Below are 72,089 nucleotides of genomic sequence, written 5' to 3'. Positions count from 1 at the left end.
AAGGACTTATTCCTTTAATATCATGAATCTTCCATGCAATAGCTGGTTTATGAGCTTTCAACACAGAAATAAGTTGTGATTTCTCATTTTTAGTAAGAGAAGACGATATTATTACAGGTAATTCAGATTCACCATGTAAATAAGCGTATTCCAAATGGTTTGGAAGTGGCTTTAACTCTAATGTCGGAGGTTCTTATATCGATGATTTATATCGATATCTGTCTTCTTCTTTTAGCATTTGAATTTCTTCTGTTGTTGGTTCATATCCATTAGCCATTAGTGTAGCTAACATTTCAGCTTCATCAATTTTTTCAGTTCCTTCTCCTAAAGAACATTCTCCTGTTCCTTGTAATTCTGGAAATTCTTCTAACAATTCTGCATGTGAATCTATAGTTTGAATATAATAACATGTATCATCTGCAGATTGCGGTTGTTGCATTGCTCTATCAACTGAAAAGGTAACACTCTCGTCCTCTATACTTAGGGTCAGTTTCTTATCAAACATGTCTATCATTGCTTTAGCCATGTTTAAGAATGGTCTTCCTAATATGAGAGGAACTTGAGAATCTTCTTCCATGTCCAGAACAACAAAATCTACTGGAAATACTAAAGTACCAACTTTAACTAGCATGTTCTCCATTATCCCTCTAGGATATTTTATTGATCGATCGGCTAGTTGTATGCTTATTCTTGTTGGTTTCAATTCTCCAAGGTCTAGTTTAGCGTATAGTGAATACGGCATTAAATTTATACTAGCACCTAAGTCTGCTAATGCTTCTATTGAACTAAGACTACCCAGAAAACATGGAATTGTGAAACTTCCTGGATCAGATAATTTTTCTGGTATCTTATTCAACAGTACTGCTGAACAATTAGCATTCATAGTAACAGCCGAGAGTTCTTCCATTTTCTTTCTATTCGTGATTAGATCTTTCAGAAATTTAGCATATCTAGGCATTCCTGAAATCACATCAATGAAAGGAAGATTTACATTTATCTGTTTAAACATATCCAAGAATTTGGATTGCTCGGCTTCAAGTTTTTCTTTTTTCATTTTACTCGGGTAAAGAAGTGGTGGTTGGTATGGTTTAACATAAGGTTTAGCCTTAACTGTGTTATCTTCATTAACCTTTTCAACTACCGGTTCTTTTTCCTTATCTTGATCAGGTTGTGGTTCTTGTGGAGTAGGAATAGCTTCATCAGAAGTTACAGGTATTTCAGGTGGTTTAAGTGTTGTACCACTTCTTGTGGTAATGGCTTTAGCTGTTTTATTCCGGGGGTTAGCATTTGTATCACTAGGTAAACTTCCCGGTTTTCTTTCACCTATTAACCTTGCTAGGTTACTTACTTCTTGTTCCAAGTTTTGAATAGAAGCTTGTTGATTTCTAAATGCTTGAGCATTTTGTTCATTAGTTTGTTTTTGAGATGTGAAAAACTGCGTTTGAGTTTCAACTAGCTTTGTCATCATATATTCTAAATTCGGCTTTTTATCATCGGTTTGTGGTGGTTTGTTTTGAAAATTAGGTCTTTGCTGATTGTAAGTATCATTGGATACTTGTTGATTACTAGGACCTTGTTGGTTGTTGTATGGAATATTTCGTTATAATTCTGATTTTGATTGTAAATCGGTCTTAGCGGTTGATAATTATTCTGATAATTATTTCCAGGCCTTTAGTCTATGTATGAAATATTCTCTCTTTGTTCCATTGTTAATTCAATACTGAGACAATCTTTTGTCAAATGTGGTCCTCCACACTGCTCACAACTAATTCGTATTGAGTGGATATCTTTAGTCATCTTTTCCATTCGTCTCTCGACAGCATCTATCTTTGCGGAAATGGAATCTAAGTCATGGCTAGAATCGGCTCTAGCTGCTTTAGATAATCTAACGATATCTTTTTCTTGGTGCCACTCATGTGAGTGGGAAGCAGTGTTATCAATAATTTTGTAAGCATCAGTTTCTGTTTTCTTCATAATAGAACCACCAGCTGCTATATCGATGTCTTTCCTTGTAGTGATGTCGCATCCTTGGTAGAATATTTGTACTATTTGACAGGTGTCTAAACCATGTTGCGGACATCCTCTTAATAACTTTCCAAATCTAGTCCACGCCTCATATAGAGTTTCATTCGATTTCTGTGTGAACGTAACAATTTCTCCTTGAAGTCTTACGGCTTTAGATGCCGGAAAGAATTGTTTAAGAAATTTTTCAACTAAAACGTCCCATGTATCAATCGCCCCTTCAGGTAACGATTCTAACCAATCTTTGGCTTCTCCCTTTAAAGTCTAGGGAAATAACATGAGATATATCTGTTCATCCTCCACTTCTCTTATTTTAAATAGTGTGTAGATCCTATTAAAGGTACGAAGATGTTCATTTGGATCTTCCTTTGGCGCACCACTAAATTGGCATTGATTAGTCACCATATGTAGAATTTGTCCTTTGATTTCATAATCTTTCGCATTAATGTCTGGATGAGTAATTGCGTGACCTTGGCCAGTGCGTTTAGCTCTCATTCGGTCTTCCATACTTAAAGGTTCCAGATTCTCCATAATTGAATTTGTTGAATCGGAATCACTAGAGGATTCTGATTTAATGGTTCGTTCCTCAACAATCTCTGTTTGAATAATTGGTGATTCCGGAGGAAAAATTAATGGTTCAGGATCTATGAATCGTCCCTGAATATTCTCCGGATTCTCAATTGTGAGATCGGCTTCAAAAAATAGATTATCGGAAATTTGACTTGGAGTACTTGGTCGACTGGATGACGATTCTAAAGAAAAATCAACGGCGGTAATATTAGCTAAATGTCTTGATCTAGTTACAGGTGGTGAACGTACAAAAGGTGGTGAACGTCTTGCTCGATGCATTCACTGAATATCCTATTAGTTTTTTAAAAGGAAAGAAAAATTATATAAGTTATCCAATTAATAGACTTTTCTGATTTTGCCCACGTTTCGAATAGCCAAAAGATGCAGCAGAGGGGCAGGATTCGTTTGGTCTCAATATAATTGAGTACTGTTTGGCTCCAATAACCCGGTCCATGTACAAATCCAACTATTACTACGAACCAGAAAATTTTGATGTCTATCAATTTAACCACTTAAAATAAATTTTCGTAATTTTAAGAAATTTAGATAAGAAGTAGAGAAAATTCTAAATCCTAAAAACTAGAATAGCGAGAAATAAGAAAGAAAAAGAGCGCGTCGAAAAAGAAAAGGGTTGAAAAATAAAAGGCGTCGAAAAATAAGAAATAAAAAGAGTGACTTATAAAACTTTAAAACACTCGACTAACCCAACCTTATTACTACCACTAACTTAAAATTATAATCGCAAATTGAGATTACTAATTGGAATGATAATTGATACATAGGTAAAAGGCGTCTAAAAATATTAAAGCTTATAAGAAAAACTATATCCCAAATGACAATAACTTAAAAAGGCACTAAAATTTAAAAAGGCGTCGCAAAATTCTAAAGCACCTAAATCTTAGTCTAAAGAAAAAGCACTTAAGGCATTTTACGGCAGAGCCTAAAAATCTAGAAATAAAAATAACTATGGCAAAAACTATGAATTAATAACTAAATACGAGCGAAAAATACAAAAATTACGCTAAAAACAAATAAAAAGGGACAAAATATAAAAATATACTAATAGTTGTAAAAATTACAATTTTTATAAAAATATTATTTTTATATTATTTATTTTATAAAACTATTAAGTTTATATAAATTAATTAACTAAATAATACAAAATAATAAAATTAAAACTAAATATTATAATAATAATAACCTAATTAGGGTTAAAGTAATAATAATAATATAAATAAACCCCGTAATAAATGCTGAATTAGGGTTGTCAGACACTCTCATGCGATCGCATGAGATTTTGCCTTCGGGCTCATGCGATCGCATGAGCTGAGGTTTTGGGCCAGGATACGGGCTGTAACAGTATCTGGACTCGAGTGTTTTTTTTTTTTTCTGTTTTGCTGTTTTAATAAAAAATTATGTAATATATTTATATAAATTAAATAAAACTTATTTTTTTTAAAATAAAGATAAAGAAAATTTTTATATAACTTACAAACTCTTAAAAATATTTATATTTTTCTTTTTCTTTTTATATTTTCGAATATTTTAAACGTATTTTTACAAAAGCGTATTTTTTTATAAAAGTAAACTAAAAAGAAAAATCTTTTTTTTATATATATTAGCGTTGCGCTTCCGGCTTTTAAGCTAGATTGTCCCCGGCAGCGGCGCCAAAAATACTTGATGTTTTCGCTAGGTGTATATGAAATAGCTTATATTTTACTAGGAAATACTATTAAATACGATACAATTTTACACAAGATATTTATTTATTTAGAGAATGGATATACTTAAACCTTGCTACAACACTTATAGGCAGTGTACCTAATCGTACAGTAGTGTAGTTTTTAGTAAGTCCGGTTCGGTCCACAGGGAATCTTTTAAACAAAGCTTAACGCTATATTAGTTTTATTTTATAAAAATACAAATATATATATAAGTAATATTATTATTATAAAGGGGGGTTTTTACCATTTAATGACCGGTTTGTCGATTTTAAAACTTTAGTTGCAGTTAAAACAAAATGTAAAAATATTAAATAAATAAAAGACTTAATTTAAAGCGTAAAGTAAATAACGATAATGAAATTGTGATAAATAAAAGTGCGATAAAATAAACTTGCGATAATTAAAAAGTACGATAATTAAAAGTACAATTAAATACAATAACAATAAATAAAAGTGCGATAATTAGAAGTGCAATTAAATATAAAATAAAGGAAATTAAATATGAAATAAAAGAATTATGCTTATTTAAACTTCCGTAATCATGATGTTTGATGTGTTGATTTTAGTTTTATGCCCATGGGTTAATTGTCCTTTGTCCTGGATTATTTAATATGTCCGTCTGGTTTTTGTCCATAACAGTCCATCAGTCATAAATATAAAGTGCGAGTGTCCTCATCAAATTATCCTTATACCCGAAGTTAAATATTCCAACTAATTGGGGACTTAAACTGTAACAAGGTTTTAATACTTTGTTTAATAATTACACCAGGATGTCGACTGCGTGTAACCCAAGATTTTAATACTTTGTTATCAATTATGCCAAGTGTCCTTGTACATAATTTCACCCCTGTTTTAATAATTCTAGTGGTTATTAATCCATTCCCGTGTCCGGTTAAATGAACGATTATTCGTAAATATAAATACCCTGCCCATCGTATCCGATCGAGTGTATATGGTTATTTATAGGGACGTCTAATTGTAAATCTTTATATTAACATTAACAAATTATCATTTAGTTAAACAAATATAAAGCCCATTAATAGCCCATAGTCTAATTTCCACAAGTGTCGTTCTTTTGTCCAAACCCCAATTATGGTACAAAGCCCAATTACCCAATTTTAGTAATTAGTCCAACATCATGATTACTTCGTTTTAAATAAGCATAATAATAACTTAGCTACGAGACATTAAATTAAAAAGGTTGAACATAACTTACAATGATTAAAAATAGCGTAGCGTTATACGGACAGAATTGCGACTTACACCCTTTCAACATTTGCTAACATACCCTTATTATTAGAAATTAAAATTAAAATTAAAATTAAAATATAAATATAAATATTACGTATAGATATATTGAGATAGAAAAAGATGTGTTTTTGTGGTGCACCAAAGCTCGATTTTTATAGGCATGTGGGCTGGAACTGTGCACCATGCGATCGCATGGATTTATGCCTTCCAGGCCATGCGATCGCATGGCCAGCTGGGGAGAGCCACATTTGGTTGTTTTCTTCTGCCGACGTTTATTTAAATATAATATAATATATATATTAATTTTAAGAATTAATTATATATTATATTATATTCATATGCATAGTTGACTTGTAATTTTTAGTCCGTTGCGTCGAGCGTTGAGAGTTGACTCTCGTCCCGGTTCCGGATTTTCGAACGTCCTTGCGAATAATTTTAATATCTTGTACTTTGCGTTTTGAATCTTGTACTCTTGTAATTTTGAGACGTTTCTTATCAATAATTGGAACCTCATTGATTGTATTTTGTACTTTTGAGCTTTTTGGTCGTTTGCGTCTTCAATTCGTCGAATCTTCCTTTTGTCTTCACCTTTTATTATTTAAACGAATATCACTTGTAAATAGAACAATTGCAACTAAAAGCTTGTCTTTCTTGAGGAATAATGCTATGAAATATATGTTCGTTTTTAGCATTATCAATAATCAATATGGACGGGACATTTCACAATCCATATGAATGAATTTTAAACACTTGCGAGTGTATGATTATTGAATAAATGAAATCTTGTGGTATATTAAAATTATGGAAATGATTGATTACAATAAACTAACGAACTCACCAACCTTTTGGTTGACACTTTAAAGCATGTTTATTCTTAGGTATGAAAGAAATCTTCCGCTGTGCATTTGCTCATTTTAGAGATATTACTTGGAGTCATTCATGACATATTTCAAAAGACGTTGCATTCGAGTCATTGAGTTCATCAAGATTATTATTAATTCAATTATAGTTGGATATATTATGAAATGGTATGCATGCCATCAACTTTCGATATAATGAAAGTTTGTCTTTTAAAAACGAATGCAATGTTTGTAAAATGTATCATATAGAGGTCAAGTACCTCGCGATGTAACCAAATGTAATGTATTCGTCCAGATGGTTTAGGACGGGGCATTAGAGGTGGTATCAGAGCGGTGGTCTTAGCGAACCAGGTCTTGCATTAGTGTGTCTAACTAATAGTTGTTTAGATGCATTAGTGGGTCTGGACTTCGACCGTGTCTGCATGTCAAAAGTTTTGCTTATCATTTCGTGTCGAAAATTACCTGCTTATCATCCTTAGGAAATTACCTGCTTATCATTCTTAGTTTAGACACGTTTTACTGCATTGACTGCATGAATAGTGTATAGACAAAATTCATATCTTAGCGTATCTGCTAATTCATATCTTAGCGTATCTGTTACTGTAAACTTTGCCTAGTATATTCCGTGAATTCCTCCGTAATCTACGAAATCTTTTGTTCTATATATAGATACTCTATATAATTAGAATACCACCCGATAGCCGAAAATCATTTTATATCGAAAAATCCTTTACTCATTCGTACGAAATGGAACTCGTCACTAGTTCAAGATTCTTCAGAACCCGACAGCTATTCCGACATGGATGTTCACCTAAGCTCCGAAAGCAGCGTCACCAGAATGAATTAACCAATCAGCCATCCCCAATTCATCTGATGGGTTCGTGATCTACTTAATCATTGGAAACAAGAAGAAGGTGATCCTTTCCACCCACCGAATTTCCCTCTTGGCGAAGAACTTGAAGCACTTACTGGCGAACCTATCCGAAACACCATTTTCAGCCTCATTTCCAGGGTAGCTCGTCACGATTATATTCTATCCACAATTCTAAACCTTATTCAGCCGCTCGTTCTGACTGACAATCATTTCGGAATAATGGAAAAAGTCAACAAGCTTCGCGCTCGAATAATCAATTAGGAGAATATGGAGTAAAACTTACCAGCTTCAACAACATCAGCAACACCAACAGTACCATCACTACCACCAACAGCAACATCCGAATCCTACACCTCAACATCTCATTCTGTACCTCGAATATAATCATCGTTCTACGTATCGTTCTACATCAATTATCTTCATTATTCATGGCGATTATTGATGATGTAGCGTGAGGGTACGAAATAGTATTATTTTTACTAGGAAATACTACAAAATATGACACAAGTTTTATTAATTTACGGATGGGATATACCTAAACCTTGCTACAACACTTATAGGCAGTGTACCTAATCGTAGAGTAGTGTAGTTTTTAGTAAGTCCGGTTCGTTCCACAGGGAGCTGGTGAAGTTAACGCTATATTATTAAGTTTATTTGTAAAAATATATATATAAATAAGTAGTAGTATTATTATAAAATGGGGGTTTTACCGTTTAATGACCGGTTTGTCGATTTTAAGCGTAAAAATAAATGACAAAAATTAAAGTGCGTAAAATAAATTGCGATAAATAAAATGACAGAAAATAAAATGACAGAAAATAAAAGTGCGATGAAAAATACAATAAAACAATTATGCTTATTTAAACTTCCGTAATCATGATGTTTAACGTTTTGATTTTAATTAATTGTTACTCGGGTTAATTGTCCTTTGTCATGGTTTATTTGATACCTATCTGGTTTTTATCCATAATAGTCCATCGGTCATAAATATAAAGTGCGAGTGTCCTCGTCAAATTACCCTTATACCCGAAGTCAAATATTCCAACTAATTAAGGATTTAAACTGTGACGCAGTTATCACTTCTGTCAACAATTACACCAGTTATCACTGTATGTAATCTACCCCTGTTTTGATTAGATATGAATATTAATTTACCCACTTGATCAGTTTGAATAATCAATTACCCAACCCGAATAATTAATTAAATGATTATAATAGATTCCATATGAACGTCACTAAATAGGACAACCATAATCATTATTAATTATTAGGATAATTAATTTGAAGATAGGTTCGACAGACTCCAATGAGTTGTCACTCAATTAGACAATACCCCCCATCTATTAATAGTCAATAGTCCAATTTCCACAAGTGTCGGTCTTTTGCCCAAACCTTAATTATGGTACAAAATCCAATAACCCCGTCTTAATATTTAGTCAAACATCACGATTACTTCGGCTTTAAATAAGCATAATAACGATTTAGCTACTAGACATTAAATTAAAAAGGAAAGACATAACTTACAGTGGGTATTAATATCGTAGTATTACACGGGCAGAGTCTTGACTTAAAACCCGTAAATCATTTGTTACAATACTAAACTAAATCATAATTATTAAAATTATAATTAAAATTATAATTATTTATTTATGTTATATGTTTACAGAGAAGGAAAAGAAAAAGATGTGTTTGAGTTCGTGCATAAACTGCCTTTTTATAGGCATTTGGCCAGATTTTTACTGCCATGCGACTCGCATGGGTTTATGCCTATTTGCCATGCGACTCGCATGGCCACGCTGGACAGCTCACATATCTTTTGTCTTCTTGTTCGTCGACATATTTATTAAATATATATAAAATATAAATAATTTTAATAATTATTTATATATTATATTATATTTATGTGCATAGTAGACTAGATATTTTTGGTCCATTGCGTCGGGCGTTTCTTCTTGGCTCGGGTCCCGGTTCCGGATTTTCGGACGTCCTTTCGTACTATTTTATATCGTGTACTTTGCGTTCCGCAACTTGTACTCTTGTCATTTTTAGACGTTCTTCATCAATAATTTGAACCTTTTTATTTGTATCTTGTATATTTGAGCTTTTTGGACCTTTGTGTCTTTAATTCGTCGTTTTCGCCTTTTGTCTTCGCACTTATTTAATATAAACGAATATCACTTGAAAATGGAACAATTGCAACTAAAATCTTGTCTTTCTTGGGGGATAATGGTATGAAATATATGTTCCTTTTTAGCCTTATCAATATCCCCACACTTGAGCGTTGCTTGTCCTCAAGCAATACAGTCTTGAAATATAAACACACGAATCACTTCTTTATTCTTCACACTTTGTACATGAGTGATTATGATAGAGCGGTATAAACAATGATAGTAACGATATGGTTCAAAGGTGGGTGTGTCTTTTATAGTTGCCTCGGGTTTAGGTCAACGACACTGCAATCAAATAGCCGATTTACTTTCGGTTTCCAAAGCAAAGTGCACATTTGAAAGGCGGTTTACAGTCCCACATGACTATAAAATTTTAGATCCTTAAGGAAATTGGATCTTTATGAAAACATTTGATCTTTTGAAAATTCATGCTAGATTTTTCCCTAGACAAGTTTTCTGATTTGATCCATCATCGGTGTTGCAAAATATATTTGTGGATCAATATTTTGGCTAAAAAAATTTTAGGTTCGTGTAATCCACTGCTATCCCGGTATCGAATAGCACACATCCAGTTTACTTGTTTCGTATATTACCTTTCGGTAAACTACCGTCCGGTTGTAAAGGAAAGCGATGAACAAGAAACTGTTAAGGCAATGTCTAATGACATGCAGATTTTCATGGTCTTTTTTAACGTGTCGGATGCTAGAACTATCCTTGGTAGGAGCAATAGTAAAGATCATCCTATGATTTTTCGGTCTGGCACAAGGTCCTGTCTCCGACCATGCTATGCAACCACCGTTCTTACGGTTGACACCCGTTTTGGTTCAGGTGACCTAATGAATTCCAGGTGAATTTCTTAGGATTTTACGTTCAATGGTAATGAACGCATTGAAAATAGTTTTTCAGAAAACAAATCGGTTTGTATTTTTGATCAAAATATTTTCTCGTTCATGCTCGAGTTTAGATATCATCGAATTTCATGAGTTTGAATTCTCAATCTTTAAGGTCAATCTCTAGGATTGAGTATTATCAGTCTTAAAAGCTGATTTTTAATCTTTAAGGAGATTATCCTTTTCTGGGGATCTGATTCATTAGTCTTATCAAGCTAATTTGCACGGTGCCTCCCCATTGTACGAGATAAATCCTTCTCATGGTTAGGATAAATCTGACCACTTGGCGACCCTGTTTGATGCTGAGGTCCGTGGATTTCCTGCTGATTTTAGTGATGACTTTTCTAGATTTTTCGTCAACCTACAGCTGGTCTGGACGACAACTTCATGACCTAAATCAAGAAGCGCGTGTCTTTTTCGGAAGACTTTACTTCCTTTTAATGATGGAATTGATTCATCGTGTAGATCCATCTTTCTTTCAAATGTATTACAGTAAACCGGGTAAAACTGATTAGTATCATCCAAAACAAAAGTACCTGCAATAATCTTGTACAAAAATATGTGATAGATAGTTTTTAATTGAATAACTTGGTACATTCTCCCCACACTTAGTTTCTTTCTTTGCCTTTTTATTTTCTTCTATTTCATTTTAAATAAATTCAAGCGTTTTAGGGTGTTTCTCAATTTATGTCCTTTTCGAGGTAACGATAATTTCGGTATTATCACCTAGTTTTCATCGTTCATAAATATGTATAAACATGAATTTGAGTTCATTTAATTGAAAATTTTTCAAATTTTCACAAAATTTGGCAAATAAACTAAGTGTAAACCCGAGAGAATTTATAACCCTTCCCCACACTTGAGATCATGCAATGCCCTCATTTGCATGAAATCAGACTATAATTATAAATTCATGAGGGTGATTAGTGTAGAAAAGTGATTAAAAATACCCAGTTTGTAAGCATATTATTTTACATCACATTTGATATTTTGCGCCTTGTCATCAAAATTAGTAGCTTTTTGTTGAACTTAATGACAGTCTTTGAAAGTGCGCTGTTTTACCCTGTTGTGTACATAACATAAAATACAAACATATATACATATTTTTGAAGTTTGGTATATAACCCCTACGTTCAAAAATTAATATAATATATTTTTTTTTTTTTTTTGCATACTTTAGATCAATAAAATTAAATGATAACAAAATTTGTCGCCCCGCCCTCGGGTAAAGCAATTTCGGATCAACGACCTAGTCTTCAACTCACGACGAATTTTAGAAATCATTTTTTTTAAACTTAATGAAATAAAGTAAATTTTGTTTTTAAAAACTTAAATTAAAATGCATATTAATTTCATAAAAAAACCTACAAAACAAAAATTCAGAATGGAGGGAGAAAACTAGTTCTTTAGTGTCTGCTAGCGGAAAAGACCAATCGGGTTCCATTCTCGGAACTACACGAGAACAGAACAACTAACTCTAGATAGCATTTTCTTTTTAGAACATTTGAATCTCCCCACACTTAGGTAGCTGTGGTGTCGAAATTGTGATTAACTTTATCGTCAATTTCTCTTGGTCCATAATCAACTTGCCTATCTGTGACTTTTTCTTTAAGCCAGTGCCCGGCTTCTTCCGTAATATCCCATAATTCAACTAGCTTCGCCCTTTCTTTAGGCGACAGATTGGATACTAACCGGTTACATAACTTAAAGTTCCCCTTACTTCTAGCATCAATAGCCCGTTTAAAAATTTTCTTCATTGAACTGTTAATAACGGGGTCATCTAATTTCGTATCAACAACGGGGTCCTTTGTTATTGGGTTATCATTAGGTGTTACTTCATTTTTCCCACACTTAGGCGTTTCATTATTGCTAAGCACTGCCGTTGGAGTTGGTAAAACAACATGGTTATTACCAATCGTTTTTATTGGTTCAACGGTTTTGGTTGGTGGAGGTTTAGATTTTCGAATCATAAAGGTGATCGATTTGTCACCACTTTTAAGTGTCATTCTTCCATTTCCTACATCAAATAACGCCCCGGTGGACGCAAAGAATGGTCGACCTAAAATTAGAGGAATGTTTGGGTCCTCTTCTATGTCAATGACAATGAATTCGACTAGAAAGGTTAAATTGCCTACTTGAATGGGTAGGTTGTCAGCAATTCCAACTGGGTGCTTAATGGTTTGATCAAAGAGTCGAACACTCATATCCGTTGGACTTAACTTACCTACACCTAATCTCTTATATAAGGAAAGAGGCATAACACTTACACTTGCACCTAAATCTGCTAGTGCATCATACATGACACAATCACTAAGTAGACAAGGAACAATAAATTCACCCGGATCACCTACCCTAGGTGGAGGTTTTGGTGGAACTGTCTTCACCGGGTTTACTTCTACGGTTTTTGTTTCTTGCACTTTCTTATACTTCTTCTTCTTCTTCTTTCCAATGGTATCACCAACTTTATTACCTATTACTTGCTCATACTCAACTCCTTTTCTTGGAAACGGGATGGGTGGTTTGTATGGTGTCACCACTGGCTTTACATACTCGGGTGGTGGTGGTGGTGTAACTTCTTCATTGTTACTCACATCTAAAATCTTCCCATCTTCTGGTGCTGGTTTTTCAGAATTTGTTGACACCATATTAACATTCTCTTTCCGAGGATTTGCTTCAGTATTACTCGGTAGCTTTCCTTGTTCCCTCTCACTCATCATGCTAGCAAGAGTACCTACGTGTTTTTCTAGATTCAAAATGGAAGCTTGTTGAGTTCTTAATGACTGATCAAACCTCTCGTTCGTTTGGGTTTGAGTTTCAATAAATTGTGTTTGAGATTTAACTAGCTTGAATACCACGTCTTCCATATTTGACTTTTTCTCTTCAGTTTGTTGTTGTGGTTTATATAAGCTAGGTCTTTGTTGATTGAAAGTGTTGTTTTGAGTTGGTTGATTATTCGGACCTTGTTGGTTATACGAGTTGTTGTTTGGTCCATTTGGATTGTAAAGAATGTTTTGATTTCGATTGAAGTTTAGCTTTGGCGGTTGATAATTATTTTGATAATTATTTCCCGGCCTTTGGTTCATGTAGGAAACATTCTCTCGTTGTTCCATGGTTGGTTCAAAGTGATAATCTTTCAATAAGTGTGGTCCACCGCATTGCTCACAACTGATTCGTATTGCGTGAATATCTTTATTCATCTTTTCCATTCGTCTTTCGAAAGCATCTATTTTTGCGGAAACGGAATCAAAGTCATGGCTAGAATCGGCTCTAGCCGCTTTAGATGATCTAACGATATCTTTTTCTTGGTGCCACTCATGAGAGTGGGAGGCTGTATTATCAATAATTTTGTAAGCTTCAGTTGCGGTTTTCTTCATGATGGAACCACCAGCTGTTATGTCGATGTCTTTTCTTGTAGCGATGTCTACGCCTTTATAGAAGATTTGCACTATTTGAAAAGTATCTAATCCGTGTTGAGGACATCCTCTCAACATCCTTCCGAATCTTGTCCACGCCTCATATAATGTTTCATTTGGCTTTTGCGCGAACGTAACAATTTCTCCTTGAAGTCTCACGGCTTTAGATGCCGGAAAGAATTGTTTAAGAAATTTTTCAACTAAAACATCCCATGTGTCAATCGCCCCTTCAGGTAACGATTCTAACCAATCTTTGGCTTATCCCTTTAAAGTCCAGGGAAACAACATGAGATAGATCTGCTCATCTTCCACTTCTCGGATTTTGAATAGTGTACAAATTCTTTTAAACGTACGAAGGTGTTCGTTAGGATCTTCATTCGGTGCACCACTGAATTGGCATTGGTTAGTTACCATGTGTAGAATTTGTCCTTTGATTTCATAATCTGGCGCATTAACTTCTGGCTTAATAATGGCGTGACCTTGGCCCGTGCGTGTGGCTCTCATTCGATCTTCCATACTTAGAGGTTCCGTTACTTCCATAATTGAATTTGTTGAATACGAATCACTAGAGGATTCTGATTTAATGGTTTGTGGCTCAGGAGGAATAATTAGTGGTTCAGGATCTCTGAATTGTCCTTGAATATCCTCCGGGTTCTTAATTGTGAAGTCGGGTTCAAAAGATGGATTGTCGGAAATTTGAGTTGGAGTTCTTGTTCGACTAGATGACGATTCTAAAGAAAAATCAACGGCGGCAATATTTGCTAGATGTCTTGATCGAGTTACAGGTGGTGAACGTATGAAAGGTGGTGAACGTTTTGCTCGGTGCATTCACAGAATATCCTATTAGTTATAAAAATAAGAAAAACTTATATAAGTTGTCCAATTAATAGACTTTTCTGATTTTGCCCACGTTTCGAATAGCCAAAAGATGCAGCAGGAAGCCAGGACCCTTTAAATCGGAAGCCCACAACTTGCCACTAACAAATCCAACTATTACTACGAACCAGAAAAATGTCAACGTCTATTAACTTAACCGCTTAAATAATTTTTCTTTCCGTTTGAAGAATTAGATAAGAAGTAAAGAAAATTCTATATCCTATAACTAGAGCGTCGAGAAATAAGAAAGAAAAAGATTGCGCGTCGAAAAGTGTCGAAAAATAAAAAGGTCGAAAAATAAGCGTCGAAAAATAAAAATAAGAAGGTAGCACGAAAAATGGCGTCGTAAAATTCTAAAACACCTAAAACTTAGTCTAAGGAATAAGCACTTAAGGGATTTTACGGCAAAGCCTAAAAATTCTAGAAGTAAAAATAACTATGGTAAAACTAAACTTAATACTAAAAGTTGCGACTATAGTCTAAAAATCTAAAGGTAATAAAACTAAAAAAAACATTTTTTTTAATAGACAAAATCTTTAAAAAATATGTATTTTTTTAATAATTTTTTTTTTCCTTAAAAAAAACGTTTTTTTTACAATTTTTTTTTTAAAAAAAAAACGATTTTTTTTTTAAAAAAAACGATTTTTTTTTTTACAAATTAATACTTTTTTTATAATTATAATTTTTTTTTCAAAATTTTTTTTTTAATTCATTTACTATTCATGAATAGTAAATGAAAATAAATTAATTAATTTACTATTCACATGAAAGCGACATGATAGAAATTATTAATTATAAGTTACATAATATACCCCTGAAGTATTTAATAAATACGACTTTTTAAAACTTTACGTATCAAATTTTGATTCTAAAATATTATTATATTATTATATTCTATTTCAATATTATTATATTATTATATTCTATTTCAATATTATTATATTATTATATTTTATTTCAATATTATTATAATTAAAAATATAGCGTTTTAGCGCTCCCCGGCAGCGGCGCCAAACACTTGATGTGTGCAGCGGGGTGTACGAAATAGTATTATTTTTACTAGGAAATACTACAAAATATGACACAAGTTTTATTAATTTACGGATGGGATATACCTAAACCTTGCTACAACACTTATAGGCAGTGTACCTAATCGTAGAGTAGTGTAGTTTTTAGTAAGTCCGGTTCGTTCCACAGGGAGCTGGTGAAGTTAACGCTATATTATTAAGTTTATTTGTAAAAATATATATATAAATAAGTAGTAGTATTATTATAAAATGGGGGTTTTACCGTTTAATGACCGGTTTGTCGATTTTAAGCGTAAAAATAAATGACAAAAATTAAAGTGCGTAAAATAAATTGCGATAAATAAAATGACAGAAAATAAAATGACAGAAAATAAAAGTGCGATGAAAAATACAATAAAACAATTATGCTTATTTAAACTTCCGTAATCATGATGTTTAACGTTTTGATTTTAATTAATTGTTACTCGGGTTAATTGTCCTTTGTCATGGTTTATTTGATACCTATCTGGTTTTTATCCATAATAGTCCATCGGTCATAAATATAAAGTGCGAGTGTCCTCGTCAAATTACCCTTATACCCGAAGTCAAATATTCCAACTAATTAAGGATTTAAACTGTGACGCAGTTATCACTTCTGTCAACAATTACACCAGTTATCACTGTATGTAATCTACCCCTGTTTTGATTAGATATGAATATTAATTTACCCACTTGATCAGTTTGAATAATCAATTACCCAACCCGAATAATTAATTAAATGATTATAATAGATTCCATATGAACGTCACTAAATAGGACAACCATAATCATTATTAATTATTAGGATAATTAATTTGAAGATAGGTTCGACAGACTCCAATGAGTTGTCACTCAATTAGACAATACCCCCCATCTATTAATAGTCAATAGTCCAATTTCCACAAGTGTCGGTCTTTTGCCCAAACCTTAATTATGGTACAAAATCCAATAACCCCGTCTTAATATTTAGTCAAACATCACGATTACTTCGGCTTTAAATAAGCATAATAACGATTTAGCTACTAGACATTAAATTAAAAAGGAAAGACATAACTTACAGTGGGTATTAATATCGTAGTATTACACGGGCAGAGTCTTGACTTAAAACCCGTAAATCATTTGTTACAATACTAAACTAAATCATAATTATTAAAATTATAATTAAAATTATAATTATTTATTTATGTTATATGTTTACAGAGAAGGAAAAGAAAAAGATGTGTTTGAGTTCGTGCATAAACTGCCTTTTTATAGGCATTTGGCCAGATTTTTACTGCCATGCGACTCGCATGGGTTTATGCCTATTTGCCATGCGACTCGCATGGCCACGCTGGACAGCTCACATATCTTTTGTCTTCTTGTTCGTCGACATATTTATTAAATATATATAAAATATAAATAATTTTAATAATTATTTATATATTATATTATATTTATGTGCATAGTAGACTAGATATTTTTGGTCCATTGCGTCGGGCGTTTCTTCTTGGCTCGGGTCCCGGTTCCGGATTTTCGGACGTCCTTTCGTACTATTTTATATCGTGTACTTTGCGTTCCGCAACCTGTACTCTTGTCATTTTTAGACGTTCTTCATCAATAATTTGAACCTTTTTATTTGTATCTTGTATATTTGAGCTTTTTGGACCTTTGTGTCTTTAATTCGTCGTTTTCGCCTTTTGTCTTCGCACTTATTTAATATAAACGAATATCACTTGAAAATGGAACAATTGCAACTAAAATCTTGTCTTTCTTGGGGGATAATGGTATGAAATATATGTTCCTTTTTAGCCTTATCAATTATGTAATCTCTAATGTTTTAGAGATTATGTATTCTAGTTCTAACGGTAAATCAAATGAGATTAATATTATATTAACTCATTAAATTCATGATTACATCTGAAGAAAATATATATGGAAGTATATTTTCATAAAGATTGTAATTAAAAATTCTTTTGTACAAACTGCTAATGGTGAAAATATTTTAACGGGTAGGTAATACCCAAGGAATATTTAGATTCCACATTAATAAGTTACACTGTACATTCTTTGAATCTGATTCAACAGTCATTTACTATCCTACTTACAACCACAGATATACATATCCATTCACCGCAGAATAACCATTTTCATTCAATTTTAAATTTGGATTTTGACTTATCAGAATCCAACAAGTGGCATAATGAAGAAAAACATTTGACAAAATAAAATTTGTTAGAAACAGACAAATTAACTATGAGAAATTTTGTTAAGAATCCACGCTAACTGTTCCTAGCTAACTGATTACATTTTATTTATCGCAATTTAATTATCGCAATTTATATTCTCGCAATTTTATTTATCGTCATTTAATTTCTGTTATTTATTTTATGCACTTTAAATATCGGGACACGTATACAAGGTTTTGACATATCATATCGATGCATCTATATATATTATTTGGAATAACCATAGACACTCTATGTGCAGTAATGATTGAGTTAGCTATACAGGGTTAAGGTTGATTCTATAATAATATATATACTTTGAGTTGTGATCGAGTCTGAGACATGTATACAATGGGTCACGATACGTATTAATTAATTCGATTATTATATATTAAACTATATATGAATTATTGGATTACTAATTGTGGACTGCCAATATTGGACAATTAAAATGAATTAAAATATTGATTATAACATATGAAACTAAACAATTCTTTAAGTTTGCCACTTGATTTCATCTTAAACCTCATTTGTATCTTGACGACTACAATCTGCGTTCAAACCTTTCATAATCCTTGAAAACACCTCAATCGGTAGGATGAACCAAGCGCACTTCATCTACGGAAGAAAAGATTGATGCATATAGTTATGTACTTGAAAACACTCAGAACCTGAGTAAACGTTTAACACATATCTGTGCTAGCTAGGGATGGCAATGGATCATATATGGATCGGGTGAGGCCGTATCCATATCCATATCCATTTATTCTTTTTTAGTTTTCATCCATCCATATCCGTCGGGTGAAGCGGGTTAATGGATAATTATCCATATCCGTTTAAATTTATCTTATTTTTAACAATTATAAGCGGTGGTTCATTATATACGATCAAAAGTAAAAAAAATTTAATAGTTTATTTTACTAATCTATATAACAAATATTCAATAAATAGCCTATTAAATGTGTAAAGATATCAACATGTAAGTTGCTTACTTTTAGTTACATGGAATCACATTTAAACCATCAAAGTATGATAAATACATTTAAATTAAACAAAACAAAATGTAAGAATAAAGTTATATTTTTAGAAAAAATATAACGAAAGATGAATATGAATATAATTAATGAAATATCACTACATAAATGATACTAATTTGAGTGATAAATTTATATATTTAATTATTTCGGGTGGAAGAGGGTTCATCCTTGGATGAAATTTTTTCATCCATATCCATTTAGATCGTCCATATCCACGAATAATCGGGTGGATCGGATGGATATCCACTGGATCGGGTATCCATTGCCATCCCTAGTGCTAGCTCCTTTGACGTTGTTATTACCGAAAATGACTTTACAATCTCTCTCCAAATTAGCCAATTTTGTCACAGCTCCAGCAAATTAACTTCGACTTTCATTCGAATAAACCTTATTATAAAGATTACCCCTTCATTATTGTTACCGGAGAACCTGTTATATTCCATCACATTACCATCAGCGTTTAATCATCTACAAACATAATTCTCTTGAAACCATCTCGGATTGATAACCGATGATTCAGATATGGTAGCATTAAATGCAGAGGAAACAGCAAAATCGTAGATGGTCTAAACGGCTAAAAGTTTGATAATAAAGAATGGAATGTTGGGAACGCTCGATAGAAAATTGGTACTGAGAAAAAAAACAGATTGAGCTAACCATGAAGGAGACTCTGAACAAATCACAAGGACTAAACTTGTACATAAAGAATCCTGATGATTCTGTTTCTGATGAAATCTTTAGCGAATACCTTGCTCCTTAATCTCTCTAAATCATCGTGAATGAATTTCTTCATCACAATTTGATTCTAAAATTCTAAGATATTATCATATCTTTCATGATAAATATCCTCAATATTTCTGAAGATATCTTCATAAATATTCTCGTCCGATATTAATTATCTCTCTGCGCTATCTGTGATATATCATAAAAAGAAACTATTTTAGTTTCTAAATTCTGAAAAGAAAAGAAAAATCGAACTTAAATTATGAATGTTTTTGAAGTAATGTTGGGAACTGATGCATGAGTTAGTATAATATAATGACACTTGATCAACGTGATTATATTACAGTAAGTCATACTGAGTTTTTTAATGAAACAAGATGATTCACAGATCATAACGTCATCATGTGCCATGTTACACGACTCTTACATTCTACTAAATCCCTAAACGAAATTAAGAACATATTTTCTTGATAATTCTATCTTTTCCAGTGACCTCTGATAATTTGGCAAATGTTTTGGAATTATGAATTGAAGTATAAAAGATGAGAGTTGTGAAAATAAAGGGAACGAAAGAAGTAGATTTATAGTGAAATATCCGACAGAGCAATCGAAATAGATCATCGCATTTAACCAAAGAGGATTCTAAATTTCCTAAGAATCAAATGTTATTACGAAGATTTCCTCTAAATCCCTTGAATTCCGGAAATTAACCGTGACTACGTCACCGGTTAAGACGAACATGCAATTATTCATTTGACTCTTTTGTGATAGCTTCATTCGTACTCTTCGAATAATCGAATTATTTTATCTTTATTACTCAATGGTGTTAAAACTCTAATTTCCAACTCATATGAGTCATGAAAACATATTTATTGTTAGCAATGACCATTCCAATCAAATTTCGGGACAAAATTTCTTTAACGGGTAGGCACTGTGACGACCCGGAAAATTCCGACCAAATTTAAACTTAATCTTTATATGATTTCGACACGATAAGCAAAGTCTGTTATGTTGCGTCTCAAAATTTTTGAACTATTTTCATATATGCAGTTACCCTTTGTCTATTCCCGACGATTCACGAACAAGTGGTTGTAACTAAATATGTATATATATAAATGAAAGTATATAAATTATAATTTGAAATTTTAAAATATAATTTAAACATTAAAATTAAATATGTAAAATAAGACATAAAATAATTAAGTTGTACCTAAAATGAATTTATATTAAATATATGATTTCTATAGGTAATTATTATTATATACATATTATAATATATATATATATATATATATATATATATATATATATATATATATATATATATATATATATAATTCATAAATAATAAAGAATCAATAAAAGTTATTATATAATATAACATATGATTAGTAAATATTATATGATTAATAATATATAATGTTAATATATGTAATTACAAGTTAAAAATATAGTTGTTATATTAATATCATTATTGTTTTCATTATTATTATTAATATTAATATTAATATTAAAATCTTTATTAATTATATTATTAGTTTCAATATATAATTTATAAATATATGGACATTTATACAATTAATTTGTTATATTACTAATATTATTGATATCATAATTAGTAGAAAAATTATGAATTTAGCTACTATTATGATTATTATTATTATTATTATTATTATTATTATTATTATTATTATTATTTTATCATTAAAAATCATTATTGATATTATAAATATTAATATAAAGAATAATACAATTTATTATTATTATCATTAGTAATATCATTTATAACATTGTTATTAATAATTATTATTATCATTATTGTTAAGATCAAGGTTGTAAAAGACGTGAGACGGGGTCGAGACGGTCGGGTCCTAAAAAGGTCGAGACGTTCGAGACGGGGTCCAGACGGGGGTCGAGACGGATGTTGACCAGAGTTGACTTTTAATTATATAAGTATATAAATGTATATACGTGTACATATTTTAAAGCCAAAAACTTTAATTGACTAATTTATACCTATAATCGCTATTACCGTTAATATAATACAAAAAATTCAAACTAAAATATGACAAATTTGACCGATTTAACCGACTTTCTAACTTTTCCGAATTTTAAGAGACTTTGACATGATTTTTTTCAACTTTGACCCGAATTTTGACCGTTGACTGTCATATTAGACGTTTTTTTGGAGACGGGACGGGCTAGTCACCAAACCGTCGCAACGGGCGTCGCAACGGCTTTAGACGGGGTGTTTTGCAACAGAGGTTAAGATTATTATTATTATTATCATAGACACTAACTAACACTTTTATAAGTCAAAAACACCAAAAACATAAAATCCAGTGTTTTTAGAAAGTTACCCAAATGAGATGATGTTGGTATGGATTCGAAGAGGAAGATGCAAGGATTCTAAATATGTAATTTGTTTTGAAGAACGCTTGCTATATTCAAAATGGATGATGATTCTTTGAGTTGGTGTTTGAGAGAATAAAGTAGGAGTAGTAGAAGAGAAGATGAATGAATGAGTGGAAGTGGTGAGGTGGTTGACTAGTTGACCTAGTCACCACTTTGGCCACTTGACACGATTAGTCCCTCAAGTTTGAAGCGGGTGCGTGAATTACCTAAACGAAATATTTTAAAAACGCGTTTTAACGGAAGGTGTTATAATTATATAACGGACTTTAAAATAATTAAACGGAAAGTAAACGGAAAAAGACGGGATGTTACAGGATTCCGGCTGGAATTCCGTCTGTCGTCGCCTCTTGGTGGTTTTAGGGTGGGTTTGGTCTTATGCTTGCTTGTTGGTTCTGTTTCACTCCATTTTCCCTGTCGTCGTTTCCGTTTCGGGTTGGCTCGACGTCGTTGCCGCCGTAGTCGACTATGTCGATATCGAAAAATGAGGTTTTCTGTTGTGATCTCTTAAGGGCTCTTCGACCGCCCGTACGGTAGTTTGGTCTTTTTAGGGGGCTCCTTCGGTTTGCTGGTCTCAGGGGAGGTGTTCTTGGGTTTCCAGGTGAACGGGCTAGCTGGTTTGTTGTTGGTCGAATTTTGCTCTTTGGGTTTGATTGGTGCGGTACTGGATCGGGTGGTCTTTCCCGAGCATGGCCGGGCTCCGGGGGGGGGGGGGGGGGGGGGGGTTGTATATCGGTAGGTTTGGATTTTGGCAGGAATGCGGTTATGGAAGTTCATGGTTTTTATTATTTTTGGGGAATGTTTGCTCACAATTTAATGTAGTTGTGTATTGTCAACGTTTGTATGTATTGGGTTCGATCACGAACCTCAGATCATCGATCAACTGTGTAATTTGTATTCTGCCGCCTGATCTTTATGATCTATTTATATATTTATTTATTTTCGCCAAAAAAATAAAATAATTGAAGCTTATTAAAATCATAAACTCAAGCTTCTATAAACTCCTGTAAGCTTCCATAAGCTTATGCGCCAAACACACGGTAAAACCAAATACTCCGTAAACAACCCCGGTTTGAAGAGCGACTTCGTGGTAAAATTCTAAAAAAAAAAATAAATCGTTACCATATTCAAAGCACCAGTGTTTAACAAAATTAACAGCAATTGATCTGTGAATGATGAAATGATTCTTATCGACGATCATCAAATAAACAGCAATTCTCCGATCTGGTTACAATCTGCCCTAATCGCGTACTGATCATTACTTCGACACCAAGGTGTGTAAATTTTCTTGCAAAAATTACAAAATATATGAATTCCCCCTTTTTATGATTTTATTCTTTCAATTTCATCATATAATTATATAAATACAATGTTATCTGTTTGTATTAAGCAAATCAAAATTCAATCTCCACTTGTAATTATTGACGGTTTCAATTTACTTGTGCTTTTCTAGGGTTTCAATGGGGTTGAGTAAAACTGAAATCAATTTGAGACGATTACTAGCATCTGCACCTAATCAACAAAATCAATCCAAACTTATTCATGTACGCCAACTATTCATCTGATTAATTTATCATTACTTATTTATTTCTATTGTTTAAGCAAGTATATAATCTGTTGATGCTTTAATTATGATTTAGCATTTAGGATGATAATAATAGAGGGTATTGATTTTGCAGTATGTTGGAACTTTAAGAGAGCAGTTGGAGCAACTTGCTGCAGAGCGAACACCAGACGGATTACCTAGGTCTGCGTTCAGCTCTTTTTCGGCACTTGAGCCTTTATAGTACTTAACTTGATTAGAATTTTGATTAGGTTTCGATTTTAGGTTGAATTTTAAAGCTAAATTAAGTGATTACTGGTACTTAGGCTATATGAAGTACTTAACTTGATAATCATTTGATAAGATTTTGGTTTGCAGAATATCAAAAGCTACATTGAGTGATTACTCTGAGAAAGTTGAAGCAATTGCTGCCAACTTGGCTACCCTGTCGGTGCGTCTTTTTCTCTTCATCTTTTATGTCGGCCATGTTTGTAACCAGTTTTTAAATGCTATCTAAGTAGCTTCGTTTTCTTTATATATGCTAGCTAAACACTCCCTCAGAGCTGTCCACTGGTGACTCATCAATTGGCGAAAAGACTACAAAAACTGAAAAAGAAATTATTACTGCTTCTCCTGGTCTGAGAAGAAGAGCTGTGTGAGTAAAAGTTATGTTGTTGTTAAATATTGTGTTATTAGTTTATGTTTATCATGGTTTTATAATTGTTAATTAATCAAACAGGCCCCCATCTAGTGTTGAAGAGAGAAGCCAAAATACAGTTGATGCAACTGATTCAGCTCCTATCAAATTGGATGCTGAAGCTCACGCTCACATTACAAAGCACAGGTACGTTATTCTTGTATCCTTGTGATAAAATACTCGGTTACTTTGAAAAGAATTACATCATCTGTCTTGGCTTATATCTGTAATATACATACATACATATGTAATTTAAATCGGTCTTAAATATACACAAAAAAGATGAATTTAGTGTACTGAATTTGATTTATATATATGTCATAATGAACATGTAAAAATTAATTTTTTTTGCATTAGTTTTGATACTTCACCAAGTGTGACTGGCTAGATGCTTTAACGCAAGTGCTTGCCTATTAGGAAAAGTCGTTCACTACCCTCTAATAATAGCGAAATAGATAGACAAGCGTAGTATACCCAAATCAATTGGACGATTATTTTATTAACTTTTCTTGACTGCTGACCAAATTGAATGCAAACGTGCAACAATTTACGTATGAAATCGAGGTTGTTTGACTAGATGGATGTTGCTTCAAACAGGAAGCTCCAAGAAGATTTGACTGATGAAATGGTGGGGCTAGCACGACAGCTTAAAGAGAGTACTCTCATGATGAATCAATCCATTAAAAACACTGAAAAAGTAAGTTGCCAGATTTCACGTCTATCACTAACTTTTTTTTTTTTACTTTGCACGACCATATTCTGTGAAGGCATCATTTTGACCCGTTAACCTACAAATGGGTCGATTTGGAACATTTTTTTTTTATTAATTGTTAAGTTAAAAGATGACCTACAAAGGCAGTAGCACATCAAACTAGTGTTGTAAAAAATGGCCGAGACGGGCGTTGCAACGGTTTTACCATGCTACAGTTGCAACGGACCTAGAAACGGTTAAAAAAAGGTCAACAACGGCCGATACGGGAAAAAAAAAGGCCGAGACGGGGTCGAGACGAATGTTGACCAACGTTGACTTTTTAAATAAATTTCAAAAATAAACATTTGAAACATAAATATTTCAAATTAAAGGCAAATATCTATGTTTACTTTGAAATATCAATGTTTGAAATGTTTATGTTTGAAATATATATAAAAAGTCAACGTTGGTCAACATCCGTCTCGATCCCATTTTTTCCGTTGCGACGTTTTAAGGTCCATACCGTCCCGACCCCGTCTTGCGTCCTTTTCAACCTTGCATCAAATGACACAATGAGTTGAACTGTGAAAGGGAAAAGTCACTCAAGTGTATTAAAACGAGTGTAACTTTTTAATTACTTCATTTAAATTGCCAGATAGAGTTTACTGTAATAAGGGGAGAACGGAGTTATAGGGAATGTAAGGGTACTTGAGGGATGCAATAATCTAGTTTATGTAATCGTGCATATCCAACAAGTTTAGTATTTATAAATGCAAAAAGTTGGATGAAGTGTTGTTGGCTAATGGTTTAACATGCTACCTAATTTTTGCTTCCTTACAACTATGGTGTAATTTGAATGCAGATTCTTGATTCAACGGAGCAAGCAGTCGAGCATAGCTTAGCAAGTACTGGGCGAGCGAATACACAGGCAATGGCTGTGTTCTCGGATACTTCTAAGACCTCATGCTTCACATGGCTTGTGATGTTTCTCATGATGTGCATCTTTGTTATGGTGGTTCTTCTCATTAAAGTGACTTGAATTGTATCTGCCCAGATGAGGTGTACAGTTTCAAACTATTGATAAGTTTGAAAATATTTGTCTGTTACAACATAACTTAAGAGTCAAAAACTTGTATTTTCACTTGTCTCCGAGGTATAATAGAGGTTACGAAGAACTCAAAGTTGTATTAAGGAATTTTTAAGGATGATATAGTGAGGATAAAAACTTAAAAGGTCACCATGTCATGTTTGTGTATTACATCAATATGTGTTTATAAAAGAAACAGAGGTTTAATTCATTGTGAGTTGAATATAGTAATATTTGTTTTAAAGATAGTAAAAAAGAAAAGTAAAGCTGACCCTCTCCATTTTTTCTAGAAATGCTAACCAAGTGACACACCGGAGCCATGGGTCATGAAAGAGGTTGGCTCCCATCCTCCTCAACTATGTATAGCCAATGAACTCCTCGCTTTAGTCCGTTCGATTTATTCCTTCTTTGGGCTCTTTTGCTTGGGGGCGAAGGTTATGCTTAATGTCCATTTGACTATGGATCTTCTTACCTCGCTTTAGTCCGTTCGATTTATTTCTTCTTTGGGCTCTTTTGCTTGGGGACGAAGGTTATGCTTAATGTCCATTTGATTATGGATCTTCTTGATTTTGTCAGCTTTACATCTCCATGTGAGAAAAATTGTGTAACTCATTATTAGAAAGACGCGGAGTTGTGAACTTATAACATTCTGATGTATGTTACATGTCCCACAGTCACTATCTTACCATCACGGGGACTAGTTGACTGTTAATTAAGGGTAACTTTATTTTTACACATACACTAAGGAGGTGTTTGTTTTTCAGTTTGCAGATCTTATTATAATGTTTTATGTCCGCGCGCATGCAGGCGTTTTTATTGCAGAAAGTTTGTTTTTTTAAAGACATAAGATACAATATCTTATTATGTTTGCAGCCTCTCAAACTTAAAAATATGCTAAGTGTTGCAGATAGAATTAAGTTATATTGCAGATATAAAAACAAACACTCCTCACTATTCAGCATACACTACATTTTCTTTCCCAACCAATTATGATTGTGTCACTGGTAATTTATTTTACATAACATACATAGATCCTTATTTGATTGCTGTACATATAGCTTATGAAAAGCATCCTCCAAAAACTGATTATGCAAAAAAAAAACCCATTTGGCCAATTTGCCTAACAAAACTTATAATCTACTGATAATTCCCAAGACGAAGCTCTAAATCCAACTCACCACCTTCATCATTTACTCGAACATGTTCTTCTTCATTTGACTGACCAAATTGTAAGCTTAAGCTTAATCTCATCTCCTCTTGAGATGAACTTGTGACCAATCCATTAAATATTTGTTGATTTCCACAAATACTATCATAGATCGCAGGACTAGATCGTAACATAAACTCATGATGAGTTTGCCCCTCTTGATGATTGCTATGGATGCAACTTGTGATCAAACATGGTTGATAGAGTCTATCATCACTTTTATTGTTTGAAGAGTTAGACCTTTTTCTAGATCTATCTTTTCGGTGGACGTTCATATGTCCTCCTAACGCTTGTGCAGTTGTGAACCCGTGCTTGCAATATATGCACTCATAGGATCTCACATCTTGCAAATATGGTTGATCATTAGCCTCTTCAATTGAAATCTCAGGTTGATCTTGGTGACATAAATTTGTGGGCTCCATATCACAAACTGAATAAGCAGTTAGTAAGGGGGGAACTTTACTCCCTTTTATTAGCCAGACTTATTCTTCAGCCGGCTATGTTTTTATAAATATATCTTACAATTGATGATGACTCATGTCTTGTCCTGTGCTTCCAAATCTCATGACACATAGACGTCGTGTGGAATTATGTACATACGGTTTGTCTTTCGTGTATGGACTTTTGTGAGATAGGTCGTAGTGCTTACATGACCATCAATCACGCGTACTAGTAAACGTTCAAATGTAACGCGCTTTTGGAAATATAGATTTGTTTGATCAATTTTTTTCTATCTTATTTTTTGGCGAAAATTGAAATTTTAAAGATTAAGGGTCAAATAGGTACTAAAACAAATCTAGGGGGCTTCTTATTCGCCAACCAAATCCTCCTACATCTCTATATAACCGTTGGTTTATTAAGAAAGACGCAGGAAAAGCACTTCAAATTGTTGATTAATCACCATAGATGGCTTAAAACAAATCCTCCTACATCTCTATATTGCGATTTTGGTGGTATAGTAATAATCTATATAATTTATTATAATTATTGTCTGTGAACCAGTTAAATAAACAAGATGGCAGGGTACAAATTTTACTTTCATGTTATGATTATGTAGTTAGTGAATCATGCTTATTGGATCAGCTGTGCAAACAATATCATGAGTACAGACACTCTTAATGAGGTAATACACTTCGTTTATTGCATATACGTATACGTTAGAGAGAGCTAATGCATGTTGATGAAGATTGATCAAGTAATAAAGTTCTACTAAAACAAACCAAATGCTTCAAAAAGGGAAGAAAATAGTAGCTTTTGTAAATATTGTATAGGTTAGAGAGAGCTTGGTCTGAAAAAATGGTGCATGCATTTTCAAAGATAAATAAAAAGTTGATAAAACTTTATTCACAACTTTGCGAAAGTTGCTATTTTGTTAAAGAGTTTGTTTATCTATTAGCTTATAAACATCAAAGGTTACCATAACATCCACTTAGCATAAGGGTAAATAGCCCTAGAAAAATATATAAAGAAGTACTCCAAAATTAATAAAGGTGATATCAATTTTACCATTGCACGCGCGTAACGGATTATGATTTAGAAATTATGCCCGTAAAAGATCAAATTATCTGTTAACCTATATATGTGTCATGCTTTTGCTTTGAATGCCATTACATACTCATATCTCTTTGGTGCTTTAATTTTGAGCGAGGGAATTTGAGGGTTGTTACATGTCAGTATGTCAACTTATTTATTTTCAAGTGTTTTTCCTTAACGTATAAACACACAAACATTTTTTTTTTTTCAGAATTGTGTCTAAATCCTCATATCTGCTGTCAAAATAATCAAATAAGCAGATAAACATTATTTAACCAATCTAAAACACCCTTAAAATCGGTTTTGAGAAAGAGTCAAGAGTTGTGAATAGTAAGCGTAAGCTTGACGTTAGATACTTAGATGAATCAAACTCAAAATTTCCAGATTTTGGAAGTGCATATATAAATCTCATTTAATTTGTTTTTAGCATTTGTACTTTACGGTCTTGGTTGACTCGTAGCAGTTAGAAAGCGTGGGTATTGAAGAGTGAGAAGACCTAAAGATTTTTTTAATTTATTTCTAAAATTAAAGTAATAATTAAGGTAACACTATGCGTTTTTTAATTTGCATGCTCCTGGCATAGAATCTCTAAAGGGTCCAAATGGCTTAGACTTGAGCCGGCTAAAACTCATGAATGAATTAAAAATGATATGATAAAAATGATAAAAATGAGACATTAGTCAAAATATATACGGAGTATAAATCAACACGTTCAATTAAGACAACGTTCAATTAAGAGCGCTCATGAAAAAATCAAGTTCAAAATTTGAAGTTACCATGATCTTCTTCGAGTCAATTTGATCTTTATAATATAAAAAATAAAATTGATTTGGACCAAGTCCCACAATCTGTAAGGAGGTGTAACCGTGTAAACTAGATTATCACTGTTAGGCCACTTACTATCGTTCTTCATTTTCACTGAACTTCTCTCCTCTAAATCAGCACAAACACTTTAACATTTCTTTCACATTCATTTCACTAAACTCTCACTATCTTACACTCCATTTCAAACTTTAACTAATTTAAAATTATTATTTAAATACAATAAATAAATACAAATAACATTTTATTAAATAAAATAAAAACATTACATTATTAAAAATTAAAAACAAATAAATAAATAAAAATTTAAACTAACATAAATAAAAATAAATTACATAAAATAAAAAGCGATTACATTAATATAAATAAAATACGATTACATTAAATTAAACTACGATAACATAAACGATAACATAAAATTAAACTACTATTACATAAAAATAAAAATACGATTAAATTAACTAAATACCGATTAATCGGTATAATATCCATCCTCACTACGATTAGTTAAGTGAGGGCTCGTCCCAATGTTTCGTATACAACACGACATTAGTCGAGTTGATTATGGCGGTTCCGAGTAGCCAAGCACATTTATCATTATCCTCGAGCCACTCGAACACCTTCTTTTCTTCATTCCAATACGCAAAATGCGAAGCCTCGCAGTCAACGATTCGCCTTAAATGATCGAACAAATTGCAAACGTAAAGGCCGCTAACCGCCACATCTAAGGTATTGACTCTCCCACCGTCGTATCGGTCCATGTCATCGGAAAAAAAATCCTCCGCCGTGAACCTCGAACGTAACCGTGTTTGTGTGCACCATGATTGTGTAAAAATTGAGAGTAAAAAATGTATGTGTGACTGTGAGGAAAAATTGAGAGTGAAATGATATGGTTTTGGTTAAGTGATGGTATATATATATATATATATATATATATATATATATATATATATATATATATATATATATATATATATATATAGTGGTAGGATCAAGAGAGAAGTAACCATTCGGAGAGAAAGCGGGGGAAGCAAAAACTTTTTTTTTTTCGTTTTTTGAAAAAACTTTGTTCACGAACATTATAGATGAGATGAAAATATGAACATTTAGTAGAGACACTTTGTGATAAATGTTTTTATTTTGGCGGAAAAACGCTAGAAGAAGTAATATATAACAATTATCGTGTTTTTCGAGCGTATTTTGAGGTTTTAGCTATTGGGGTTTAGATATTAGGGTTTAGATATTAGGGTTTATAGTTAGGGTTTAGAAATTTAGGGTTTAGGGTTTAGATTTAGGATTTAGATTGAGTTTTTAACAAGGACGGTTTAGAGTTTAGGGTTTGATGTTTTGGGTTTATGGAATAAACCCAAAACACCAAACCCTAAACCCTAAACCCTAAACTCTAAATCGGGCTAAATTTTACTTCACAAAACATGAAAAAAAAACCTTCATATTCTTCACGAACAATATTATCTTAAATGTTATTTTTGTCGATCGTTTTTCCGCCTAAATAATAACATTCATCACGAAGTGTCTATTCTAAATGTTCATATTTTCGTGTGATCTTGATGCCGGAAAAAAAAAAATTTCAAAAAAAAACGGAAATTTTTTTTTTTTGATTCCCCCCGCTTCCCCCCGATTGGTTACTTCCCCATTGATCCTGCCTATATATATATATATATATATATATATATATATATATATATATATATATATATGTGAAATGGATTGGAAAAAAGAAAGAAAAGGCAACGGCTCAAATTAAAAATTCAAAAATCGAAGTGGGGCCCACAAATACATCCGTTACAAGCGTTGCATGCCCACTGGCGGACGCTTTGGCGATTTTCTGGTGATGCTCGTGAGGTGGTGGTGGCCGGTGGCGAGCCTGGGTGGCGGTACATAACAAGTGGTCTTATATTTAGTCATATACCATTATAGATGCATTAAAGTATTGTACAATACAATACTTTTTAAAACATTTTTGATAGTGCATGACAAAAAAATAATAATGTACAAATCATGTGTAAATGGCATAAATATATGTTTGAACATTGAATGTGCATTATGGTACTCTTTGTTTATGAACCTTTATACCTGACTATTTTGATTTAACTATATTAAGTGAGTTTGATCAACTCTTTTAAGGTTCTTACAAGACGCAAAAAAGGGAATTCACATGTAACGACAAATGATTTAGATGTAACAATTGACACGGTTTTCCCTTTCTCTAAAAATAAAAATGAAAATGAGTGAACTCGTCTTGTTTAAGCCACATGTATCTGCACCTGCTGTAACTTTATTTGGCAAAGGAGTAGAACACTTGAACATTACTTCGAGTAATGATGGTATAACGATTTTACCTTATACCTTTAAAATTGTACATCATTTCAGTTAGATGAGTTATCTAGCGTTTATGCTCTGTAACATAACCTTTTTTTGAATTAAACTACATGTCTATATCTTCAATAAATCGAAATCAATGGCGTACTGAATTCACTAGCATGAGGTTCAAATGACATGTGTAAAGTGGTACTAATTCACTACACGTTCTGCTAAAATCGAGCCTACCATCACTGGTCAACTTCCATTTAAGTGAACCTTAAGGAGAAATTGAAACCCGAATTATCATGATTCAGCACGAGGCAACAAGAAACTAAAACCTGAGTTGTCACGAACAAGTGGTGGCGGCTCAATATCTGCTATATTGATCTGATCCATTGATTTGGAGAGATCGTCAACAGAGAACGGTATGCTGCACCACAAGACAAGAAATGTGTTATTTCTTATCTACATATCTGTATACTTTCAACATGGATATTAAAAGAAAAGTGTGATAAACAAAATATATTAGTGTATAATATAATTCAAATAACATGATCAACCTTGAATCATCATCCAGTAAAAAAGAACTGCTGACAGCATTATTTGAATCTTCCGTCATCAGCACCCTCATGTTGGAAATCACCTGCCGACAAAAAAAAAAATGGTAGCTGTTAGGTATTCATTTACAATTGGTTTCATTTAGTAATTTTGTGCAAAAAAATGTGTGCTACTCCGTATATTATAAGTAGAGAAATTGATACAAATTGTTCCTTGTTATTCGCCAGTTAGATCTGGCCATTTCAATCCATTTCCTTATACATTGGTTGTTTCAGGTTCTGTGTTATCATTAACAATCAAAAGGGTAAAATAAAATAAAATATAGTTTTGAAGTAAATGGAAAGTAGGTCAGAAAGTGTTTTAGTTGCATACTCATTAGAAAATTTTATTATGTATGAGATGATATAACTTTAATAATGAAACACTAACTGTTATGATGCCTTAGTTGCTGTCTCAGCAACCTGGGTTCCCAAATACAGCTAGTCGCGGTTTTTAAGCCTTCATTTGTATCCTGTTCGCGTTTGTATACATGGGCTGGGCTCCCATCTGTTTAGCCCTTCGAGTTTTAATAAAATTCATTTGCTTTTCGAAAAAAATAATGAAACACTAACTACTTATTAAAAAATAATAAAAATATGGACAATTTAGTATTTCGGGTCAACTGAACCCACTTTGAACCATTTGCCCATTTTTCACTTATAAAAATAATGCATGATGATATCGATACATACATCTTGAGAAAGGCTATGCGTTCCGTATTTGTCATCCCAATACATAGTACTGATTCTGTATAGCTGTTGTATGCTAAGAACCTGCAGGTGCCATAGTTTTACCTTTAGTTTCTGATGTAAGAATGCCATTATTGCCCTCTATTAAGATGTGGGAAGCTGAGACTTACTGGGCATAGATCATGACTTATTTCATCCAGGGTCTTCTTTGACTTTTGATGAATAACCTAAAATAAGTATAAGAAGCGTGTTGAGATATAGCTTCTGAACCAAAAGGCTTTGGGACTAGAAGTATAAGGATAAACAGTTGAATTACTTTACATAACAGTTCAGAAAGATGAAATGACAAAAAAAAAAAAAATTAAATTAAATATCAGATTTATAAGGCAATTAAAGATAGGAAGTAGTACCAGAAACCCAATAGCTTGTCTTATGTGCTTGAGCTCGTCCCAAGATGATCCTGCGTACTGGAGATTGATTTCCCAAAAATCAATATAAACACTTTGGAATATAACACGGTTAAAAGGAAAGGATAAGGTTACCTCTTCAGTTGCTTTGTAGCACCACTGTTCCAATTCAGACATCCCTGCCTTGACATATTCTCCATTGCTGAAAGAGCAGCACTCTCGTCTCAACAGAAGACTGCATACACGAATTAAATAATACAATTAATTGATATAATATATATACATACATATATATACATGTGAGTAAATAGGCATGTAAAGCTTTGTATCAGAACCTGTTGAATAATTGTACATTGATGAAAGAAAAAATCTGCGTGAAGATTTTGCGAACCAAAAATGGTGGCACCTACAGAGACATAATATGGGATAAAGATGAGCAAGGTTTTTTGCATTATTTGATAAGAATATGGTGGCACCCAGAGAGAAAAAAATAAGGGATGAAATCATGAAAATGAAGAAAACGTGATCATTGGTCAAGATTTTTATGGTTGGGAAATCTAGAAATAAAATTTGTTGTGGCTATACATTGTTTCAAGTCTCTTAACCATGTCGCACCCGGTCCCTTTTAAGTGTCTTAACCAAGTCTCCAAATCATACAATATGTAAGCTGGAAGTTCAGATATCAGTATACGATATACCAGCATCTGATATGATTGATTTATAGATTATAGGTCTCATTTGAGCTTTATTAGATGAGTTGGTCTACCTCTCTAACGTTAAGGGTTATCTAGGAAGGTTTTATCTCCTAATCATAGGAAGTTATCTTGTTTGTTATCATCACTTGTACTATTACATATTATAGCCATCACACAATGAGGTCGTTAGAGAAAGGTTGGAAACGGTCATAGGATAACCCAGTTAGGTTGTGCACATCTAAGTAAAAATACTCGTAGCCTCCGTTTACCCGTTATCTTATTTTATGTAACTCTACCAAAAAATTTATCTGTATTTTCTATCTGCTCAATCAAATACATATGGTTTAGCCTCATACATGAAGACCACACCATATGAGAGAAACAAACATGTGAGGCATAGTGCACTGACATTGTTAGATTTCAGCATGTTTAAGAAGCATCCAATGTTGTTGACAATCCCTTGCCAGTGAGCAAGTAGAATATTTTGAGAAGCAGCATTTGCTAATGCACTAGCTGTCCCCTTTAGCAAGTTTGCTCTGGATAATCTTGGTGCCTAGACGATTTGCATTAAAAATTATAAAATGCTTAGTAGAGAGGATAATAATTTACTAAGTGCCTGATGTTATATTAGCATTTAAAGCACCTGAATGCACAACCCTAGCAACGGAGAAATCTCTTTCTTTAAGTTATCACGTATCATCCCATATATTTTCTCAACATAAGCTGTTAATTGCTGCTTGAAAAGCAAAGCAGGGTATTTGGCTTCAACTTGTTGTAATGTGTTAGATGCACCATTTGTCTCCTTATCTATTAAAGAAATATCTACACCTTGTGGAGTTCCACGAAAGCTCTACAAAACCATCAAATGTACTTAAATGCTGAAAATTATGATTTGGATCTCTCTTAGTTTCTTCCTTATTTGGTTTACCTGAGTCATCCTTCCAAACAGGGAGGCTGATGCAGTACGTCGATGCTGTGGGGCCCCAGCAGCACCACTAGCTTTCAACGTGCGTTGCAACAGCAACAGGAGCGTTGATGCATTGGATAACCAATAGGCTAAGACTTCATTGTTATCTTGTGTCTACATTCAAAAGTCAGATTATGTCAATATATATTATATATGCTTGTATGATAAGAGGGGTAGCTCTACCACATTAAAATAGATCTTTAGAATCCATACCTCAATTGCTTGACCTATGATTTGTATTATACGATCGAAAATGCTCGTTTTTTCAGCTTCAAATGACCTCCACTGTCTGAGACATTTGTATATGATGCAAGCAGCAACCGGTCGGCCTTTCGAGAATCCTAGGGGTTGTGCGATACATCGAATGAGCAAATCTTGATATTCCTGCTGTTTCTCATTAAGTGACTTTTGGGGTCTCTCCTCCACATCAGCATCCCTCATTTGCATTGAAGGACTGTGAAGATCCTAAAAATAAAATTATAATAGAGAGACCAAACTGAATTAGATCAAAAACATGTGACCATTATATATTTATGTAACCATACATAAACTATGACCTAATATGAAGAGAATTCATCTTACCACAGTCTGAGCGTTTTTCTGGCTTTCAGTCCTCTATCATTGTTCAAGTCGAAAAAAGAAAAAAGAGAGATGTTAGTATCAGAATTTATACTAAGATGAAAATAGATAATTTTGTAAGTACCCTCATCGATTTTGACCGTGCTGCCTGCAGCTTGGTATTTTGTGCCATTGTTAAGGCCTGCTGACGAAGAACTTTGTTTTCAGACTCTATGTTTGTGAGCTTCTCCTCGAGCCTAGCAAAGAGAATTTACATTGTAATTGTTGGAAAAGAAAGGATAGAAGAATGATTGATTAAGGGTCTGAATACAGAAACTTGAGTTTTCCTAGAGAACCATGGTAATGCCAAAAAATTCAAAAGCACAGCTCTACACACATACATACATATTTACACACACACATACTAGATGCACATCCTACTTAAGTGCTGCATCCTGGGACCCAGGTACTTAAGAGAAACTTTATATAGAAAGATTTGGTGAGGTGCTTGTCGGTTACACCATAATATAAGCACTTAATGTAGTAGGTGTGTCAGATATAGTGCTCAAAAAGTCCCAAGGTAACATATACAGAAGAAAATAAATATAAATACTCCTATAATAATAGCTTGACTTACTGAGTTACGATCAGTATTATGCTTATATTCAGTATTATGCTTATATTAGTGAGAACTAGTGTCTTACTTATGATTGATCTCATATTGTTTATGTGGGATTATTTACCTCAGTGAGAATAGACCTAAAGTTCTTGATTCACCTATAGCATACTACATAAAAGTATGGGTAGATAAAATCATTGTTACTGTGATAACTATAGATGTAACAATACCTATTCAAAGATTCCTGAAGTTGATTAGCCCTGTTCACGGTTTCTTCCAACTTCAGCTGCTTACTTTCACTTGATTCAAGGGCTTCAGTGCACTTCTTTTCAGATTCTTCAGCTCGTTTTCTCTCCGATTCAAATAAACTCTGCATGCATGTGAGGTGGGAGTTATAGATACCTTTAAGAGTGATGGAAATTCAATAGTGAAAACGAGGAAGAGAAACAAAATCATCACTGATGCTTGCACTCAAGATATAAAGAAACAGAAAGAAACTAAAAAAGATTCCTCTACAGGTGATGATATTAGATTGATTGTCGTGACTCGTGAGTACCTTCAACTGTTCCACTTCTGCACTTAATTTGTCAATTTTTTCAGTGTCTTCCACATGAATTGGAACAGTTTCTTTCACAATATTTGATGCTTCTTCTATTGCTTTTTGTGCAGATTCACGTTCCTTGATAAGCAATTCATTTGTTTCATCAACTTTAGCTTGCATGGCTTGCAGGGAGTTCTGCAACTTCTGAATTTCATGTCCTTTTGCTTCTTCCAAGTCGGTCTGCACATTGTGGCATTTTCATTTTGTCAGGATTTAAACAAATTGCTTTCACATAAATGGTAGAACAGTTACATATAGAGCACAACTTCATTTTTAGTACATAATGAATTATTGCTCTCTGATTTAGTTCTAGTTATTGGAAACTATACAGTTATATTTTGTATAAATACTATGTAAAGCAAATTGCAAGAATCCAGGATAAAAAGAAAGATTCGACTATTTTATCTCAAACAAACGTACCTTTAATCGTTTTTCTAACTGTAAACGCCAAGTGAGGTCTTCCACTTGCTTCTGAAGTTTATCCTTTGCTTCCTGGAGCGCACCTGTTTCCTTTGCAGCCTGCACATTTGAGAAATGAGCAACAATATAATGATTGATGCAGAGAACTTTTGGTGTGAGGTAAGGTTTCTGAAGCATATAAATGAACATCATACCTAAGAAAAACCAAAGCAATTAAGGGGTTGGTCTAATCAATGAGTTAGAGATAAAATCAACAGGTTTTAAGGCAAGAAGCCTCAATACTTTTCATTCATGCACCTTTGGGACTACACCCCTATTTAAAATTGAGATCAGGACTATTAGCAAGAGATAATTTGGCCCAAGTAAACAACAAGAATACTTTAGTAATCCGAAATAGTATTTTTTAAAATATAATTATTACAATATTTCCTATTTTCCCATCCGATTTAACAATTAAGAGATGCAAGTGTTCATACGAGTAATTACACTGAGTGAGGCTGTAACGTTACTAATATTTAAATACAAAGAAAAAAACCCGTTTAAGTATATGATAATCCTTGTTGACAAAATGTGCAAGTAATCACATTTTCTTGTTGTTCTCTCTCTTTAAATAATTTATATCACTAAGAAAATGGAGAATTAGCCTAACCAAACAAAGGATATAAAAATTAAATATGATATCTATGGAAGTACAACACTGAAAACGTGATTTACTGAAAGCATAAGAAAACTAACCATCTTGAGTTTCCGAAGCTCTTTCCTAGCAATTCTCCCCCTCCATCGTTTTTGAGTAACAATCACTGACCTCATCAGATTCTTATAGTATTTAAAGTCTCTATGTCGATGCCAATTAGCCTGCAAGCATTGGTGTTAGAAAAAATGGATAATTTTTTTAATTTAATACCAGTGTGTAAATACCAGGTACGGACTTGCACAAGAATTGCCGCCTTAGTTGTCTTTTTATGTCTGAGTTCATTACGAGCAGCCATTGCACGCAGACCTGTCTGAAGGACAGTAACTGAGAGCTTAAGCCTGTTGTACGACCTCCAAAATGAGTGTCGTCGATAATTCTTTTGTATCTTTAGTGAGGCAGCCTGCCTTTTCATGTGTTCAAACAATTTAGTTGCAAGCTTCCCTAATACACACAACACAAAGAAGGGCGAGTGAAATTATTAACAAGGTGAATGAAGAACATTTCTAAATGATACAATTCAGATATATTCCAATAAACACAGCTTTACACAGCCAAAAAGAACATTTCCTTTGGTAAAGTTATCTGAAAGACGAACCTCTGCATAAAGATTGCATCGAAATAGAAGCTTTCCTCAAATCCAGAAAACGGTTCCTAGCAATATAAGTTCTTATTTTTCTTTGAATTTTCTTGGCTGCAGTGTTAAGTTTTTGAGCTCTCCGTGCATCTAGTTCTGCCATCTGACCAGCTCTAAGGAACACTTTTGTTTTTCCTATCTGCCAAGGCATTGATACACATTTTATAAAGCATGGAAAGTTGAAATGTTTCCGAGTGGAAACTAAAAGTTATAAACATATAAACTTGCATGCAGAACTCTTCATAGAAGGGATTCAAACAGGTAGCTTCCAGATTCATATTGCACAAAAGATGAATATATAAAAAGGAAATGTATGTAATAACATAAAAAATTCATAGCGTTGGCTTACTGATCAACCTCCTTGGGTTGTGTCTAATTTTGAATATTACTCATGAATTTGTTAATATCCTTCTCTATTGGGACAACCCAAGGAGGTTGATCAGTAAGCCAAAACATGTGAAGACAAGCCTTTGGGAAGACTCGTTACATAATGTCAATGTTTAGAGCACCAAACCACATGGCATGATGAAAAATATAACAGTTCAAACCACATTATTTTCTGCTAAAGAAGGGAAATACAATTTGATCAGATAGGGAGAAACGATTGAACAAAGAAAATGTGCCAGATAGGGAGAAACGATTGAACAAAGAAAATGTGCCCATTTGGACCCATGACCCATTTTGACACAAACCCATTTGGGTCTTGACTCAACCCAACCCAACCCGACCCGTTTGCCATGTATACTCAGGAGCAACCAAGTGGAGTAGAAGTGCAACAGATAATAAGAGTCATAATTATTACACTGTATGATAAAAGACAAGTTTACCTGAGAACCCTGGAGCCCCATCTTGTCAATAATCTTTTTACAAGCATCTTTTGCATCAAGACTGTTGAGATAAGTAAAAAATTAATGTAAGAATTGAAGTGTGCCTCATTTCGTCCATATTCTATCGATATAACACAATGTTCTACTTACTTCCCTCCCAAAACCTCTGGGGCAAGAAGACTGAATCGATTGAGGAAATCAAAAAAACTCTTACGAGTCGGGTATCCAGCCATGCTTATACGGATTGCCTCTAGAACACCCTACATGATGAGTAAAAAGCACACTATATGAGATTAGGAATTAAAAGAATAAGTGAAAATATTAGTACATTAAAGATCACTCACCCCACAACGTAATTGTTGCATGATATTGACATTCTCAAAGATGGAAGGTTTAAGAAGATTGTTTGGCTTCACGCATCTAATATAATGGGGTTCTGTGGAATTCAGAGTTTCCATTAATGATTGAAGTTGCAGCTGCATAAATTAAGACATATGTCAATCCTATAAGTTTCTTATATTCATTTTGGAGAAAGAGACATACACTAGTCATGGTTTATAATCATTCTCACATAACTAATTTCTCTCTAAAACTAAGTCTTCTATCGGAAATGTTTTAAGAAAAAATCTTACTTTGAAGCGAGATCCTATTGATGAGAACTTGGCAGATTTGCTTGAGGATTTGCTGGTTTCCTCAGGAACAGGAGGGAAAAGTCCTGCTACGAAGGAACACTTGGAAGCCATCAACAAATCTTGATGTTCAGGAACAACATAATCTTTGTTTTTGTCTAGAAATAGTTCAGATTGATATTGGACCTGAATATACATATAAAGAAAATACTTCATGTTTGGACAAACACTAACAGTTTTTTACATACTAGCTAGATATTAAAATATGTTAATTACCTCTCCTGCGTAATGTGAAATGGTGAAATCACTGCGCGACAATTTGGGTTTGATAAATCGTGGGTGCTTGTTGAATGTCTGATAAAGCTTCTGTGAAAATGTCTCATGAGTTGACTTGGGAAACATGCTGGAACATAATAGATTGTTATAAGCTAATAAAAATCTGTTTCATCATAGCCGACTGAAAAATAATAAAATATTGTGTCCTTAAATCACCCTTGCAAGTAAATATTGCATAAGAAACTGAATCATTATAAACAGCTTACCAGGCTTCATCTAGCAAAGCAATAATTCCACCAGGTTTCTGCATATTGTAGTCTAAAGTTATAATATTAAGAAACTTTACAATATTAAGAAAGTGAAGAATGTGAATGTACCTTTTCAATAAGTTCTAGGACATCTTTATTATCTACAAATTCTATGTAGCTCCAATCAATTTGCTCTTTAGTATATTCTTCTTGCTCCATCTTAAACACGTGCTATATTAAAATAAAAGGAAAATAACTGATCAAAGATATGTTCAGAAAAAGGACAATGATCATGTATATCAAAAATACATGAAATCGTACCTGATTGAAATGTTGTTGCAGCTTCTCATTAGTAAAATTAATACAAAATTGTTCAAAACTGCACAAGACAACTCTTGTTAACTATTACAATCAAGTCACCTAAGAAGCTTTTATTCCAGAAAACCAGCTTTTACCTATTTTGCTTAAAGCTTTCAAAACCATAAATGTCAAGAACACCAATTAGAGATTTTGAGTTTGGATCTTGCCCAATAGACATATTAATTTTATCAACCAACCTGCAGATTTAAATAATATAGCATTTTAGAACCACTATAATAATTCAAATATTCATAATATATCCCAAAAACAACACACTACACAACTAAGGCATGCAAATGTACCAGTCAAATAAGCGAGAGTATAATGTCTTAGCCAAACCATCTCTGCTAATAGTTGCCGCTTCAGGAGGAAGACTTCTCTTAATAACTTCTTCTGGGGTTACCATCACACGTTTTAATAGTGCATCCTCCAATGCCTCACGATCACACCTGCAAATCATACAGGATACAACATACAACATATATATTAAGGGACATAAAAATAATGTATCCATTGAGTGCAGATATAAAAAACATATAGATTCACAACGCACATGAGTAGCTCTGCTGTTGTCTTCAAATGAAATTTCGACTTGTCGTCTTTTAGGAGTGATGAATCAACCTCTTTTCCTTTAATGAATTCAACATTACCAAGATGGAGAATTCCAGCTACAAGTCTGAAAATTGCCTCCTGGAAAAAAAAAAAAATTTAAAAACCAAAAAAAACATGTTATTGCAGATTTTTTAGAATTACATAAAGTTACAGAAACATATAACATGAAGGTTATATGACCTGGTCAGTATCACTTATTCCAACAATATCCATGGCTCTTCTAGTGTCAAGATAATCTTTAGCCTCGTTTACACCAACAAGCTGGTAGCAATTTGATTGATTGAGATAGTGAAATGTTTTAGGGTCTCCCAGTTTATATTTCTCGATTTCCTGAAATAATTTGTAAAAAGTTAACAATTTATAAGCATCTAGTGTATGAGGAACATTGCATATAAATATACCTCCTGAGGTGCTGCACAAAGAAGATAGAAACAGTGATAGTTGCGTTCAGGATCAGAGATTTGGCAAACACGAGATCTTTCAAGGAGGTATGTTCGTATGGCTGCTCCAGATATTCTTCCATGTTTATCAAACTGAATCTCAACAAACTTTCCAAAACGACTGCAGCAAGATTACTCAAAGACATCAGTAGTTCATACTGTATGCGATTAATGAGTTCTCTTTAGTTTGTAATAAACTTTGAGTACCACACCTTGAATTATTGTTTCTGACAGTTTTTGCATTTCCAAATGCTTCCAGAACTGGGTTTGACTGCATTTACACCATATAATCAAGAGTGTCAGATAAGTCCCTAGTTAGCATCAGAACACAAATAAAAAACAGACAAGCATAAATTCATTTGAAAAGTTATTGGTGGAGAGACTACTAGAAGCCTTGTGATCAACTCCTTAAAGATTAAGAGGGCTTATGAAGTATGTCAAGTTACAATCCTACAAGGGTTTTGGCTGTTCACATGATCACTACATTTATGAACCCTATTTAAAGGGACAAATATTTCAATAAATAATGGTAAGTAAAACCACAAAGAGTGTAAATTAAAAAGGTAAAAGGTTCAGCTGATACTACTCTAGAACATATATTTTGAGCAGAACATCAAAAGATATACTAGATTTTGCTATCTTACTTCTAGAACTTGTTGTTCAACTGTCCGTCCTTCAGTGCCTTTACGACCACCCAAATAAGCAAGATATCGCATAAGCATTTTAGTAGTTTCAGTCTTACCAGCTCCACTTTCACCACTGACCAAGATCGAGTTGCTTTTGCCTTCATTAATCATTGCCCTGATTCATCTCAAGTAAAAATGTTTACATAATCACAAGGATGTTAACTTATCACAATGCAAAAGCAATGGATATTACCTGAAAGCAACATCTGCAATTGCAAACACATGAGGACTTAGTTCTCCTAATGGTGCTCCTTTGTATTGTTCCATCATATGAGTTTCATACAAGTGAGGCAATCTTTGAAAGGGGTTAATGGCGATGAGGATATTTCCAGTATAAGTCTGCCATGATATCAGAGTATGATATAACATTATTGTATAGCCATAATAGTGCAACTTTTCTCTTGTAAAATTCAAAACATAATAGATAATGAATTGGACATAGAGATCTGCTTACATAGATTTCATTGAGCTGAAATCTGGTGGATAAATTTTGAAGAACTCCAGGTTCATGCAAATAAGAAAGCTTTGTCATGTCATCAACTCCACCATCAGGAGCATCCACATCTTTGGGATATATTTTTGATAAGTTTGCAGTAACCTGTCAACGGTTCAGGGAGAGTTTCCAAAATGAGGGTAGCATCGGGGTCAAAATATAGTATTTACTTACTTTTTCTGTTTCAAAAAATGATAATTAATGGTAGTTCAGATTTGCAACAAACTTGTCATAATAGGCATTTGACATGAGTACTTTTTTTTGGGTAATGAGTACTTGAAATGGCTCTTTTCCTCTTAGTTAGCATTCTAAGGTAAAGTTTTCTGACTTGACCCTTTTATCATTATCCCAGTGGAACAGACAATTTGAAACTCGAATCAAACTGGTCCAAGGGTAATCTTTGCCTGTTTAATAAATAAAAAGAGAAAACTGATGTTCAGTAGACAGAGTATGATCATCTTACTTTCTTTCCATCAGTTGTTTCGATCTCAACTTCCTGTCCATTGATCTTCGTAACTTGTCCATCAATCCAACAAACTGTTGGGTCTTCAGCCCAAACATGAGTACCTAGGATAATATTCACTGTAGTAGCCTGCAGATTAACTCAGCTAGTCAAATGCCAGATGCTTACCAAAAGATATACTAACCTATAGATCAAATAGGTAATTTGCAGCAATTGATCACTTGTATGCAAATCTTATCATCTTATGCAAGTCAATGCAACTTCACGTAATACACAAATTACTTTTAAGTGTGGCATTATTGCAAGATATTATGAGTCTGAATCATTCAATAATTACATAATATGGAAGTTATCTAAGAGCATATACATTATAAATTTAAAAATAACTTATGTTTGTTGCTTATTGTTTCATATGATAGTGACATAAGCTTTACATTCATATACGCATGGTCTTCTATCTTCCAATCACTACACAAGTATTGAGCCTTGAGTTCCATACAGGGTCATCATCTTTCTTTTCACTTTCGCCTGTCTTCTTTTACTAGAAAATATACTATTCATTCTATACACAACTGGACTCGCATGTCTCAACTGCCTATTTTCGGACATAAAAGACAAGGTTTATGAACAAATTCTTACTAATGTGTATTATACAAAAATGTGAACACTATAATTTGCCTGGAGTAGTATGTACAATGCATATAATGCTTTGTGTGGCCCTGCATGTTAGCAGCAAGTTCACCAGCCAGTATAAGCATATGAAGACAAGCCCCTAACATTTCACATATTGATTTTATCAAATAGCATCTACATACATATCAGGTTTAGACAGTTACAGAGTACAATAAACATCGTATAAGCACCTATATCAAAAATTCATGACATCTAGTACCATAACGAAAATTCAAATCATATTCATCTATATGTTAACATCCTATATCATAATAAACGCTACAGAATCACGAATCAAAGCAGGAAAATAATCATTCATAACGTTTACCTACAATCTGAAGAAAAATAATAAGTGAATAAACCTAGAAATGATATCGATGTTAAGTCAGAAGCAAACATACCATCACAACACTGAGATCAACGCTCAATTAATTCGAGTTCATTCATCTATCACGTATAACTCACTACGTATAATTCACAGCCGGAATCGGAAATTGACTGTACAGAACGATTGTAACGGAAATTGACCGTGCATAACGGTCGTAACGGAAACTGACCGGAAGGGGGAAAATGAGGTTCGCGGTTCCGGTGAAAAAGGTACGGTACGGAGATGATGAAGATGATGAGTGAGAAATTGAGTGTTTTGGATCGGTGTGATTTGTGACAGAATGCTGTTAGAAAACCCTAGGGAATCGGAGGTGTTTGAATTTGTGTAGAAATGAGCTGATTTTTGGGGAGTTCTTGTGGTTGTGGCTAACTTTTTGGCGGGGAATAGACGGGTTTTTGGTTCAACTGGAAACACTCTGATCCTATTAAGGTGGGACCAGATCTAATTAATTTCTGTAAATTGTTTTTAAGTAGTAATAATTGATAATAATTGATAACCTAAAATTAAAATAAATAAAATATATTCCACCGAGACATTGCCTGTGTGGTATAAGCTCTTGGTTCGATCTGATTCCTAGTTGTTGCAGGTTCGAATCCAGGAAACAACAAACTTTTTTAGATCTGAGATATCGAGACGAGTCCAGTTACTTTGCTAGTCACTTCTTAATAAGTTTCAATATTCGTATTTTATCGATCTCTTGGCTTTAATATAGAAATCGTAAGATTAATTGTAGAAACTCTTAGATCTAGAAGACTTTGTCATTTGTTTATTACTTATCGTCTTGCTTATTAGTAAAAAGTCTTTGTATATGGATAACCCTAATCTCAAACCGCCATTTGAGCAACCTTTAGATTTAAAAAATGCAGATTTCTATGTATAATCCAATTCCACTCTCGTTTTTAACCATCCTTCCACTCACAAATTTAGATGCTTTGAAAATAGCTCAATTGCCTAATTCGGAATGACATTATAAGGAAAGGGTGTCATATTCAAATCTCACTAGTAGTATATCGACCAAGGAAAGAGTAGATGACAGTCACAGAATATTCAATTTTAGATAGCTTAATTGTGAGTAAAAATATCCACCTTCACGTGATAACTTGAACAAAGAAAGCAAGTGTAACCTTTGTTATTATAAAATTGTTCACATATGAAAAGTAAGTGTATCTCTTGTTATTATTGTTTTCTAAATGAAAATAATAATCTGGAAGTGTTTATTGATAATGGTTCAGTTATTTCAAACTGAGAAGTGATTTACAAGTGTGTTTGAGTGTGTTTATGTACACTATAATGCCTAACAAACACTTCTAATTTAAGTATGGATCCAAAGTGACTTTGGAACCACTTTTACATAAGAGGAAATCTGCTGTTAATAGAGCCGTTTAACTTTGATAAAGGCCTGTTGATTTCACTTTCTGGACAGCTGACTTTGCTGCTACATATGTGCCCTTGTGACCTTCTAAACTTGGAGATGATGAGATTATCTTTTCTCTGATCCAAAGTAGAATTGTCCAAAAAGGTATGGTTGCTTGTTTTATTCTTTAACACTCCTCCTCAAGTTGAATAGTGGGGTTTTCAATATTCAACTTGTCAAGAACTTCGCTAAAGAGCCTTCCATTTACTGACTTTGTTAGAATGTCAGCCAATTGGTCTTCTGATCTGACGTATGGGAGCGAAATTATTTATGCATCTAATTTTTCTCTGATAAAATTTCTGTCCACCTCAACATGTTTAGTTCAATCATGTTGAACTGGATTCTCTGATATGGCAATTGCTGCTTCATTATCATACATGATTTGAATAGCTTCTTCTAGTGGAAACCCGATTTCTGTTAACAATTTCTTGATCCATAAGGCTTCAGCCACTCCTTTGGCTATTCCTCTAAATTCTGATTCTGCGCTTGAAAGTGAGACAACCTTTTGTTTCATACTTCTCCACGCAACTAGATTACCTCCGACAAGTGTGAAGAATCCGGATGTGGATCTTCTATCTCCTTTTTCTCCAGCCCAGCTAGCATATGTATATATCTGAGTCTTTAGATATCCATTTCTTTTAAACACAACCCCATGATCTGTTGTTTTCTTTAAATATTTGATGATTCTCACTACTGCTTCCATATGGTGAACCTGTGGTTGATGCATGAACTGACTAACAACTCCTACTGCATGTGCTATATCTGGTCGAGTGTGAGCGAGGTAGATGAGCTTTCCCACCATTCTTTGGTATTGTCCTTTATCAGCAAGATCAGCCTCATCTTCCATATATAGCTTTTGGTTTGGAATCATTTGAGTATCAGCCGGTTTGCAATCAATCATACCTGTTTCTGCAAGGAAATCAAGAATATACTTCTTTTGACAGATAAATATTCCCTGCTGGGATCGTAAAACTTCAATCCCCAAAAAATATTTGAGTCTGCCTAAGTCTTTCTGTAACGACCCGTCAAAATCGCTATTGACGCGGCACGTTAATCATTGATTCCACAGTGAGGTTTTGACCTCTATATGATATGTTTTGATAAAATATTGCATTCATTAAAATAAGTGACTTTCTAAACATAGAAAGTTATAAACATGTGGGCGAGTGCTTAGGTATAAGCAAAACCCCAAAATACATAAGTCTTTAATTTACAGGTTGACATCACAGTCCAATTATTTATTACACAACGCAGTTTTATTTTGAATGCAATAAACTTTGTACAAAGCATGAGAGACTCCATGCAGGCAACAAGCACATCACAGCGGAAGCAGTCTAAGGACCTGAGAATAAAACATGCTAAAAAGTCAACACGAATGTTGGTGAGTTATATGTTTAATTGCTCGAGTCATAAACATATATAAAGATAGACCACAAGATTTCATCAAAAGTTTATCAATAGATTCTACATAACAGAGCACCCTGGTAACTAAACTTAACGCTATAGTGATAATTACCCCATTCGTTTTAATACACGCAAACCAACGTGTCTTAAACTCAAATAACATACGTCCGTTAAAAGGCTAGCGCTCTAGCTCGGACGGGGATGTCAAGTCCTATGGATCCATATACAATTATTCGCGCCCACCAGTCCATATCCTATGTACTGGCAGCTACTAGTTACCAAAGCTAAGGGATTTTCGGTTCAAACTCAGTGTAGAATTTAGTATGTACTTGTGTCTTATTGCGTTTAAAATAAATTGCATGTATTCTCAGCCCAAAAATATTTAGAGTATTTAAAAAGGGAGACTATAATTCACAGTTCAATATTGAGACTCAATATTGTAGGCAAATTGCGTAGACGTAATGATGGTAGACGACTGTATGGTTGGCCTTGGATTTAAGAACAATACCCAATATTTCCTTATTTTAAAACGGTTTGAAACCCGAATTAAAACACCCTCGTATATACCTTATTATTATTAAACTTAAATTATAATTAAAATTATAATTATAAATATAAATATTGTTTACAGAAAATGAGTGTGAAATTTTACGTCGAACAAGCTGGCCTTTTATAGGCATATTTCCTGAATTTAGTCCCCATGCGATCGCATGGGTTTTCAGTGCATTTGCCATGCGATCGCATGGCCGCCTGAACCCCTTTTGTTTGCTAGTTTGTCGACATCAAATAGTGTTTACTGTAGCCCATGCGATCGCATGGGTTTTCAGTGTTTTTGTCATGCGATCGCATGGGCGCCTTTTCCGTTTTTGTTTGCTAGTTCGTCGACATCAAATAGTGTTTACTGTAACAAATAGTGTTACTGTAGCAAATAGTGTGTACTGTAGCAAATCACTGTAGCAAAGCCGTTTTCACTGTAGTACTGTAGCAAAATACGGTTTCACTGTAGCAAATAGTGTTTTACTGTAGCAAAGTCATTTTTACTGTAGCAAATAGTGTTTTACTGTAGGAAAGTCGTTTTTACTTGTACATCTTATAATATATATATATATATATATATATATATATATATATATATATATATATATATATATATATATATATATACATACATACATACATATAATTGTTCATGAATCGTCGAGAGTAGTCAAAGGTAATTTTATATATGAAACAGTTCTAAAATTTTTGAGACTCAATCTAACAGACTTTGTTTAACGTGTCAAAATAATAAATCGTATAGAGAATTGGTTTAAATAAGTCAGAATTTTTCGGGTCATTACACTTTCATTTCAAACTCATTAAACAAATTAACTTTCAATTTTGAAATTTCTTCTTTATCATTTCCGGTAATGATCATATCATCTACATAAATAATTAAGCATGTAATAAGGTTTTTTCTTCGTTTAAGAAAAATGTATGATCTGAATTGCTTTGCTTAAAACCATATGTTTTCATAGCAAGTGTAAATCTCCCAAACCAAGCCCGTGGGGATTGTTTTAACCCATACAAAGATTTTTTAAGTCGACAGACTTCCCCCTTTTTGAAATTTTCGGCAAACCCTGGTGGTGTTTCCATATAGACTTCTTCCTTTAGTTCACCATGTAGAAATGCATTCTTTACATCAAATTGGTGTAATGGCCAATCTTCGTTTGCAGTGATCGAGAAAAGAACTCTGATGGTATCAATCTTTGCAACCGGAGAGAATGTTTCAGAGTAATCAATTCCATATGTCTGAGTATACCCTTTGGCAACCAGCCGAGCTTTATATCTCTCAATAGTGTCACCTGGTTTGTGTTTTATTGTAAATACCCATCGACATCCTACTGGTTTCTTTTCCTGAGGCATGACACATTTTTCCCATGTGTTATTATCATTCAAAGCATTCATTTCAACTATCATTGCCTTTTTCCAATTTTCTGATTGTAAAGCTTGTTCTATGGAAGTTGGAATATTTTCAGAGTAAATTGCGAAATTAAATTGTTGTGCCTCTTTTGATAGATTTCCTTGCACTATGTTAGCCATAGGGTATCTAGATCTTTGAGCTTCTTTTTACGGAGAATAACGCTTGGGTGGTATACCTCTGGTGGTTCTTTGAGGTAAGACATATCGTTGAGTGGTTTCGGTAGAAGTTGAGTCATTTTGATTTTCTTGAGCTAGATGTTTATTGTTAGAGGAGATTTCGGTAGTTCAGTGTGCTGGGGTTTGTATAGTGGGCTCATGGTTTTGTGTAGGTTCGGTGTTTTTTGTAGAGGTTTGTATAGGTTCGGGGTCAATGTTTTGTGTCGGGGTAGTTTAAAGGTTGTCTTGTGTTGGAATGATTTGTGGTGTTGGAACATTTTGAGAAGGTATCCATGTCATCCAACTTAGAATGTCATTATTTTCTTTCTCCCCCTCACTCGCAAGTTAGGTGTTGTAAAAATACTCTGTTTCAATAAAATCACAGTTCATGGTAGTAATGATGTTTCGTTTTTTTGGATTATAACAACGATACCCTTTCTGATTAATACCATAACCAACCATGACACATTTCACGGCACATGGGTCAAGTTTTGTACTTTCAATTTTTGGAACATGAACAAAGACCGAACACCCAAATACCCGTGGTTCAAGGTTAAATGTGGATGGTAGAGTAAAAAAGTGAGCTAAAGTATCCCGAGGGGTTTTTGTGCCAAGAATCTTAGTAGGTAATTGGTTTATAAGGTAAGTGGCAGTAGCAAGAGCTTCGGGCCAGAAACTCTTTGGAACTTTAGATTCAATTAATAAAGCTCTAGTTATTTCTAAGAGTAGTCGATTTTTCCGTTCTGCTACACCATTTTGTTCAGGGGTATGAGCACACGAAGTTTGATGAATAATTCCTTTTTCTTCACAAAAAAGTTTCATGGATGTGTTAACAAATTCTCCACCATTATCAGATCGTAACATTTGTATATTTTTGTTAAACTGAGTTTTGATCATTTTATAGAAAAGACAAAAAAAAAATTAAACACTTCTAATTTGTTGGTTAAAAAATAGATCCAGGTCATTCGTGTACAATCATCGATAAAATTGACAAAATATCTAAATGTTTCCCCCCCATTAATTGGAGTCGGTCCCCAAACATCAGAGTGAATTAATGCAAAAGGTACATCTTTCCTAGTATTAGTGATTTTAAAAGTACTCCTGTGGCTTTTCGCCAAAATACAAGTTTCACAACTTAAAGTTACATTAGATGGAAATAAACTAGGAAATAAAGAACGTAGATAGCCGTCAGACGGGTGTCCCAACCTCCGATGCCATAACCAAGCTTCCCTCGTAGGTGTTTCATGAGTAAGCAACACGGTACCTCGTTGAGAAACTTCGTCAATATAATATAGTCCCCCTTTTTCAGTGCCACGCCCAATCACAATCCCCGTTCGGATATCCTGCAAGATGCAGAATGTCGGGTAAATAAGGACTTTACAGTTTAATTCTTTGGTTATATGACTTACCGATAACAGCTTATGAGACAAAGCTGAAATATATAGACAATTAGGTAATTTAATCGTTGGTGAGATCTCAATAGTTCCACTATTTTCAACTTGAATGATTTCACCACTAGCAGTTTGAATTTTATTCCTTTTAAGTTTAGTTTTCAAAACAATATCATTTTTATCAAATGTCATGGTGTCCGTTGCCCCACAATCGAGTATCCATGACTTAGTTTTAAAACCTTCTGAGACTATATTTGCTTCGGGTTGGGACCCTTCATCATTTGGTATTTTATCTAAGGCAGAAAAACTGTTACTACAAGGTATACTAAGTTCGAGCTTTTAATTCTAATTTTTTCTTTCATTTTGGGCCTGTCCATTTGGGTTTGGACTGAATTAACTTAGCAGTCTTAAATTCTGGCCCAAATGTTTTCCTATGATTACTATGGCCCTTTTGTTCCCTATTTAAATTATTACAAGCATGACTAGGGCCTAAGTTCTTATTAGGCTTATCAAGGCCCACTTGTTTTATCCCAATTAAATTACCCAACGGTTGTTTACACCCGTGACTAATCCCATCTGTATGAAACTGTTCCCTAGATGAAAGTCTATTCATCTCACCTATTCGTTTATGGTTCCCAGATGAAGATTCGTTCATTTCACCTAATTTTTTCACATAATCCAACATCTCTACTATCGGTTCATATTTTCTAGATCTAGATTTAAACAGATCAACAAACGGTTTAGAGAAATTACCTTTAGTTGTTTCAGTTGAAACAACTCCTCCAAATCCTGTTGATGTTGTTGGATCTGATTAAGTGGTGGTGGTTGGTGGTTCTGACGTCGTTGCTACTGTAGCTTTACCCGGTTTGTTCCACCAATCCGGAAACCCTTTTAACTTGAAACATTGATCCTTTGTGTGCCTTGTTTTCCCACATTCAGCACACATCAATTTTGATTTATCAACCTTTAGGTAAGATGGCTTATTCCGGTGAGGATAAGGGTTGGTGGTCTGCCCACTTTGATCAGTTCTGTTTGCAGCACTAAGTCCTGATCCAATTCCTTGATGACTTGATTCGTTTTTAGCTTCATCAAGAATGTGTTGGCGAGCCACCTCTTTCCTTACCGTTGCATATGCTTCTTCCGGCGAAGGTAACAGATCTAACCTTAAAAGCTCTCTTTTAATCGTATCGTATTTTCAATCAAGAGCATTAAGAAACTGAAAAAGTTTCTGTTCTGTTCTGATTTTGGTGTAAATCACGATGTCAGTAGCACACTTCATTGGGTTTGGATCTCGCCTGTCGATTTCCCCCCAAATGCCTTGCATCGTGATCCAAAGATCTTCTAATGACTGATCTTTTTGTTTGATGTCGTGTGCTTTCACGTGTAAGTCAAAGTTTTGCAGTTTATCCTTTCCACTGCTATATGTAACCACCAAGGCATCCCAAAGAGCTTTTGCTGTGGGGTACTCGGTAAGGTTGCTAGCCAAAGTGGGTTCGATATTTTGTATGGGCCATGAGAACACGACTAAATCGTCTTGTTCCCATTGTTCATACCCTTCTTCACTCATTTCTGGTGCAACAGTAGTCAAGTGGTTAAGGAGGGATTTTGATTTCCCTCCTATTGCAACCTTAATCATCCTTGCCCATAACGCATAATTTTGATTGTTAAGATCAAGGTTAATTTTCAGGCTATCTGAAATTTTGGAATGAGATTGAAGGTTGTTTTTGAGAAGGTTGCTTAATTGAGTTGCTAAGTTTTGGTTTGATGAGTTAACTGATTGGTCATGGCTGCTGTCTTCAGTAGACATTGTAACCACCAATCAATTAACCCCAAAAGGTAGATGATTGAAGTTAAAAAATGAGTGTAATGATCAAAGATCTACACCATTAGCTCTGATACCATGTTTTCTAAATGAAAATAATAATCTGGAAGTGTTTATTGATAATGGTTCAGTTATTTCACACTGAGAAGTGATTTACAAGTGTGTTTGAGTGTGCTTATATACACTATAATGCCTAACAGACACTTCTAATTTAAGTATGGATCCAAAGTGACTTTGGAACCACTTTTACATAAGAGGAAATCTTCTGTTAATAGAGCCGTTTGACTTTGATAATGGTCTGTTGACTTCACTTTCTGGACAGCTGACTTTGCTGCTACATATGTGCCCTTGTGACCTTCTAAACTTGGAGATGATGAGATTATCTTTTCTCTGATCCAAAGTAGAATTATCAAAATGTATGGTTGCTTGTTTTATTCTTTAACAATTATAAATTGTCTATGTATGGAAAGTAAGTTTATATATATTGATTTACACTCTACCCGTCTCAAAAAGACTATTCGGTAAGAATATCTTTTTCTTGCCAAAAAAACGAGAACTTAGACTAATCAAGAGACTTCAACAAAAATGAAGTTCCAAATAAACGTACAGCCAAAACGACAATCGAGCTTAAAACAAGAAATACAAACTAACCAAGCCCGTACAAATTCCATAAGAATTTTTATTGGAATTAATATATGTACGATAAATACTAGTTTTGCCCTTAAATAAGTAATCTTGACTTAATTTATTTAAAATATGAGAGATTGAGAGTAATCAATGAGGTTAAATTTGTGAGTATATGATATCTGATACGGAGTATTAGTTATTTTGTGCAACTGAACAATTATTTTGGACATATATAAATAGTTAGGTTGACGCTTATATTGAAACAGATGGAGTATTATTTTTTGTCTGTATATATACGCGCTATGTTGATAAACTTTTTGGTTTTCTTTTTTCGTTGTTAGTTATCTTATCTGGCTAAATGGTTCCAACATTGTATGATATGCATGTTGTTTATCAATATATGCATATATTCTTAAAAGAAAATTAATGCAAATTGCATTATGATGCCTTCAAATCTTAATACCGAAAAGAAGAACAATATAGATGAAAAGAGAACTTCAAACTTGTATTAATCTCCATATAGTGGAACAGAAATGTAAATATAGAGATACTTCAACTTCAAATCTTCAAATGGAATTACAAAAAATGAAATTAAAAGAAATGAAATGCTTAAACTAATCTACTCCTAAATCAAAATTGCATAAACGAAACTGAAAATGGTAGACTTTGGGCAGAAAGGTGCACACCAATTCTGGGGCAAAAAGCGAGTAACCTTATTAAGATGTACATGATCTAACCGGTTATCAGTACGTGTGAAAGGACCCGTCCTTATCCACCTGGACGAAGTCATCAACATCTGGTCCCATTGCGAGGTACTGTCCTAAGTATGCCATGTATGACTCCATGTATTATCTTTAAAGTGAGCAAATGCACAGCGGAAGACTTAATTCGTACCTGAGAATAAACATGCTTAAAAGTGTCAACCAAAAGGTTGGTGAGTTCATAGGTTTATCATAACAATCATTTTAATATATTAATAGACCACAAGATTTCATATATGTATAAACGTTTTTAATAATCATATTCTAAGTGGTTGAGCACTTGGTAACCATACTTAACATTTAATCAACGTCGCATATTCCCTTTATTATGAAATCTCACTACACCGTACCAAGTGTAGTCACCAAAACGAAGTACTGTGCAACCGTTGAATACTGGTCGTCCAGCCCGGTTGGGGTTGTCAGGCCCGATAGATCTATCAACAGGATTCGCGTTTACAATACCCATGTAAATAGTAGTTACCAAACTACAAGGAAGTATGACAGTGGTACAACTCAACGTAGAATATATTTTTAAGTACTTGTGTCTATTTTGTCAAACATAAAAGCAGCGCATGTATTCTCAGCCCAAAAATATATATTGCGAAAGCAATTAAAAAGGGAGCAAATGAAACTCACATATTGTATTTTGTAGTAAAAATACATATGACGACATTGAACAAGTGTAGGGTTGACCTCAGATTCACGAACCTATATCATTTATACATGTTAATACATATAATCGTAATCAACAAATTTATATATTATCTCTTAAATTATATATCTTATATCTTTATAGTTAAAATAGTTAATATTTATTTATTATAATAATATTATTAATATGAAAGTAATAATAATAATTATTTTAAATCATAATATTACTACTAATAATAACCTTAATAATAATAATACTTAATAATAATATTTGTAATAATAATAATAATAGTACTAATAATCTTAATATTAATATTAATGGTGGTAATAATTATAATGATAATAATTATGATAATAATAATAATAATAATAATAATAATAATAATAATAATAATAATAATCATAATAATAATAATATAACTACCTTGAATGGGAAAGGCTTAATAAAAATAAACTGCCCCGGCCCGGGATCGAACCCGCGACCTCCCGCTAACCCGTTATCGCCTTTAACCTTCTTCTGTCACTTCTTTTCTGATATCTTTCGTAACTAAAATATATTTAACCATCGTTTTACTTCTTCTACTACAACTCAATCCGCAAACCATCATGCTCGTTATTATCTTATCATCATCATACTCATAACTCTAATTATAATCCTAATACGATCCAAATTCCTAATCTTTCATCTTTAATATTATCATTCTCATTAAACCACTTCCTCTCCTTTATCAATATCGTTCAACAATGATTATTAACGTAATCCTATCATATTCTGAATCATATCATAATATCATTATGATTATCATCATTTAGTTGAAACAAGTTTTGGCATCGAACTAGAAGGCAGCACTGCAGGCTTGCACCTCATGGCCCAACAACTAAATTTCTAAGTTCAAGTATTAAGTATTAGTCCATAATAAAATCATAAGCTTAGGTATCGGTCCACTATAAAGAAAAATCTACCATGCGACCCAAATAAACAAATAGGCATCCGTATTGTTGTCTTATGTCTAGTGGACCCGTATCAATGATAAATATATTACGACCCTTTGTTGATTTGATGGCTTGTTAACAGCTTCCATATTAAATATGGCAAAGCATTTCGAGGTTTTTGGAATGGTGTAATTTACACGTCAACTTCACCTTCTTTTCCCCACTTAACTAACTCCACTACCATATAACTTCATATTATATACAAATGGGAAGTACTATATTTAATTGAGGTGTAAACGTGTTTGGTTATCAAAATAAACATAAATGAAAAGTAAGTGGAGTAGTTTTCTTTTATATATAAATCCTTATCATTATCCATCCCTTTACGTACCATCATCATTGTTTCATCATTATTGTTTAGTAGTAGACGCAGTAACAATATCATAGGTTTCGGTTGAAGTTTGAAACAGAAAACAAGTTACTGTTTGATGTGTAGCAGGTGGTTTTATGACGGTAGTATAGTGGCTTCGGTGATAGTTGCAAACAGAAATCGAAGGTGACAAGAGGTGGTGGTAACTTAAGTGGTATAATAGTGGTGTTTGGGATGTAGTTGCAGACAGAAACAGAAGCAAGACAGGAGAAAATCATAGGATCGAATAAAGAGAAACAAAAGTAGTAAAGGTGATGATGATGGTTTGATCGTAATAGTGGTGGTGAATTTCACGGGTTGTACGATGATCATGGTGTTGTCGTGGTAGAAAGAAAGAAGTGAGTTTGATGGTTCTTTGTTTAGGCTAGGTGATGATGGTGTCGATTAATAGTAAAACACGAAGCAAAACAAGAAGGTGGTGTTAGTGGTTGTGGCTGGCGGTTTGAGTTAGTGATCAAGGTGGGTTGCGAAGGGTGTTGGGTGACGGTTGTTCTCGGTGGTTGAAGATGGTGATCGGAAGTTATATGGTGGCGGAGGAGGGGGTAATATGGTTGTAGTCGTAGGTGGTAGCCGGTTTTGTTGGTGGTGTTTATGGGTTCACGAAGAAGGGATATGAAGAAAGGTGGTGATTTGTTTGGGTGTTCGATGGTAATGTCGTTGTGCACAATCATAAACAAAAAAAAGAAAACACTAGGTAGTAAAACAAGTTTGGTGGTGATAACTCCGGTGGTTTGTGTTTTGGTTGTAGTTGAAACAAAACATAAGGATGAAATGGGTGTTCCTTCTCTGCATTATATATAAAGTAGAGAATAGAAGATAGATAGTGATACTTATTAATAATCCTAATATAAATCCATTGAAAGAAAGGTTGAAAGGAACGTATAACAACTTACACAAATTCTGAAACATTTTTACAGCTCAGCTCATGTTCTATAATATTAATTTAATAATAATTAATAATAATTCTATGATATTAATTCTTCAATCATCGAAATCTATTACAGTAAGCCATCAATGTTTTGTAAGTTTGTTACCGACAGTGTTCATGGACTCCTAAATCGTACTCCGTTGATAAATCAGGGGCGGATAAAAAGTACTCAGCTAAATTCCAAATTTTTAAATTAACTATATATATTTATTTTGGTCATTATGGTATAAAATTCGAGCATTAGCTTGTTAAATAAAAATTACCTCAACTGTCCCTCTCATTTATGGGTGAAAAATAAAAATGTTGAAATTTAATAACTAGGTCTTAAATATAATTTTAGTAAGCCTAAAATTTATAGAACTCATTTTCGTATCACCGTTTATTTTAAAATAATATCAGTTTGAATTTAACTTGCTTAATATCAATCGGAACATCATTGAGTATTAAAATTATTTAATATTTATTTTTTATTTTTTTATATACTTTATTTGTATATAGATATGTTTTAAATAATAATTATTATTTTTACATAATTAATTTCTAACAATTACATCATAAATTATATTTCAAACCATTTATATATTTATTTAAATATATACATACCTATTTACAAATAGTTGTTCGTGAATCGTCGGGAATGGTCGAAGGTCATTTGAATATATGAAATAGTTCAAAATTTTTGAGATTCAACTTTACAGACTTCGCTTATCGTGTCAAAATACAATATTGTATCGAGAGTTTAGTTTAAAATTAGTCGAAATTTTCCGGGTCGTGACAGTACCTACCCATTAAAGAAATTTCGTCCCGAAATTTGAGTGAGGTCTTCATGGCTAACAATAAAAATATTTTCATGACGAATATGAGTTGATAATTAAAGTTTTATCATTATTGATTAATATAGATAAAACGATTTAATTATGTGAAGCGTACGAATGAAGCTGTCACAAAAAATTGAGATAGAGATTTAACTTTTTGACGTAGTCACGGTGGATTTCCGGAATTCAAGGAATTTAAGAAAATCTTCTAATCAGAAAGAAATGTAATAGCACGATTTATTAGCACATTGTTGGAATTACAGAAGAACAGAATTATCAAGGAAATATTTCCGTGATATACTTAGAGCTTAAGTAGAATGAAAGGGTCGTGTAACATGGCACATGATGACGTTATGATTTGTGAATCGTCTTCACGCTTCATTAGAATTTTCAGCATGACTTACCGTAATATAATTACGTTGGCCAAGCGCCATTATATTATACTAACTCATGCTTAAATTTCCAACATTTCTCCACAATTCATTCATAATATATTCTTAGATTTTACATGAAATGTCCCGTTCTTATTGATTAAAAACGTTCCATATTAATTGATTTCGTTGTGAGGTTTTGACCTCTATATGAGACATTTTTCAAAGACTGCATTCATTTTTAAACAAACCATAACCTTTATTTCATCAATAAAGGTTTAAAAAGCTTTACGTAGATTATCAAATAATGATAATCTAAAATATCATGTTTACACACGACCATTACATAATGGTTTACAATACAAATATGTTACAACAAATAAGTTTCTTGAATGCAGTTTTTACACAATATCATACAAGCATGGACTCCAAATCTTGTCCTTATTTAAGTATGCGACAGCGGAAGCTCTTAATAATCACCTGAGAATAAACATGCTTAAAACGTCAACAAAAATGTTGGTGAGTTATAGGTTTAACCTATATATATCAAATCATAATAATAGACCACAAGATTTCATATTTCAATACACATCCCATACATAGAGATAAAAATCATTCATATGGTGAACACCTGGTAACCGACATTAACAAGATGCATATATAAGAATATCCCCATCATTCCGGGACACCCTTCGGATATGATATAAATTTCGAAGTACTAAAGCATCCGGTACTTTGGATGGGGTTTGTTAAGCCCAATAGATCTATCTTTAGGATTCGCGTCAATTAGGGTGTCTGTTCCCTAATTCTTAGATTACCAGACTTAATAACAAGGGGCATATTCGATTTCGATAATTCAACCATAGAATGTAGTTTCATGTACTTGTGTCTATTTTGTAAATCATTTATAAAACCTGCATGTATTCTCATCCCAAAAATATTAGATTTTAAAAGTGGGACTATAACTCACTTTCACAGATTTTTACTTCGTCGGGAAGTAAGACTTAGCCACTGGTTGATTCACGAACCTATAACAATATATACATATATATCAAAGTATGTTCAAAATATATTTACAAAACTTTTAATATATTTTGATGTTTTAAGTTTATTAAGTCAGCTGTCCTCGTTAGTAACCTACAACTAGTTGTCCACAGTTAGATGTACAGAAATAAATTGATAAATATTATCTTGAATCAATCCACGACCCAGTGTATACGTATCTCAGTATTGATCACAACTCAAACTAAATATATTTTGGAATCAACCTCAACCCTGTATAGCTAACTCCAACATTCACATATAGAGTGTCTATGGTTGTTCCGAAATATATATAGATGTGTCGACATGATAGGTCGAAACATTGTATACGTGTCTATGGTATCTCAAGATTACATAATATACAATACAAGTTGATTAAGTTATGGTTGGAATAGATTTGTTACCAATTTTCACGTAGCTAAAATGAGAAAAATTATCCAATCTTGTTTTACCCATAACTTCTTCATTTTAAATCCGTTTTGAGTGAATCAAATTGCTATGGTTTCATATTGAACTCTATTTTATGAATCTAAACAGAAAAAGTATAGGTTTATAGTCGGAAAAATAAGTTACAAGTCGTTTTTGTAAAGGTAGTCATTTCAGTCGAAAGAACGACGTCTAGATGACCATTTTAGAAAACATACTTTTACTTTGAGTTTAACCATAATTTTTGGATATAGTTTCATGTTCATAATAAAAATAATTTTCTCAGAATAACAACTTTTAAATCAAAGTTTATCATAGTTTTTAATTAACTAACCCAAAACAGCCCGCGGTGTTACTACGACGGCGTAAATCCGGTTTTACGGTGTTTTTCGTGTTTCCAGGTTTTAAATCATTAAGTTAGCATATCATATAGATATAGAACATGTGTTTAGTTGATTTTAAAAGTCAAGTTAGAAGGATTAACTTTTGTTTGCGAACAAGTTTAGAATTAACTAAACTATGTTCTAGTGATTACAAGTTTAAACCTTCGAATAAGATAGCTTTATATGTATGAATCGAATGATGTTATGAACATCATTACTACCTTAAGTTCCTTGGATAAACCTACTGGAAAAGAGAAAAATGGATCTAGCTTCAATGGATCCTTGGATGGCTCGAAGTTCTTGAAGCAGAATCATGACACGAAAACAAGTTCAAGTAAGATCATCACTTAAAATAAGATTGTTATAGTTATAGAAATTGAACCAAAGTTTGAATATGATTATTACCTTGTATTAGAATGATAACCTACTGTAAGAAACAAAGATTTCTTGAGGTTGGATGATCACCTTACAAGATTGGAAGTGAGCTAGCAAACTTGAAAGTATTCTTGATTTTATGAAACTAGAACTTTTGGAATTTATGAAGAACACTTAGAACTTGAAGATAGAACTTGAGAGAGATCAATTAGATGAAGAAAATTGAAGAATGAAAGTGTTTGTAGGTGTTTTTGGTCGTTGGTGTATGGATTAGATATAAAGGATATGTTATTTTGTTTTCATGTAAATAAGTCATGAATGATTACTCATATTTTTGTAATTTTATGAGATATTTCATGCTAGTTGCCAAATGATGGTTCCCACATGTGTTAGGTGACTCACATGGGCTGCTAAGAGCTGATCATTGGAGTGTATATACCAATAGTACATACATCTAAAAGCTGTGTATTGTACGAGTACGAATACGGGTGCATACGAGTAGAATTGTTGATGAAACTGAACGAGGATGTAATTGTAAGCATTTTTGTTAAGTAGAAGTATTTTGATAAGTGTATTGAAGTCTTTAAAAAGTGTATAAATACATATTAAAACACTACATGTATATACATTTTAACTGAGTCGTTAAGTCATCGTTAGTCGTTACATGTAAGTGTTGTTTTGAAACCTTTAGGTTAATGATCTTGTTAAATGTTGTTAACCCAATGTTTATAATATCAAATGAGATTTTAAATTATTATATTATCATGATATTATCATGTATGAATATCTCTTAATATGATATATATACATTAAATGTCGTTACAACGATAATCGTTACATATATGTCTCGTTTAAAAATCACTAAGTTAGTAGTCTTGTTTTTACATATGTAGTTCATTGTTAATATACTTAATGATATGTTTACTTATCATAGTATCATGTTAACTATATATATATATCCATATATATGTCATCATATAGTTTTTACAAGTTTTAACGTTCGTGAATCACCGGTCAACTTGGGTGGTCAATTGTCTATATGAAACATATTTCAATTAATCAAGTCTTAACAAGTTTGATTGCTTAACATGTTGGAAACATTTAATCATGTAAATATCAATCTCAATTAATATATATAAACATGGAAAAGTTCGGGTCACTACAGTACCTACCCGTTAAATAAATTTCGTCCCGAAATTTTAAACAGTTGAAGGTGTTGACGAATCTTCTAGAAATAGATGCGGGTATTTCTTCTTCATCTGATCTTCACGCTCCCAGGTGAACTCGGGTCCTCTACGAGCATTCCATCGAATCTTAACAATTGGTATCTTGTTTTGCTTAAGTCTTTTAACCTCACGATCCATTATTTCGACGGGTTCTTCGATGAATTGAAGTTTTTCGTTGATTTGGATTTCATCTAACGGAATAGTGAGATCTTCTTTAGCAAAACATTTCTTCAAATTCGAGACGTGGAAAGTGTTATGTACAGCTGCGAGTTGTTGAGGTAACTCAAGTCGGTAAGCTACTGGTCCGACACGATCAATAATCTTGAATGGTCCAATATACCTTGGATTTAATTTCCCTCGTTTACCAAATCGAACAACGCCTTTCCAAGGTGCAACTTTAAGCATGACCATCTCTCCAATTTCAAATTCTATATCTTTTCTTTTAATGTCAGCGTAGCTCTTTTGTCGACTTTGGGCGGTTTTTAACCGTTGTTGAATTTGGATGATCTTCTCGGTAGTTTCTTGTATAATCTCCGGACCCGTAATCTGTCTATCCCCCACTTCACTCCAACAAATCGGAGACCTGCACTTTCTACCATAAAGTGCTTCAAACGGCGCCATCTCAATGCTTGAATGGTAGCTGTTGTTGTAGGAAAATTCTTCTAACGGTAGATGTCGATCCCAACTGTTTCCGAAATCAATAACACATGCTCGTAGCATGTCTTCAAGCGTTTGTATCGTCCTTTCGCTCTGCCCATCAGTTTGTGGATGATAGGCAGTACTCATGTCTAGACGAGTTCCTAATGCTTGCTGTAATGTCTGCCAGAATCTTGAAATAAATCTACCATCCCTATCAGAGATAATAGAGATTGGTATTCCATGTCTGGAGACGACTTCCTTCAAATACAGTCGTGCTAACTTCTCCATCTTGTCATCTTCTCTTATTGGCAGGAAGTGTGCTGATTTGGTGAGACGATCAACTATTACCCAAATAGTATCAAAACCACTTGCAGTCCTTGGCAATTTAGTGATGAAATCCATGGTAATGTTTTCCCATTTCCATTCCGGGATTTCGGGTTGTTGAAGTAGACCTGATGGTTTCTGATGCTCAGCTTTGACCTTAGAACACGTCAAACATTCTCCTACATATTTAGCAACATCGGCTTTCATACCCGGCCACCAAAAATGTTTCTTGAGATCCTTGTACATCTTCCCCGTTCCAGGATGTATTGAGTATCTGGTTTTATGAGCTTCTCTAAGTACCATTTCTCTCATATCTCCAAATTTTGGTACCCAAATCCTTTCAGCCCTATACCGGGTTCCGTCTTCCCGAATATTAAGATGCTTCTCCGATCCTTTGGGTATTTCATCCTTTAAATTTCCCTCTTTTAAAACTCCTTGTTGCGCCTCCTTTATTTGAGTAGTAATGTTATTATGAATCATTATATTCATAGATTTTACTCGAATGGGTTCTCTGTCCTTCCTGCTCAAGGCATCGGCTACCACATTTGCCTTTCCCGGGTGGTAACGAATCTCAAAGTCGTAATCATTCAACAATTCAATCCACCTACGCTGCCTCATATTCAGTTGTTTCTGATTAAATATGTGTTGAAGACTTTTGTGGTCGGTATATATAATACTTTTGACCCCATATAAGTAGTGCCTCCAAGTCTTTAATGCAAAAACAACTGCGCCTAATTCCAAATCATGCGTCGTATAATTTTGTTCGTGAATCTTCAATTGTCTAGACGCATAAGCAATCACCTTCGTTCGTTGCATTAATACACAACCGAGACCTTGCTTTGATGCATCACAATAAATCACAAAATCATCATTCCCTTCAGGCAATGACAATATAGGTGCCGTAGTTAGCTTTTTCTTCAATAACTGAAACGCTTTCTCTTGTTCATCATTCCATTCAAATTTCTTCCCTTTATGCGTTAATGCAGTCAAGGGTTTTGCTATTCTGGAAAAGTCTTGGATGAACCTTCTGTAGTAACCAGCTAGTCCTAAAAACTGGCGTATGTGTTTCGGAGTTTTCGGGGTTTCCCACTTTTCAACAGTTTCTATCTTTGCCGGATCCACCTTAATACCTTCTTTGTTCACTATGTGACCGAGGAATTGAACTTCTTCCAACCAAAATGCACACTTTGAAAACTTAGCGTACAATTCTTCCTTCCTCAATACTTCTAACACCTTTCTCAAATGTTCACCGTGTTCTTGGTCATTCTTTGAGTAAATAAGTATGTCATCAATGAAAACAATGACAAACTTGTCAAGGTATGGTCCACACACTCGGTTCATAAGGTCCATGAACACAGCTGGTGCATTAGTTAAACCAAACGGCATGACCATAAACTCGTAATGACCGTAACGTGTTCTGAAAGCAGTCTTTGGAATATCATCTTCTTTCACCCGCATTTGATGATACCCGGAACGTAAGTCAATCTTTGAATAAACAGACGAGCCTTGTAGTTGATCAAATAAGTCGTCGATTCTCGGTAGTGGGTAGCGATTCTTGATGGTAAGTTTGTTCAACTCTCGGTAGTCGATACACAACCTGAATGTACCATCTTTCTTCTTGACAAACAAAACAGGAGCTCCCCAAGGTGATGTGCTTGGTCGAATGAAACCACGCTCTAAAAGTTCTTGTAATTGGCTTTGCAGTTCTTTCATCTCACTGGGTGCGAGTCTGTAAGGAGCACGAGCTATTGGTGCAGCTCCTGGTACAAGATCTATTTGAAATTCAACAGATCGATGTGGGGGTAATCCCGGTAATTCTTTCGGAAATACATCGGGAAATTCTTTTGCGACGGGAACATCATTGATGCTCTTTTCTTCAGTTTGTACTTTCTCGACGTGTGCTAAAACAGCATAGCAACCTTTTCTTATTAGTTTTTGTGCCTTCAAATTACTAATAAGATGTAGCTTCGTGTTGCCCTTTTCTCCGTACACCATTAAGGGTTTTCCTTTTTCTCGTATAATGCGGATTGCATTTTTGTAACAAACGATCTCTGCTTTCACTTCTTTCAACCAGTCCATACCGATTATCACATCAAAACTCCCTAACTCTACTGGTATCAAATCAATCTTAAATGTTTCGCTAACCAGTTTAATTTCTCGATTCCGACATATATTATCTGCTGAAATTAATTTACCATTTGCTAATTCGAGTAAAAATTTACTATCCAAAGGCGTCAATGGACAACTTAATTTAGCACAAAAATCTCTACTCATATAGCTTCTATCCGCACCCGAATCAAATAAAACGTAAGCAGATTTATTGTCAATAAGAAACGTACCCGTAACAAGCTCCGGGTCTTCCTGTGCCTCTGCCGCATTAATATTGAAAACTCTTCCGCGGCCTTGTCCATTCGTGTTCTCCTGGTTCGGGCAATTTCTAATAATGTGGCCCGGTTTTCCACATTTATAACAAACTACATTGGCATAGCTTGCTCCGACACTACTTGCTCCGCCATTACTCGTTCCGACACCATTTATTCATTTTGTTTTATTAACCCCTGGTCCGTAGACCTCACACTTCGCCGCGCTATGACCATTTCTTTTACACTTGTTGCAAAATTTGGTGCAGAACCCCGAGTGATACTTTTCACACCTTTGGCATAGCTGTTTCTGATTGTTGTTGTTGTTGCGGTTATTATTGTTGTTGGGATGATTGTTGTAGTTGCTGTTGTTGTTGTTGTTGTTGTTGTTGTTGTTGTTGTTGAGCCGTTTGTTGTAGTTGCGATTGATGTTGCGATTGTTGTTGTTGTTGTATTGGTGATTCTTATCACCATTTTCCTCCCACTTTCTTTTGACTTGCTTCACATTGGCCTCTTCAGCAGTCTGTTCTTTAATTCTTTCTTCAATCTGGTTCACTAGTTTGTGAGCCATTCTACATGCCTGTTGTATGGAGGCGGGCTCGTGTGAACTTATATCTTCTTGGATTCTTTTCGGTAATCTTTTCACAAACGCGTCGATCTTCTCTTCCTCATCTTCGAATGCTCCCGGACACAATAGGCACAATTCTATGAATCGTCTTTCGTACGTGGTAATATCAAATCCTTGGGTTCGTAACCCTCTAAGTTCTGTCTTGAGCTTATTGACCTCGGTTCTGGGACGGTACTTCTCGTTCATCAAGTGCTTGAATGCTGACCACGGTAGTGCGTACGCATCGTCTTGTCCCACTTGCTCTAGATAGGTATTCCACCATGTTAACGCAGAACCTGTGAAGGTATGCGTAGCGTACTTCACTTTGTCTTCTTCAGTACACTTACTTATGGCAAACACCGATTCGACCTTCTCGGTCCACCGTTTCAATCCGATCGGTCCTTCGGTTCCATCAAATTCCAAAGGTTTGCAGGCAGTGAATTCTTTGTAGGTGCATCCTACACGATTTCCTGTACTGCTAGATCCAAGGTTATTGTTGGTATGTAGCGCAGCCTGTACTGCGGCTATGTTTGAAGCTAGAAAAGTACGGAATTCCTCTTCATTCATATTCACGGTGTGTCGAGTAGTTGGTGCCATTTCCTTCAAAATAGTCAAATGGAACAAGTTAATCATACAGAATATTAAGAGTAGTTAATAGTATTTCGTAGCATAATATGAACTCATTTATAAAAGCTTTTTCTTCATATTAGCATTTTATAAGTTTAAATTCGGGTAGTACCTACCCGTTAAGTTCATACTTAGTAGCTAATATACAATTCAACTACTACAATTCTATATGAAAAACTGATTATAATAATATTTCACGTTCAAACTTTTACACAATATTTTACAAACTTGCAATACCGCTTATTTTACATATAGCATGAAATATAGCACACAATAAATTTGATACAAGATGGTTGTGAAGATAATTCTAGCTAGTACACAAGTCGTTCAGCAAAGGCAATAAAGACACGTAATTCATACGTCCAGAAACAAGTCATGCATTCTGGTTTTACTAGGATTACTTCCCATCCTTGGTCTTGTGGAACATAACCGTTATGGCCGTTGATAAGACAGCGTGTTGTAACGTCGTCAAAGGGACGAGGGTTACGTAATGTCCAACAGTCCCGTAACAATCTAAAAACCTCATTTCTTACCCCAATTACCGACTCCGTCACTTGTGGAAACGTTTTGTTTAATAGTTGTAGCCCGATGTTCTTGTTCTCACTTTGGTGAGAAGCGAACATTACTAATCCGTAAGCATAACATGCTTCTTTATGTTGCATGTTAGCCGCTTTTTCTAAATCACGAAGTCCAATATTCGGATATATTGAGTCAAAATAATTTCTTAACCCGTTGCGTAAAATAGCATTTGGGTTCCCCGCAATATATGCGTCAAAGTAAACACATCGTAACTTATGGGTTTCCCAATGTGATATCCCCCATCTTTCAAACGAAAGTCTCTTATAAACCAAGACATTCTTGGAACGTTCTTCGAATGTCTTACAAACTGATCTCGCCTTAAATAGTTGTGCCGAGGAATTTTGACCGACTCTAGACAAGATTTCATCAATCATGTCTCCGGGTAGGTCTCTTAAAATATTGGGTTGTCTATCCATTTTGTGTTTTTAAACTGTAAAATAGACAAGAGTTAGATTCATAAAAAAATACTTATTAATACAAGCAATTTTTACATATATCATAAAGCATAAGCACACTATATTACATATATTACACCACACGAATATAACTATCTTATTCCGACTCGCTCGTTTCTTCTTGTTCGGTTTTGGTTCGTTTTGCCAAGTTTCTAGGGATATATGATGTTCCCCTAATACGAGCTGTCGTTATCCACATTGGTTTAGAAAAACCTGGTGGTTTAGAGGTTCCCGGGTCATTGTTACAACTTAAGGACTTCGGGGGTTGACGATACATATAAAGTTCATCGGGGTTGGAATTAGATTTCTCTATTTTTATGCCCTTTCCCTTATTATTTTCTTTTGCCTTTTTAAATTCAGTTGGGGTAATTTCTATAACATCATCGGAATTCTCGTCGGAATCCGATTCATCGGAGAATTGGTAATCCTCCCAATATTTTGCTTCCTTGGCGGAAACACCATTGACCATAATTAACCTTGGTCGGTTGGTTGAGGATTTTCTTTTACTTAACCGTTTTATTATTTCCCCCACCGGTTCTATTTCTTCATCCGGTTCTGATTCTTCTTCCGGTTCCGATTCTTCTTCCGGTTCCGACTCTTCTTCCGGTTCCTCTTCGGGAACTTGTGAATCAGTCCACGAATCATTCCAATTTACATTTAACTCTTCATTATTATTAGGTGAGTCAATGGGACTTGTTCTAGAGGTAGACATCTATCACATAATATCAAACGCGTTAAGAGATTAATATATCACATAATATTCACATGTTAAAAATATAAAGTTTCCAACAAAATTTGTTAAGCAATCATTTTTCAAGTAAACACGGTCGAAGTTCAGACTCACTAATGCATCCTAACAAACTCGATAAGACACACTAATGCAAAATTCTGGTTCTCTAAGACCAACGCTCGGATACCAACTGAAATGTCCCGTTCTTATTGATTAAAAACGTTCCATATTAATTGATTTCGTTGTGAGGTTTTGACCTCTATATGAGACGTTTTTCAAAGACTGCATTCATTTTTAAACAAACCATAACCTTTATTTCATCAATAAAGGTTTAAAAAGCTTTACGTAGATTATCAAATAATGATAATCTAAAATATCCTGTTTACACACGACCATTACATAATGGTTTACAATACAAATATGTTACAACAAAATAAGTTTCTTGAATGCAGTTTTTACACAATATCATACAAGCATGGACTCCAAATCTTGTCCTTATTTAAGTATGCGACAGCGGAAGCTCTTAATAATCACCTGAGAATAAACATGCTTAAAACGTCAACAAAAATGTTGGTGAGTTATAGGTTTAACCTATATATATCAAATCATAATAATAGACCACAAGATTTCATATTTCAATACACATCCCATACATAGAGATAAAAATCATTCATATGGTGAACACCTGGTAACCGACATTAACAAGATGCATATATAAGAATATCCCCATCATTCCGGGACACCCTTCGGATATGATATAAATTTCGAAGTACTAAAGCATCCGGTACTTTGGATGGGTTTTGTTAAGCCCAATAGATCTATCTTTAGGATTCACGTCAATTAGGGTGTCTGTTCCCTAATTCTTAGATTACCAGACTTAATAACAAGGGGCATATTCGATTTCGATAATTCAACCATAGAATGTAGTTTCACGTACTTGTGTCTATTTTGTAAATCATTTATAAAACCTGCATGTATTCTCATCCCAAAAATATTAGATTTTAAAAGTGGGACTATAACTCACTTTCACAGATTTTTACTTCGTCGGGAAGTAAGACTTGGCCACTGGTTGATTCACGAACCTATAACAATATATACATATATATCAAAGTATGTTCAAAATATATTTACAACACTTTTAATATATTTTGATGTTTTAAGTTTATTAAGTCAGCTGTCCTCGTTAGTAACCTACAACTAGTTGTCCACAGTTAGATGTACAGAAATAAATTGATAAATATTATCTTGAATCAATCCACGACCCAGTGTATACGTATCTCAGTATTGATCACAACTCAAACTAAATATATTTTGGAATCAACCTCAACCCTGTATAGCTAACTCCAACATTCACATATACAGTGTCTATGGTTGTTCCGAAATATATATAGATGTGTCAACATGATAGGTCGAAACATTGTATACGTGTCTATGGTATCTCAAGATTACATAATATACAATACAAGTTGATTAAGTTATGGTTGGAATAGATTTGTTACCAATTTTCACGTAGCTAAAATGAGAAAAATTATCCAATCTTGTTTTACCCATAACTTCTTCATTTTAAATCCGTTTTGAGTGAATCAAATTGCTATGGTTTCATATTGAACTCTATTTTATGAATCTAAACAGAAAAAGTATAGGTTTATAGTCGGAAAAATAAGTTACAAGTCATTTTTGTAAAGGTAGTCATTTCAGTCGAAAGAACGACGTCTAGATGACCATTTTAGAAAACATACTTCCACTTTGAGTTTAACCATAATTTTTGGATATAGTTTCATGTTCATAATAAAAATAATTTTCTCAGAATAACAACTTTTAAATCAAAGTTTATCATAGTTTTTAATTAACTAACCCAAAACAGCCCGCGGTGTTACTACGACGGCGTAAATCCGGTTTTACGGTGTTTTTCGTGTTTCCAGGTTTTAAATCATTAAGTTAGCATATCATATAGATATAGAACATGTGTTTAGTTGATTTTAAAAGTCAAGTTAGAAGGATTAACTTTTGTTTGCGAACAAGTTTAGAATTAACTAAACTATGTTCTAGTGATTACAAGTTTAAACCTTCGAATAAGATAGCTTTATATGTATGAATCGAATGATGTTATGAACATCATTACTACCTTAAGTTCCTTGGATAAACCTACTGGAAAATAGAAAAATGGATCTAGCTTCAATGGATCCTTGGATGGCTCGAAGTTCTTGAAGCAGAATCATGACACGAAAACAAGTTCAAGTAAGATCATCACTTAAAATAAGATTGTTATAGTTATAGAAATTGAACCAAAGTTTGAATATGATTATTACCTTGTATTAGAATGATAACCTACTGTAAGAAACAAAGATTTCTTGAGGTTGGATGATCACCTTACAAGATTGGAAGTGAGCTAGCAAACTTGAAAGTATTCTTGATTTTATGAAACTAGAACTTTTGGAATTTATGAAGAACACTTAGAACTTGAAGATAGAACTTGAGAGAGATCAATTAGATGAAGAAAATTGAAGAATGAAAGTGTTTGTAGGTGTTTTTGGTCGTTGGTGTATGGATTAGATATAAAGGATATGTTATTTTGTTTTCATGTAAATAAGTCATGAATGATTACTCATATTTTTGTAATTTTATGAGATATTTCATGCTAGTTGCCAAATTATGGTTCCCACATGTGTTAGGTGACTCACATGGGCTGCTAAGAGCTGATCATTGGAGTGTATATACCAATAGTACATACATCTAAAAGCTGTGTATTGTACGAGTACGAATACGGGTGCATACGAGTAGAATTGTTGATGAAACTGAACGAGGATGTAATTGTAAGCATTTTTGTTAAGTAGAAGTATTTTGATAAGTGTATTGAAGTCTTTCAAAAGTGTATAAATACATATTAAAACACTACATGTATATACATTTTAACTGAGTCGTTAAGTCATCGTTAGTCGTTACATGTAAGTGTTGTTTTGAAACCTTTAGGTTAATGATCTTGTTAAATGTTGTTAACCCAATGTTTATAATATCAAATGAGATTTTAAATTATTATATTATCATGATATTATCATGTATGAATATCTCTTAATATGATATATATACATTAAATGTCGTTACAACGATAATCGTTACATATATGTCTCGTTTAAAAATCACTAAGTTAGTAGTCTTGTTTTTACATATGTAGTTCATTGTTAATATACTTAATGATATGTTTACTTATCATAGTATCATGTTAACTATATATATATCCATATATATGTCATCATATAGTTTTTACAAGTTTTAACGTTCGTGAATCACCGGTCAACTTGGGTGGTCAATTGTCTATATGAAACATATTTCAATTAATCAAGTCTTAACAAGTTTGATTGCTTAACATGTTGGAAACATTTAATCATGTAAATATCAATCTCAATTAATATATATAAACATGGAAAAGTTCGGGTCACTACATTACAGAAGTTTTCAATATAATGGAATACAGAAATACAAAGAGATAGATAATTTCGGACGAGAATATTTATGAAAATATCTTCAGAAGTATCGAAGATATTTATGATGATATTTTAGAATTTCTAAGTTCGAAGGTTTATGAAGAAAAATTTTCCGCAAGATTTTAACATGACTCCGGAACAAGATATTCTCTAAAGATTTCATCAGATCCAGATTTATCTGGGTTCTTTGAATATAGGGTTTGGTCCTTGTATTTGTCCTTGG

General features: G+C 33.6%; 5 protein-coding genes across 5 annotated transcripts; 1 reads left to right on the top strand and 4 right to left on the bottom strand.

Annotated features, from left to right (window-relative positions):
* Window positions 1-23,184: 23,184 nt before the first annotated feature.
* LOC139853180 (uncharacterized) lies at window positions 23,185-26,299 on the top strand. The gene is made up of 8 exons (XM_071842562.1): window positions 23,185-23,344; window positions 23,524-23,614; window positions 23,750-23,817; window positions 23,992-24,064; window positions 24,159-24,268; window positions 24,353-24,457; window positions 24,908-25,007; window positions 25,864-26,299. The coding sequence occupies exons 2-8, from the start codon at window positions 23,531-23,533 to the stop codon at window positions 26,038-26,040; spliced, it is 717 nt and encodes a 238-aa protein (XP_071698663.1). The 5' UTR covers window positions 23,185-23,344; window positions 23,524-23,530; the 3' UTR covers window positions 26,041-26,299.
* A 926-nt stretch (window positions 26,300-27,225) lies between these two features.
* LOC139853888 (uncharacterized) lies at window positions 27,226-27,717 on the bottom strand. The gene has a single exon (XM_071843229.1). It carries the CDS (start codon window positions 27,715-27,717, stop codon window positions 27,226-27,228), a length of 492 nt encoding a protein of 163 aa, XP_071699330.1.
* Window positions 27,718-31,953: 4,236 nt separating this feature from the next.
* On the bottom strand, window positions 31,954-43,523 carry LOC139851507 (myosin-9-like). Its single transcript, XM_071840580.1, has 36 exons — window positions 43,386-43,523; window positions 43,125-43,270; window positions 42,890-43,046; window positions 42,458-42,516; window positions 42,207-42,366; window positions 41,986-42,135; window positions 41,747-41,883; window positions 41,496-41,642; window positions 41,289-41,390; window positions 41,155-41,212; window positions 40,963-41,064; window positions 40,852-40,889; window positions 40,586-40,712; window positions 40,313-40,495; window positions 40,025-40,156; window positions 39,831-39,940; window positions 39,681-39,741; window positions 38,815-38,992; window positions 38,455-38,660; window positions 38,261-38,380; window positions 37,526-37,624; window positions 37,061-37,285; window positions 36,735-36,874; window positions 36,031-36,142; window positions 35,910-35,942; window positions 35,541-35,792; window positions 35,289-35,441; window positions 35,004-35,210; window positions 34,770-34,913; window positions 34,001-34,071; window positions 33,801-33,900; window positions 33,669-33,725; window positions 33,429-33,485; window positions 33,262-33,342; window positions 32,533-32,615; window positions 31,954-32,402 (listed from the first exon to the last, which is right to left on the bottom strand). Exons 1-36 carry the CDS (start codon window positions 43,461-43,463, stop codon window positions 32,276-32,278), a joined length of 4,392 nt encoding a protein of 1,463 aa, XP_071696681.1. The 5' UTR covers window positions 43,464-43,523; the 3' UTR covers window positions 31,954-32,275.
* Window positions 43,524-46,683: 3,160 nt separating this feature from the next.
* Window positions 46,684-47,262, bottom strand: LOC139853887 (secreted RxLR effector protein 161-like). Its single transcript, XM_071843228.1, has one exon. It carries the CDS (start codon window positions 47,260-47,262, stop codon window positions 46,684-46,686), a length of 579 nt encoding a protein of 192 aa, XP_071699329.1.
* Window positions 47,263-52,085: 4,823 nt separating this feature from the next.
* LOC139853886 (uncharacterized) lies at window positions 52,086-53,081 on the bottom strand. The gene is made up of 2 exons (XM_071843227.1): window positions 52,549-53,081; window positions 52,086-52,449 (listed from the first exon to the last, which is right to left on the bottom strand). The coding sequence occupies exons 1-2, from the start codon at window positions 53,079-53,081 to the stop codon at window positions 52,086-52,088; spliced, it is 897 nt and encodes a 298-aa protein (XP_071699328.1).
* Window positions 53,082-72,089: the final 19,008 nt, after the last annotated feature.

The sequence above is a fragment of the Rutidosis leptorrhynchoides genome, chromosome 6 (genome assembly GCF_046630445.1).
Source record: "Rutidosis leptorrhynchoides isolate AG116_Rl617_1_P2 chromosome 6, CSIRO_AGI_Rlap_v1, whole genome shotgun sequence".
In the NCBI taxonomy this organism is placed as follows: Eukaryota; Viridiplantae; Streptophyta; class Magnoliopsida; order Asterales; family Asteraceae; genus Rutidosis; species Rutidosis leptorrhynchoides.
This window is presented reverse-complemented; position numbering and strand designations above follow the sequence as displayed.

Bases quoted from the DNA above. Each gene is read 5' to 3' on its own strand.
- LOC139853888 (XM_071843229.1), bottom strand. From the start codon at position 27,717: ATGGAGCCCACAAATTTATGTCACCAAGATCAACCTGAGATTTCAATT.
- LOC139853886 (XM_071843227.1), bottom strand. From the start codon at position 53,081: ATGTCTACTGAAGACAGCAGCCATGACCAATCAGTTAACTCATCAAAC. The intron at 52,450-52,548 runs GTGTGCTACTGA...TACGATTAAAAG, and splicing joins CGAGATCCAAACCCAATGAA to AGAGCTTTTAAGGTTAGATC.
- LOC139853887 (XM_071843228.1), bottom strand. From the start codon at position 47,262: ATGATTGATTGCAAACCGGCTGATACTCAAATGATTCCAAACCAAAAG.
- LOC139853180 (XM_071842562.1), top strand. From the start codon at position 23,531: ATGGGGTTGAGTAAAACTGAAATCAATTTGAGACGATTACTAGCATCT. The intron at 23,818-23,991 runs GTCTGCGTTCAG...TTTGGTTTGCAG, and splicing joins ACACCAGACGGATTACCTAG to AATATCAAAAGCTACATTGA. The intron at 24,065-24,158 runs GTGCGTCTTTTT...TATATATGCTAG, and splicing joins CCAACTTGGCTACCCTGTCG to CTAAACACTCCCTCAGAGCT.
- LOC139851507 (XM_071840580.1), bottom strand. From the start codon at position 43,463: ATGACAAAGCTTTCTTATTTGCATGAACCTGGAGTTCTTCAAAATTTA. The intron at 36,875-37,060 runs GTACTCACGAGT...ACATGCATGCAG, and splicing joins CAGAAGTGGAACAGTTGAAG to AGTTTATTTGAATCGGAGAG. The intron at 35,442-35,540 runs GTATGGATTCTA...TTTTGAATGTAG, and splicing joins TCATAGGTCAAGCAATTGAG to ACACAAGATAACAATGAAGT.